Consider the following 72089-nt stretch of genomic DNA (forward strand, 5'->3'; position numbering starts at 1 on the left):
CGCATAACTGATATCCGCGCGCGCGTAAAATTGTTATTGCAAGAGAATAACAGATTCGCATGGGTGTGTCTCACAGCGCGCGCAAAAGCACCCCCACCCTCTCGTGCTGCATCCTCTGTCACCTGCTACTTTTGCTCGAGTGAATACATTTCTTTTTGGCAGTTGTGGGGCGGGACTTATTTTTTTTTACATGTAATCTCAAATTTCATTGGTTACTACCCAACAGAATATAGCTTTACTTCCGTATCAGCGCTTCACACTCCTGTCCAATAGGTGGCGATGTACATTTTGGCAATTATCTATAAAGCTTGTAAAGAAGAAGAATTTGAAGTCAGTCACTTCACTTGACCGTTACCTGAGACATGGCATCAGCAGATCAAATTCACGTGAGTAATTTTTTATATCATGGCTGTTGCATTGTAAATAAAAACAGATGATTTATAGGAAGTTTTATATTTGTTGTTATGTTACGGAAGTAAACCTGATATATATACTAATTTTGTCACGCCGGGAAACAGGAATCAGGACACATATGCAGGGTTCACATAAAAGGATAACATTTAATATAAATAACATAGAAAACAAACTCTGGAACCAAACAACGGGCATAATAAATAAACAGGAACAGACAGGATGGAAACAAATGGCGACAATGATCCGGCAAGTGAGTATAGCACAAACAGGGGTATAAATACAGACAGACTAACAATGCACAGGTGTGATGAGGCAGGTAATTAATCAATGAGTAGTCCAGGTGATGGTAATCGGGACGGACACAAAACATGACACGGATTTAACCGTGACATTACCCCCCCCTCAAAGAGTGGCTACCAGACACTCAAGACAAAGCACAAACAAAAAGTCTGGTAGGGTGGATCCAGGGGAGGGACGGAGGGCTCGGAGACCACAGCAGAGCCGGCGGAAGCCGGGGCGAAGCCGGCAGTGTAAAAAGCCGGGGTGAAACCGGCAGGGGCAGGAAGCCGGGGCAAAGCCAGGAGAACTGGAGTGGCCATCTCAGGGACCGGCTCTGAAGATTCGATCCTCCTGGGAACCGACGGGGATCCGTTAGTCCTGGGAGTCAACTCCCTCCATATCGGGAAAGCGGGCTCCTCCGCGGTAGCGACCATCCCGGGGAAAAATCGAGCATGGCGTCCGTACTGAGCCCCAAATCGATCATGGCGGTGGACCTCCCAGGAACCGACCCAGACGACTCGACCAACAGGAGAATCACAAGAACCGATTGGACCCTCACATAACACGGCTCGAGTGTCGCAGCCACCACCCCGGGGAATGAATCGGGCGTGGCGACGGCTAACTCGAGCCCGGCCTGGAGTTCTGAGCGTTCCCTCACAGTAAGCTCCAAGAGACCTCCTCTTTGAACCCGCTGCGTCCTTGAAAGGCCGGATCATTCTGTCACGCCGGGAAACAGGAATCAGGACACATATGCAGGGTTCACATAAAAGGATAACATTTAATATAAATAACATAGAAAACAAACTCTGGAACCAAACAACGGGCATAATAAATAAACAGGAACAGACAGGATGGAAACAAATGGCGACAATGATCCGGCAAGTGAGTATAGCACAAACAGGGGTATAAATACAGACAGACTAACAATGCACAGGTGTGATGAGGCAGGTAATTAATCAATGAGTAGTCCAGGTGATGGTAATCGGGACGGACACAAAACATGACACGGATTTAACCGTGACAAATTTTTAGCACACCCGACGCTATGGGCGGGCCATAGGGGGCCGGGCCCGCCCTCAAAGACGCTTGTGCCCCCCAGTATTTAAAAAAATACAGTAATTTTAAATGATCATAGTTGCTAATTTTGTGTTGCATTAATGTTGTATTCTTTATGATTAAAACATTAAAAATATAAAAAACAATGGTGTGATTTTGTTTGATTGATGGGAATCTAGCTACACTGCAACAGCCTATCACGAGGCTACGTACGACACGTACGTGACGTAGCATACGTCAGTGTAGCCGCTCGACAGTTAGCGCACTTTTTTCAAACTAGATGAGTTTTCGCTTAGCTATACTGCTTTAAGATGGATACTATCCGCAAATGGTTAAAAAGCCCACCAACAGTCTCTAAAATTGAAACGACATTGACGCCTGATGTTGGAGAAGGAGACCCTGGACGACAGCCTGAGCCTGATGCCAGTTCCGTGGAGCCTGACCCCGGGACTAAAAGACTACTACATTCAGAAGATATGGACTTGTTCACTGCGGTGATTCAGCTTGCTTTTGAAAAGGACCTCACTCACAAGTTTAATTCCGAGTGGACACTTTATTAATGAGGAGGTTCTGCTCGGAGAAACGCCGCCTGCCGCTGTACTGACAGGAGGGAAGGGAGAGACGACAGCGCTGCCTCCACTCAATTACCGTAGGTTCAAAGTCTGTGTGCGTGCGTGCGTGTGTGTGTGTGTGCGCGCGCACGTGTCTCATGGCAATGCATATCCCTCTGTTGACTGCTTTAAAATGCAATGTTTGAGAGATGCCTCTAGATTTATGGATATTCATAAAATTGCTTCTATATGTACTGTGGTGTAGGCTATAGGCTATCTGGTCATATTGCTGATGGTTATGTTTAACGTGATGATTACGTGCTGCGCGAATAGAGTATATATTATTATAAGTATACGTACTGTAGGCTAATAATAAGTGTGCCCTCCCATGCATTTCATATGCCCCCCTTAAGACTGAGGTCTGGCGACGGGTCTGATTTTTAGACTGCAATGATCAGTTATTAGCATTTTAAGTGTGCCAATTTAAATGCATTTTATGTTTTGTTTTGTTATATTGTCTTGACATTAAAGTTAAAAATAGTTGTTAGTATTGTACACCCATTCACCAGCATATACAATTGCTTAAAGAGGATTTGAGTATAAATTAGTTGTTCATATCAAGTGATGTAGAGTTTTACTGTACTGTAAGTTATGAGTGGTTGTATTTTTCATTTAATGCAACAAGAAGTTCGCTTCTGACTACACTTTTAGGGTATTGTGCAACGTCATTCACGAAGTATATTAATTTCTTTACTGTAGTATATACTGCACAAGAAGCAGACTTGCCTTCAGAAATCCAATTAGAGTACATAACATATTTGATTACATCCTCTCTGAAACCCAACAAATTCAGAAATGTCTTTTATATCTAAGACACACTGTTTTTTTAAAGATGTATCTTATGTTCGCATAGAGTTATGGTTTTGATGTTTTTTTATTTTTGTTCTAATTGGGTTATTGGTGCCATAAAATGTTTTTGCGATATAAAGTTACATTTAATAAGCTCAACATATTAATTGATCCTCATGAGTTTAAACACATTTTATTCCTCTGTATTCTGCAGCAAATACTGAGAAGGCATCTTTTGGAAGAGCTTCTTTCAAAATTTGAGAGGGCACTCTTGAGATCTCCACTTGACTGGGATTACATGGAGTTTTTGTCGCGCCACCAGCTGTACCTTCTTCACGCTCTCTCAAGACATGTGGAAATACCAAAAGAAATCATCCAGGCTCTGCAGGCACTGTTTGAACTAGTCAAACAACCACCATATTCCACAGCTCCACATGTAATGGTGGATGTAACAGTTGGTCTGAGAGGACGTCCAAGGTTTGCAATTGAAAGAGAAGAGTTAGCGGAGATGTTGCAGACAAACCTTCCTGTGCATTACATTGCAAAAATGATGGGTGTTTCCACCAGAACCATTTTTAGAAGGATGAATGATTTTGGCCTTTCCATCTCAGGATTGTATAGCTGCATTAGTGATGAGGAATTGGATAACCCTGTGAGAACTATTAAAGAAGATATGCCTGCTGCTGGTTACAGAATGGTCAGAGGCCGGTTGATGCCTTTAGGTATGCATGTACAATGGCAGAGAATAGCAGCTTCTATGCACAGAGTTGATTCAGTGGGAATTCTTTCAAGACTGGCCAGATTGGGATGTGTGGTGCGAAGAAAGTACTCAGTTCGAGGGCCCCTGTCTCTTATGCATATAGACACGAATCACAAATTGATACGGTAAGTTCTTCAGTATTTTTAAGTACATATACAATACACCACAGCATGCTATTAGTGCACATGCAATTGCATTTGGTGATTGTACATTGCAAGTATAAAATATTATGTCCTTTCCAATAAAGATTTGTAAGCTTATTGTTTTTTACTAGATTATCTTAATGCAGTACCCTGGAAGAGATACATCTCTTTAGTTTATACAAACATTTTAAAAACAAAAATTTACAAAGTTATTTTAAATCAAATGGAAAGAAACATAAAGGAACAAAAATGACTAAAAAATTAACACCTTTTTTGTAGGTACAACATTATAATATTTGGTTGTGTGGATGGTTATTCCAGGAAGGTATGCTATTCAGTTTCCTGAAAAGTAGCATGCAATACAATCATCTCCAATGTGTTTTTTTCCTTCTAGTTATATTTACACTTACTGTTCTTTTACTTTCTTTGTGCAGGTAATGTACTTGAATGCAGCAAACAACAACCAGGCATCAACAGCATACCAGTTCTTCTCAGAAGCAATCCAAAAATTTGGTCTACCATCTAGGTAAGTATAGTAAAACACATCTGAGTTATATACCTTTAATGTATTTTATAAATCTTTTTTATTTTTTTTAAATTAGGGTCAGGGGAGACCAAGGAGTAGAGAATATTAAAATTGTCAGGTTCATGTTTTCTTCAAGAGGCACTGACCGTGGTAGTTTCATATCTGGTAAAAGTGTCCATAATCAGAGGTAAAGTGCAACTATCTGAAGTTACTATAATTAAACTCATTTTAATAATCAGACATACCTGTAGGTAGCTTTTAAGTCACAAAATTTCATGCTTAATAATTTATCTTAAATGTCTCATTCATAGCATTACTTTTAAGACAAATTTGTTTTACTCCATATCTAACAGGATTGAGCGCCTTTGGTGTGACGTCAGAGTCATGGTTACCAACAAGTACTCCGAAATGCTGCACTCCCTTGAGGCAGAAGGATTGCTGGACTTATCTGTGGTTGAGGACCTTTTCAGTGTGCACTACAGTTTTCTTCCAAGACTTCAGGCAGACTTGGACACATTTGCAGAAGCTTGGAATTACCATCCACTCTCCTCAGAAGGGAATTGAAGTCCAGAGCAGCTGTGGCAGATTGGGTTGATGCACAAAACCATTGACCAACCAGAGAGTTACGAGGTATTGTGGCCCTGTGTTTGTTTGTCAGCCAACTGCTTTTAATGCATGTATGAAGTAGATTTTTAACCATGTACTTAAATTCTAAACCATCAGGACATTGAAGAGCCAGATCTAGACTGGGACACAGCAGCTTCATACGATGCCTGTGAAGATTTGGGAGTTGTTGTTCCAGAATTTCAATGCCCTTTGAGTCAAGATGGGTTAAGGGCTCTTGAAGACCTGGTGGATTCAACTGGTTCTAACATCCCGGTTAAAGAACTGTATTTACTTTGCCGGGAGTTTGTTTTAACAAATACAGTGTAAATAAAAAAAGACCAAAATGCTAAACGAGCATAAAACTTTGGATTTATTTTGCATTAAAGCTTACTGCATATCAGTAACAATTATCAATTCTGAATAAAGCTTTCAGAACAACGACAGCAATCTTGGCTGCTTCTGTGGATGTCAACATGTCAATAACAAACAAAAAAAAACTACATTAAAATATCCAAAGGGTATTACTTATTTAAAACGCAGCAACAGAGCATACCCAGTACAATGAATAACCGTTACAAAAAATCCGTCTCACGAACGACTAAATTCTCTGCTATTACTCACAGCCTGTCTCATAATGTCAACGAACTCTGTGTAAGTCCCTAGGTGCTGTGTAGGCAGTGTCACGCTACATGAACATGCATTTACAATAGGGTAGCATACACTATGTTGGCCATATCGCAGTTGACAGTCATGATCAAACTCTAAATGTATTTTGAATTTTTCTCTGTGTGGAAGTAATGGGAACATGTCCCTGACCAGTAAGCCACTGCATGAAGCAACTGACAGTGATCTTCTCTTGTTCTTTGTCTTCTTTACCGCAGTCCTTCTTTTCCCCTTGTTCATTGTCATCCTCACCCTCACCTCTGCTCTCCTGACAACTGCTCCTTTCCTCTGCAAAAAAAAACAAGATCAAAAGCATGTGATGTGTGTTTCTGTACATATAAGCTTTTTACAGTTTTTCTCAATCGCTTTGGTACATTTCTCGAATCATACTCACAATTTGCAAAACAGTAAGTCCAGTTCTCAAAACAATTCGTACAAATACCAAAACACAATGGATAACCTGCAAAAGCCACTCTTTTACTCAAAATACTTAGTTCATCTCTCAAAAGTAAATATCTGTGTCAATGAACATGTCAGTGCCATCAGAATGACAAGTCCATGTGCCATTGTGTACAGATAAGACAGTCAAATTGTTTAGTCATGTTGTCAATATAACAGTTTACTCTGAAGTGATGTTCTGATGTAAACTATGGCTAAAGTTTTGACGACAAGTGTTGTAAATTGTAATTTACACCTTAGTATAAGTTATGTGGGAGTTTGATTGCAAGAGACTGGACAAAATTTACATTTACACTTTTACTGTTTGTACTATAGTTTGTTGACAAACCTTGTCATTGTGATTACATAAAGGAAAAGAAAAAACTACACAGCACAAGTAGAAATGTGAACATAGAACAATATCTTTAGGGAAAACTGTACATGCAGTGCTTTGGGCTTGCCAGAGAAAGTCTAATAGATGTCTAACCATAGCCCAAGAATAGACAATGCGTACTTTTAGAACATGTTAAAGAAATGAAGGCTAATACCTTGAACACCTGTTGACTTTGCTATACATGTTGGAATATCATACATCTTCAAGTTATTTTGGCAAGAATGGCATGTAACCAAATTCAGGGTTATTTAGGGTAGAAGTGGGTTACTATTGGGTCTATAGTTAGCCATCATTTCAACATCAACAGTTTTTGCTTGCTGGGGACGTTTCTGTCTCTTATAGATAAAGTCAAGATTCACCTGGGAGCAATTTACCAATTCAGGACAGATTTAGAAAAAAACGTCTATAGAAATATGTTTGACCAAATTATTATGTCATTATTTTGAATTATGTCATTACCTTCATCTTCAAGGCTTTGAATGAAGTCCTGCAGATAGTTATCATGATCCTTTCTTCAGGTCACAGTTTTTTAGTCATAGTGACAGGATCATGGCAGCCCAATGTTTTGTGTGAGAGCACTGGCTTTGTTTTTCATAGCCATGTGCTTTCTGTCTCGTCTTCTGACCCCGCCCCTTGTTTCCTCTTTAATTATCCCATCATTGTTTGATTCATGTCACCTGTTCCCTTCTTGATTTGCTCCCCTATTTAATGCCCTTGTGTTTGCTGTCCTGTGCTCAATCGTCTGTTTATGTGGAGGTTGTGTTTGCCTGTCACATAGTCTAGTCAAGTGCTAAGTCAAGTCTTGTTCATTGTAAAGATTATTTTATGTTTATTGTCTTGTTCACTGTTTCTTTTCAGTCTAGTCCAGTCAAGTTTATTATCTAGTTTAGTGTTTAGTCTGTCATTTGTCTTATCTTGTTTTTGCCCCCTCGTGGGTTTTGTTTTCCAGTTTTATTTAATAAAGTTACCCTTGTTCCCTTAGTCTGTCTGCGCTTGGGTTCTGTCTCCTGGCAATTCCTGACAGAACGATTGAGCCATTTAGAACCCAGCAGACAGTCCCATAATGTGGCGTGCCCAGGACCCTGAATGGTGGGATTCCATTACCTCCCAGACCCTCGCAGGCAGCAGCCCGTTTCCACCGCAGGGGAGGCTGTCCCCCACGACTACGCCTTGGCTGTTGAGAGGAGCAAGGGGAATTATCCGGACCCCCTGGCTAGCGAATATCTAGTGGCCGGCCTCAACAATCCTCCACCGATTCCGGAGCGGGGAGATCTGGTTTCCCTGCCCTTTTGGGAGATGGTGGACCGCCTCGCGCAACGGTCCCGGGATGAGAAGGCGTCCCCCGAGTCCAAGTCCAGTCCTCTGCCTTGTATTCCTGAGGGAGTCGTTGTGGGGGTTATGACACAGGAGAGCCCGGCGCTCTCAGTCTCAGCCCACGAGGACTCTGCTCAACTCGTAAGCCTGCGGGGGAAGCGTGAGCGCAGGATATCATGGGAGTCTGTATCCGAGGGGTCCTCCTCGGAGCCTGCCACGCCCGTCACAGCGCCTCTCTGTTCTCCTCCACTCTCAGCTCCCCGGCCGAAGAAGAAGAAGAGGAGGAGGGGGATTTCCAGCCCTCAACCTCAGTCTCTGCCGGGTCTCATGGCACACCCCCAGCTTGCCACTGTCTTTGCGTCCCAGTCAGAGTGTGTGCAGCCGGAGCCAGCGCAGCCACAGCCGCCTGCACAGTCATTACAGCTGCCGCTGCCCTCAGCGCAGCCTTTGCAACAGCCGCCGCTGCCCTCAGCGAAGCGTTTGCCACAGCCACCTGCGCAACCAGCGCAGCGTTTGCCACAGCCAGCTGCAATGCCCCCTACCCCACCTCTGTCTGACCCGCCTGGAACTATCCCTCCTTGCCCTGTCCCCACCAAGCCTGTCCATTTTAAACCCCCTATCAAGCCTGCCCAGACCCCCCGCTCTAGACCAAGTCCCTCCTAGTCTGGACCACCCCCAATGAACTTTCTTGTTCCCCCACCCCCCTCCCTTTAATTATGTTTTTGTTAGTCCATCCAAACCCTGTCATTGTAAGTTGTTGTTTGCCGTTGTGTTTGTACATTATGTTTTATTGGTTTTTCTCTGTTTCTCAGTATGTCCTGTTTCGTGTCTAGTGTGTTCCCTTGTGGGACGCCAGGTGGCGTCCCTTAAGGGGAGGGTCCTGTCATGATCCTGTCTTCAGGTCACAGTTCGATCCGTGTCATGTTTTGTGTTTGTCTCTGATCCTTGTCACCTGGACTTTCATTGACTGATTACATTAACTCATTGCACCTGTTCCTTGTTTGATTGTCTGTGTATTTATACCCCTGTTTTCTGTCATTCACTCACCGGTTCATCGTCGCCTGTTACGTGTTGTGCTCTGTTTTGTTCCAGTTTTACCTGCCTGTTGGTTTGCTCGTGTTTTGTTTGATGTTATTTATTTGAATAAATGTAATTTTGTCCGTAACCTGCATCTGCATCCTTCTTCGTGTTCCTTGCCTTTCGTCCCGAATCCTGACAATAGTTCACAATCTTTGATTCCTTCTGCTGCCTAACTGAACCCACTTCACTTAAAATAGGTGACAGGGTCATTGTAAGAAAATCTGCATCTGGCTGCAAATCAGAAAAAGAGCCTTTTATTTTGTTGTACCTTTTCTAAAGCAAAAATTTAAAAGTATTATACTTTTTGAAAATGGCCAGGAACAAATACATGCTGAAATAGCTGGTGATTTTGTTTCAACATTTCATGGAGGCCATAGAGTTCCAATCCTTTGCACATCTGCTGGAGCATTGGAAGTATTCGGACAGAGGAATGTAGGACAACAGCACTGCACGTAAGGGTAAAGCCAGAAAAAGAGTGTAGAAAAGATAGACACCTCATGTTAATAACATAAGATGAATTGATGTGTTTGCTGAAACAAAAGAGGCTGATTGTAGGGGCAGTAGCCCAGACAGGGTTTAGATTAAGCCAGGATTAGGACTAGGCAATTTAATTAGTTTTTACAAATGTGTGTTAAAGACATGGTACGTCATCTCAAATTTTGACCAGATTCGAAAAGCATTAACTTATTTCATTGACTTGGTTTTAACTTATTTGACATGTATTTCTAGTTGAATAAATACTAATAAAGCACATGAAAAAAATACATTCACAACAGAATTTTTTTTTTTTACTTTTCAAGTTTAGAAATCACACTTAAAATTCACAGATTTTCCAGACTTTCTAGGACCATGGAAACTGTAAAAAGCAGTTGAAGTAGGTATATGCTAGTTATACAATTACAAAAACCTAACCCTAATCGGTAGATTGGAGAGAAAAGGCAAGCAGCTTGAAAGAACTACAAAACATCACGGAAATACATACTATACCTCACAATGTCAGTCTTTCTATCACATGCTAGAGGTCCAGTGTACCCGCATGCTGCAATCCTTTCAGAAAGCTTGATCAATGCTGAACTGTCTGCTGTCTCAATCTAAAGAATAATAACAAATATGTTAATGTGCGCACACACAGAAGCCCTTTTCACATAGAAATTCCGTAAAATACACGTAAAATGCATCCTGGATTTTTCCGGAATGGTTAGAGTTTTTGTTTGTTCACACTGCCAAGATTACACGGTATCTGATGGTCCCGGAAAGAAACGTGACCTGTTGAAAGTGACCCTCTCTTCTACGCAGCGTCTGAAGTTTGCATATTATATATTATTTCTCTCTCCAGAAACAACTCGCGTGCATTTTTGTTTATAATAACACTACAAAGAAGCGCGTGAATGCACAGTTCTATGCTGGTGAATGATCTCAGCTTCAGAGTGGATATTTGACATGCGGGTATTTTCGTTTATTTTAGCTCAAATGAGCACGTGACGCGATATTCTTTTATGCTGCTGAATGATCTCCGTTTCAACGCAGTAAGTGACGAGCTAACTTACCTAATATCTGCTTCAGTCCATTTTGCTGACATTTATCGTAGTGAATGTTGTAAATCCCTCATTTTAAAGAGTTGAACCAACATCATGTTGCCATGACACGCGCGTCCTCACTACGCCACGTGCGTCATTGTTTATGCGTCTCATATATCATTTCCTGATAACTCCTCCAATCTAGTTTGCAACATTTCTCGTGGTGAATGTTTAAATGCATGTTATCTCTCGTTGTAAGGAGCTGAACCATAACTTGTGTTGTGACTTCGACACGCCCTTTAGGGCATTCTTGCGGCTTCTTGTTCACACAGAGGGTTCCCGCGTATCTTACTAGGTCCTCTTTCTGGCAACGATCCCGGAAGATTAACGGAACGAGTTTTTGTTCACACAGACGCTTGTCTGGCAATTTTACGGGTATTTTCTGGGACCAGAGGTCTGTATGAATGGGGTTATACATACACACATTTTGATGGTAGGGCTAAATATGAAAACCTTATTAATAAGATCTAGCAGGTCTGCATCTGTTACATTGGCTTTTGACAACTGATCTTTGTTAATCTCCCCAGAAGTGATGTAACTGTATATCCACTCCATGAAAAAGTTAGGTAGAGGGCCATCCTGAGTAATGCTCACAGCCATTATTTCGCCAACTGTCCTAAAGTACAACAGGCAGTTCATAGATTTGAAAATGCATTTGATGGAAAAGCTCCAGTATACGACACTAATAAGAAACATACCTGAAATTGTCATTCTGAAAATCTGTGATGAAATACTTAAGATTTTTTCCAGAATCCCCTCCCTCAAAGAATTTTGCCTCAATCCCCACCATCATTTCTGTGGAAAATGTCAACTTACTACTAATAAACAAAGGTACTGAAATAAGTTAAGAAATTACATACATTGACTGCATTTCATAAAACTGCATATACTATCCAATGGTAGTACTGCATACGAGGGAAACAAAATACCTGTCAGAAATTCCTTCATTAGAGCACCACTGTCTATCCCAAGCTCTCCGATGAAAGTGACTCTGAGGGGATTCCATGGAGAGGACTTCTTTTGTCGTTTCCATTGTGTCAAGCCTCGGTTGAACATGTCTTCCCTTGTGACACAGACACTGAATATAGTTCTAGCGTTGATTGCCTCTTTAAGTTTGTTTACTGCTTCTGTAAGGCTTGATAAACAAAACACACAGATGCATCTAGTTTTTTTCCAGACCCCCCAAAAAAACAATGTAACTTTCATGCACCTGTTTTGCTTGTCTGGCTTTTTTGGTTCTGTCAAAGCAAAGTCCGAATCAATACTTGGTCTATTTTCACACCTGAAAAAAAGTACAAATTAGCAAAATAAAAATCACTACCACACATACCAACACCTGATGGTAAAGACTGTAGGTTGAAGCAATAATTTCAGGAACACACAATGAAGAATAAACAAATTGAAAACAATAACCTTTCCCCACAGGTACTTGCATGTATTTCAATCAAGTCTTCCGAATACATGGCAGCACACACAGGACAAGACACCTTACAAACAGAGAAATATCTTAAATGCAGAAACCCTATGTATGTCTATCAAGTAAATTCATTATCATTAATATCATTATCAAGTAAATTAATTATCATTAATAACCAATTCATATAAACATTTAATTTTTTACATTTTATTTCCTTTTATAAAAATAGAAAACATACTCATGCATTGGTCTTACCTTGACATCCATTGTGAGGGGATGAGTTGGATCCATTGACTTCATCTTTAGGAAAATATATAATTAAATGTGAGAACAATTACTTTAATGAGTTCCAATAATATGTAATGATGATATTTAGGTCACTACTTACATTGCCATTAACATGGTCCATCTTTGTGGCAGTAGATGGCACTTCAATAATTGCAGGGCTCCTAGAGTCCTTTAATGAAAATCACAGTTGTCAGTTTGGGTTTATTAAAAATGGCAACAGAAACTACTTGTCTACATCAATTTTAAAAAGCAGTAGTTACATTACAGTAGACAACAGAAACATGCGTCTAAGGTGTTATTTATATATTAAAATCATAACAAGTGGAACTATACATTATTCCTACACTCTAAAAAAAAAAGGTTCCTTGAGGTTCTATATAAAAGCATGGGGTTCTATACTTGGCCAATAGAACCTTTTACCAAAAAAAGGGTTCCATTTAGAGCCCTTGGAGGGCAAAGAACCATTTTTATTAAAATGGTTCTATAATTCACGTTTGTGACTGAAGTGTAAACTAAAGATTACACAATAATTACAGACCTACACAACTCATTCACAAACCTTTTTGTTTCAATAGGCTGTGGTCAAATAAAGAGAGAGTCAACAAATAGGCTATTCATATTTATTGTATGATTTATTTCCTGTGAGCTTTTTTATGCAAGTTTGTACATTAGCATAAAACTTACAGTGCAATTGGCGTTTTTGGTGAATAACCAGGTGTTTTCTTTATATTTGTACATTCTATATTGTCAATGTTTAATTTAACCTGAAGGGGCATTTAAAACAAATAATGGCAAAAGTGCCCTCTGGTGGCGTATATATGCGTTGCACCATAAGCGAAGATGAGCCTCCAGACGTGACAGTTTTTTTTTCTTTTCAAACTGAGGAGTTCGGACTCCGGACCGGCATTTCTGCTTGTTGGTACCCTGAGGTAAGTAAACTTTCTACATTTTTGAAACGATATTACTGAAATATTAAGTATAATTAGTTAATATTTATTTTGTAAGAGGTCTTGTGCTAAATAGTGATAGAAGCTACATTTATAATATTTACCTCAGTTAAAAAATACTGTTGGTAGCGTTAAAGCACTGACGGCCTTCGTCAACCGTCAGTTATAAAAGCTCTGTTAAATACATTTTGTTCCGGGTTTTAATGAATTACGTTACAGTCCTGCTTTATTTCTTTGTCATTTTAGATTAAATTGCCAATCACAATAAGACAGCTGTGTGTTGTAAGGAGACGAATGAAGCGCGTGGTCAAGGGAACCGGGTGGAAGGGAAATGATATGTAAATGTTTGTCGCAGTTTTACACATATTCCGTGAGTATTTTTCGTTTGTTCACGAGTGTTTTATCAGGGTTGGAGCTAAACTCTGAAGAAAAAAGTAAACTGGTGGCCACAGTTGGGAAATTTCCGCCGGTCTTTATTATAAATGCACGATTACAGTGCAGCGTTCGTATCCGCAACAAGTCTAGATACTGTATGTATGTTTTCTGTGATGCACACAATGAATTAAAGTGATGGTAGCTGTTAAGACACTTACATTTAACATTCAAATGTTTTAAAAACCAAACGTGTTCAGGTTTTTATGCGTATTTGGTTTGTGAAGTGTAATTTATGCTTTTTTCCTTCCCCTCACAGATAACCATGGTTAATAAATGGTCCGTTATGACACGTCACTGGCTTTAAAATATAAACCCCATTGATGCAAAAAGGTAAGGTGCTTAAAGGGACCTCGTAAACCTGACTTCTGTCACTAATGTTCATCAAAGAGCAAAATAAAAGAAATCTGTGTTTTGTAGCTTTAATGATAATTCTTATGTATTTCATTTAGAATTTAGCATTAAAGACTGTAAAGTGTTTGAGGACTTAATTTAAATTCTGTATATTTCACACTATATTTTATTGAACATTGTGTTTTGAAAAATACATCACTAGTCAATTGCAACCTCAAGTTAATGTAGACTTTAAGGAACTTGTTTGTCTGAAAGTATATATGAATATGAATATATAAAGATTTTGTATTTTAAGATGCTGCATGGAATGACAATGAGGTTTGGAACAGACTTGGTGAAGAACATGGAAACATCTCTAAATAACATGGCCCCAACCATCATCAGGAGTGCAAAAGAATGAAGTAAAAAACATCTCTACGCCAATCTCATTGGAACAGCAGAGGAAACCACAGAAGGTAACTACATCATATGCTTGTTCTTTGCCCAGTGTAAAGTAGCCTTATTTGCATTGTCAATGTAAAGGTTCTAGCACCTATAAATTGTGAAAATATGAAAATAATGTTAGTATAAACTTTTTCCTTGCCATTGAAGAGTTAACTTGTTAATAAAGAGACGCTGGCTGAGAAAGCTTTAAAGTTTACCCACAAATAACAATTGTCGTCACTTTCTTCAGCAGAACACAACAGAAAATATTTAAAAAAAGTATGGTAATCGAACAACAATGGTGCCCATTGACCTGCATTGGTTTTGTGTCCATTAAATTGCTACCAGCGTTGTTCGGTTACAGACATTCTTCAAAATCTTTTTGTGTTCTGCTGAAGAAAGAAAGCCGTGAACGTTTGAAATAACGAGTGAGTGAATGAGTTTTCTTTTTTGAGTAAAATGTCCCTGTAATTGATTTCTGTACCTAATGTACAATAATTTTTATCTTTGTAGGTCTGGTGAGGAATGCTGCACTTATGTTATTGCAAGCATTATTTTAAGAAAATCCCAGCTTGCTTTGCTGTGTAAATAGTGTAAGTATAGTCTTCTGTAGCATTTGAGGCACTTCATTTAAAGTAACATTCAATACAAATATAAAAATATTACTCTGTTTACCCTTAAATAGCATACAGCTCCACATCAATTATTATGAGTCTTGTTGGTTCTTGAGTGTCGCTTGCCTAGTTGTCATACTTTATTTGTGTTATTATGGGGTAATTTTAAGTCTATTTGATGGCTTCTGTTAATTGGTAAAAAGCACTTAAAAGGTGAAATGTTTGTTTTACAGGAACCCAAAGGTCCCACACCAACCATAGTGTTCAACGGCTCTCCTGATCCTCTCAAATCTCAAAGTATCAACTTTATAATGGACAATGTGAACATAATATGTGGAAGACCTTGACATCACAGGCTGTGGAATGACTGTTTGCGGGGTTTTTTCTCTTCAATGTTCAATACCCTTTTGCCATTAAGCACACAGTGACTTTAATTTATAAAATATATGCATAAATTTAAATACCTGTACAAAACAAATGTACAATCAACTTGTGTAAATTGTCATTCTATTTAATAGATTGTTCATGAATTGTCTTTAAATGCATTGTGATTTCTTTTCATCATTTCAGACACATGTAAAAGTTACTAAAAATTAGTACTGCATATACTGTACAGTATCTTTGTTTATAAAAACAGAAAATGCGTAAGGGAAATAACTTGAACAAAATTTTTGAATGTATAGTGTAATTAAGAGTTTAGCTGTTTAATACAGAGATGCAATTTTTTTATATATATATATATATATATATATATATATATATATATATATATATAAACGCATGTATGTTTATAAAAAAGTGAAAATGCTTAGTGGAAATAATTAAATAACTAAATGGTTGAATGAAATGAGACATTTTAAATGTAAACTAAATGTTTTGCTGTCTAATACATAATAAAGAGATGTGATTTTAAGTAATTTTTATAGATTTATATTTCTGTATAATACAATTAATAAATGGTAAACTTTTATAATTTTCTGGATCGGTTATAATTTCTTATCAATAATAAATTCCTCATAATTATAAAGAACCATTAATGGTTCTAAATAGAACCATCTAACTTTGTTTCAAAGAACCATTTGGGGTTCTTTTTAATGAACCCATTAAAGTGGTTCTATATTGAACCATTTGGGGGTTCCATATATGAAGCGGGTGATAGAACCATTTCTGGTTTGATATAGAACCATTTTTTTTAAGAGTGTAAGTTACACTGGAATACACAAGACACAGAACAACCTACATTGCCATTAAAATCATCCACTTTTGTGGTATCAGATGGCACCTCAGTATCCGACGGCAGCAAGTAATCTCCATGGTCCTGTAACAAATTAAATTCGGATTTTGTACATTAGACATTGACCAATTTGACCAAAGTAACAATTGTAAATTTTACTTTATAGTTTATTTGCTAAATGAGACCTTACATATTCAAAATCACTGCTGTTGATCAATATGTCTGTCTCGCACTTCTTGATGTGTGCAGCGAGTAGTTGAACAGGCATGTCTGTGTGACACGTGACACATCTGGCTTTTGGCATTTTTTCAAATTCTTTTGATGTTTAAGGTAAAGGGGAAATGTCCAGACTGTTTTGTATTGGCATGATGTAAAGACAGCTCTTTCCTCCTACAGTTTTAATGAGATAGGACCCCGTGCATCCTTCAGCTTCTGGTGCAACAACATTCAACTTTTGTTGACCTGATCCACCTGAGTGAAAAAGATCAGAAGCCACTATAACATATTTAATGTATGACGAAGAAATTATGTTTCAGCAATGAATGAATCCTCCATCACCATAAAATTGAATAGAAAAGTTAACTCATTTCCTGCCAATGAGAAGTTGTTACAGTAATCCATATTTCTGCTATTATTCACCAGGTGGGACTCTAACCCAACATATAAAACACGGAAGCATCCACTAAGGCAGTTAAACAGTTAAAACTCAGTGTACGTTTAATTATCATTCTGAATCTGATCTTTATCAAAAGTTCTTTACAAAAAATGCAATTTTTTTTTTTCTTTTAAGCTGAGGGGTCTGTCCTTTCATTTGATATATTGTATGTTTATATATTAAAAAAAAAGACAATTTTCTGGAAGGCATTAAACTTTTGTGAAAATCATAAAAATAATGGCGCTGGCTGGCAACTTAAAAAAATAACACACTTGCAGGGAAAGAGTTAAACACACTAGCAAATGTTTAAAAAAATAAGTCTAGTGATGTGTTAAACACACAATTATGGCCTTTAATGGTAAATTATTGGTAAATTGCTGTTAAGAGCTTGTGTGAACAGGACCATTGTTAAAAAAACACGTAAGATTATCAGTAATTTACTGGTGCAATGCTATGTGTGAACAGATAGGAATACTGGATGTGCATCTACAACGTCAGAACACACAGAGTTTTGGGCCAATCTTAACATAGTAACAGATGATGCTTTAAACTCCCAATCTGTTAACAGAAGTTTTTCTCCAGGCTTCTTGAAGTCATTAACATCTAAACATCTTCAGAGTTGTTTACAATATTTTACTATCCATTTACCAAATTGCCCACATCCTTCGCAAATTCCCTGTGAACCCTTATCTGATACATTACAATACGGTCTAATGTTTTAGGTTGGAACTTTCCCCCATACAGTGAAGCCATCTAATACAATGTTTTTTGGTAAAGAGCAACTGTGTACAATTGTCACTGTGTGCCACAAAAGTAAAAATAACAAAAATACGGACCGCGGATATGAAGCCATAACCCACCATTGTTTACAACATAACACCAACCTCTCAGAGGTTTAAAGGATTCTTCCGCTCTCTGACAGTGTTTACGGGTATTTTGGTTCTGATGTGTGAGTAATAAAGATGTGACGTTGATGTGTGTGTGAACTGTACAACACTTTTGAATTTAATAGTAAAGTTATTCTGGTAAATGTATGGTTATTTAATTAAATGATTGTGTGAAAGAGGCTTATGAAAGCTATCTTACCAACAGCTTTATAGAGCATCCAGGCCCCCTCCAATGATTCCATTTTTGAATATGCCTCCAACAACAGTTTGGATATCTGGAAGTATTAAACACACATCAAGCTTTATTAAGACAAATACTGGACAGATACTGGCTACACGAAAATAAATGTATATAGTAAGACTAATTAATATATACATTATCTAAATCAGTGTTTCCCAACATTTTTGTTTTAAAAACCGATTTAATAAGTATAAAAATCATACAGCACACCACTATCACAGTAAGCATTAAAGGAACACACCCACATTTTGGGAATTTAGCTTATTCACCGTATCCCCCAGAGTTAGATAAGTACATACATACCTTTCTCATCTCCGTGCGTGCTGTAACTCTGTCTGACGCAGACCCCGCTAGCTTAGCTTAGCACAAATACTGGAAGTGAATGGCTTCAGCTAGCATACTACTCCCAATAAGTGACAAAATAACGCGAACATTTTCCTATTTATATGCTGTGATTTGTATAATCACACCGTGTACAAATAACAAGGTGATATGAGACACAGCCACCTTTTAACAGTATACATACTGGGAACTATATTCTATATTCTCAGAAGGCAAAGTACGGCTACTTGGGTGGAGTGATTTGCTCACAGCACCCGAGAAACCCCCTGGTGAGGAGCAGAGAGTTCGGTCAGAGGTGTTCCCAGTATATGTATACAGTTAAAAGATGACTGTGTCTCATATGACCTTTTTATTTGTACACAGTGTGACTATACAAATCACAACACATAAATAGGAAAATGTTTGCGTTATTTTGTCACTTATTTTGGAGCAGTATGCTAGCTGGAGCCACTCAATTCCAGTCTTTGTGCTAATCTAAGCTAGCGGGGGCTGCGCCAGAGAGTGTTTACAGCACGCATGGAGATGAGAAAGGTATGTATGGACTTATCTAACTCTGGAGGAAACGGTGAATAAGCTAAATTCCCAAAATCTGGGCGTGTTCCTTTAACAGAACTGCACAAACCCCTATTGCAATTCTTAAATGACTTGTTAAACTAGAATAATTTACTATATTAACTGTATTTAGCACATTCAATGCAATTACACTTGTTTTGATGAACACAGAGATGATATCCTGGCTGAAATTGATGACAGTGACACGTGCAGTTGTGATTTTTCCACGGCACACCAAACAAGCCGTCACAGTGGTTGGGAAAGACTGATCTAAATGTCTTAACCATGCAAGCTTTTAGGTAAATGAGCAGTATTTTTAAAAGGTCCCTTTATATGTAGAACTTTAAATTGTCAGACCTCAGAGTGGGCAGCATCCTCTGGGATGGCAATAGTCCTCCTTCCTAATCCAGCCTGTAGTAGTATCAACTCATCAGAAGCTTTTGGGGTCCTTTCAACAGCTTTATTTAACAGGAAAAACTGGATTGGGGTAGACCTGGTGGCCCTCTTTTTGGGATTTGGGATAAAGCCTTTTCGTGCTTTGAACATACCAGGGAATGCTCTTAGAGGAAAAACAATTTATATCAATAAATATATCTCTCACACATACATACAGTCTTGTTCAAAATAATAGCAGTACAATGTGACTAACCAGAATAATCAAGGTTTTTAGTATATTTTTTATTGCTACGTGGCAAACAAGTTACCAGTAGGTTCAGTAGATTCTCAGAAAACAAACAAGACCCAGCATTCATGATATGCACGCTCTTAAGGCTGTGCAATTGGGGTATTAGTTGAAAGGGGTGTGTTCAAAAAAATAGCAGTGTCTACCTTTGACTGTACAAACTCAAAACTATTTTGTACAAACATTTTTTTTCTGGGATTTAGCAATCCTGTGAATCACTAAACTAATATTTAGTTGTATGACCACAGTTTTTTAAAACTGCTTGACATCTGTGTGGCATGGAGTCAACCAACTTGTGGCACCTCTCAGCTGTTATTCCACTCCATGATTCTTTAACAACATTCCACAATTCATTATCATTTCTTGGTTTTGCTTCAGAAACAGCATTTTTGATATCACCCCACAAGTTCTCAATTGGATTAAGGTCTGGAGATTGGGCTGGCCACTCCATAACATTAATTTTGTTGGTTTGGAACCAAGACTTTGCCCGTTTACTAGTGTGTTTTGGGTCATTGTCTTGTTGAAACAACCATTTCAAGGGCATGTCCTCTTCAGCATAGGGCAACATGACCTCTTCAAGTATTTTAACATATGCAAACTGATCCATGATCCCTGGTATGTGATAAATAGGCCCAACACCATAGTAGGAGAAACATGCCCATATCATGATGCTTGCACCTCCATGCTTCAATGTGTACTGTGGCTTGAATTCAGAGTTTGGGGGTCGTCTCACAAACTGCCTGTGGCCCTTGGACCCAAAAAGAACAATTTTACTCTCATCAGTCCACAAAATGTTCCTCCATTTCTCTTTAGGCCAGTTGATGTGTTCTTTGGCAAATTGTAACCTCTTCTGCACATGCCTTTTTTTAACAGAGGGACTTTGCAGGGGATTCTTGAAAATAGATTAGCTTCACACAGACGTCTTCTAACTGTCACAGTACTTACAGGTAACTCCAGACTGTCTTTGATCATCCTGGAGGTGATCATTGGCTGAGCCTTTGCCATTCTGGTTATTCTTCTATCCATTTTGATGGTTGTCTTCCGTTTTCTTCCACGTCTCTCTGGTTTTGCTCTCCATTTTAAGGCATTAGAGATCATTTTAGCTGAACAGCCTATCATTTTTTGCACCTCTTTATAGGTTTTCCCCTCTCCAATCAACTTTTTAATCAAAGTACGCTGTTCTTCTGAACAATGTCTTGAACGAACCATTTTCCTCAGCTTTCAAATGCATGTTCAACAAGTGTTGGCTTCATCCTTAAATAGGGGCCACCTGATTCACACCTGTTTCTTCACAAAATTGATGACCTCAGTGATTGAATGCCACACTGCTATTTTTTTGAACACACCCCTTTCAACTAATTCAACTAATTGCCCAATTGCACAGCCTTAAGAGCGTGCATATCATGAATGCTGGGTCTCATTTGTTTTCTGAGAATCTACTGAACCTACTGGTAACTTGTTTGCCACGTAGCAATAAAAAATATACTAAAAACCTTGATTATTCTGGTTAGTCACATTGTACTGCTATTATTTTGAACAAGACTGTATATATATATACATACATACATACAAATATATCATATATCATATCTTATCTATCTATCCATCCATTCACACACGCACACGCACGCGCACGCGCACGCACACACACACACACACACACACACACACACACACACACACACACACACACACACACACACACACACACACACACACACACACACACAAGTCTTAATATTGATTGAATACATAAGCAAAATCCTAATGGACTCAAACTACTAAAACCTCACCTAAGGCTCATCTAAAATGGCAAGAAAGTTATGCTTAAAAAGGGTTGTTATTGCTTAATATCCTAAAACTTAAAACTATACATTTGGCTTTTTTGAGATTTCCAAACCTGGCCATACTCTGGTCCACTGAATTGCTTGATCCAGCAACATCAAGGGCACGTTGAGGTCTCAGTGCAGACTGCACCCTGTTGCCAGAGGTTGCCTGACCCGTGTAGCGGTGTTGTATGCTGTCTGCTGTGACCTGCTCTTTCTGACCCTGCCCTTCTGAATCTGTTGAAATTACTAAAACTGTACACAAACTGAATACTTTGAGGCTAAAGAGTACTCATAATTATTATTATGGCCAGTAGCAATAATAACAAAAATTCCAAATTTAATAAGGTGTATTAAACATTTCTCAAAATATATTTTGTGTTCAACAGTAGAAAGTCATTTAGGTTTGGAAAAACCACCACTGTCAACAAAATGTCACTCAACACAATTAACTTACGTGATGGTGAACATAATTCATTAGACAGAGCACTGCGTAAAAGGGACACCACATGCCTGGCAGCGTTCTGCAACTCAACCTATTGTGTATGAATGGAGAAACCATTATTAGGCCCAATGTTAAAAACAAAGTAGAACGTTAACAGCATGTAACTTAGTCAAATAGATAATTGCAATTGTAAATCCAATTATAAATTATATAATATTAACTGAACATTTTAAACGCAAAGCTTGGGAAGTGCTAGCACGATTTCTTGTTAATTAGCTTTTAATCAGACTCTTATGGATTCTGCCTAAAAATGGCGGATTTGACGCTAAAGTATTTGATAAACATACATAACTTAGGCCTAACGTTAACGTTACATGTTGAAAGCATTTGTTAACGTTATACTCCTTATCGCTGTTTAGCAGGCTTTTGTATCAGAACATTTAACTTTATTAACTTTAAATTAACTTTATAACTATAAAATAAAGTAAAAGTCTAATAAAGATCCTGGCAACAAGTTGCTTTATCATTCTGTTTATTAGCTTTAGATAAAGCCTATGCACTAATTGGCATGATCTTAGCTGCAAAGTCGTTAATTAACTAGTTTCATAGAACGCTAAACAGAAATATAACTATGGCCAGTTAATTTGAATCTTTATACGTTTTTAAAAGTAAGCCGATAAAACATAATGTGCCAAAATTAAATTAATTAGTGGCAATCTTTACCTACCTCTTTTTGATCATCCATCTTGTTGTCCATCTTGATTACGTGATACGTCAAACCTTTCCCGCTTCACGTCTTGACTGACAACCAAGGTTGTCCAATTACAACTGGCTTCCGGAAATGGGTAGTAACCAATGACATTTGAGATTACATGTAAATAAATAAGTCCCGCCCCTCGACTGCCAAAAAGAATTGTATTCGCTCAAGCAAAAAGTAGCAGGTAAGAGAGGATGCAGCGCGAGAGTGTGGGGTTGATTTTGTGCGTGCTGTTAGACACATATCCGCGCGCGAGGGCTTAAATTACGAGCATATGAGATTTCATGCGCGCGACGATGTTAAAGGAGCTCGCAATCTTTTGTTTCCTCGCGTGCAGATCTGTTATGCTCTCACAATAATACTTTTGCGCGCGTGCGGGTATCAGTGATGCGCTCGATTCTTTTTGGCACAGAAATGCCGTCATAAAAAACACCTCCAAAAGAAGTAATTATAATGTCTTTGTCTAACGTTTAAAAGACGTTCCATGATGTTCCAAGGGGAGCTGGGAGGCAAAATTTGGACTTGACTTTAATAAGAGTGTAAGGGATCTCAGGTTTCAGAAGGAGAATAAAACTGCAATCGTTCCCGGGTTTCTGACACAATATGTCTGAGAGCGTTGCTAGAGTACGAATATATTGTATTGCAATATGGAGCGTTTAAGTGTTAACACTAAATCAAAATTAAACAACAGATTTGTAAATGAAAAGGTTTAATTACAGTACTGACTTAAAATTACAGTTGAAATGGTTACACTATAAATGCATGAAATGGTAAATAATACAAACAATTGACTGTTTCCAATGTATGTGAGATATTACCTGATAAGATAGAGAACAGAGAAAGAAAGAAAGTTTAGAAGAAAGAGAACTGGAACCAAGGCCTAATGGCCTGAACCCCAGTGAAGAAGAAAGGAAAGGGAAAAGGCCAATGCAAAAGCCAAAAAGCCAAAGCAAAAAGCCCAGAGCTCATAAAAACATTGACCTTTATCCTCTATCTCTTGACCATGTGACTAAACCTAACTTGATACATTCAAATTGACCAATCAGAAGATCCCTTTAACCCCCAATGTACTTGACCAAACCCAACATAATACATTCAAACTGACCAATCAGAAAACCACCTAAAACTTTGATCACTATCAGCATAGGGGGCTGTGACAAGTTGTGACCAAGTAATAAATTCCTATATTTATTTTTAATCTTACAATCCGCCCTTTGGCAACATGGGCCATTCGTAGAAAGATCCATGATGACACAGTTCATAAGATTATGCTTTCAGTTGTGTGCAGTGGTCATCTTCAGACTTATTGTCCAAACTGGTTGCTGGTTGATGAGACTTGAAGACGTTCTTCTCTTTTCAGCCCTGCATGAAAGGCTTCATCGAATGGAATTGCACCTTTCATAGTTATGCAGATTTCCATCGATACTTCACACCTTCACAAGAACAGGCCCTGAAGGGGGACTTCACTTTTGTCCTTCTCTTTGAGGCAACACCCAAAATGTGAAACAGCAGGAATCCTGTGATTTAAGCAAATGGCACAACATACAGCAAAACATATGGCATTTGTTACTCAACTTTTAAATGGTCAGATTGGTCTTCAGCCTTAAATCCCTGTCAAATACATAAAAACATGGTCAAGGTGAAAATAAAAGAAAAACTAATAAAAGCTCTTACATTGGTTTTAGAAACATGTGAATGAAATGCTTCTTTTAAACTTAGCAAATGTTAGTTTTAACAAACCACTTTGTCATAAGAAGCAATAACAACAATATATTCAGTGTAACCACATGATATTTAAAGATCTTAATTTTTCAGTATAACCAATATAAATAAATTGAACAAAATGAGAACAAAGAACATGACAGTTTTAAATGTCTTGGATAAAGAGCAAATTAAATGTAAAACATAATAGCAAAATTAATGAAATTATTACACATAGAAAATAACTCTTTATCAAGATTTCAGTATTTGAGACATAAAACTAATCAAACTTTTTGAAAAGAAACCAAAACAGATGCTTGACATCAGACATTTTAACATAATGACTGATGTGAGGCGAATTGTGTTTGCTATGTGTGAATTTAACTAAGGCTATGTGTGAATACCATGCTGCAACAAAGGTGAGGAAGATAAAATTGTGATGCAAATTTAGTCCTGTTGTTGAAAACAGGGAGCCATTTTGATATAAGTATGAGATTGTAATCTGGCTCTGTAAATCTTCTTACACCCATGTTTTTAGTTAAGCATGGTAAAAGTGCTACTGGATCCTGTTGTGAGGTAAAACATTTTCATTAATGTAATTATATAACACAATGTAGCCACATGGCATTTTTGTGCTCCTCTTTAGGGTCTGACTGCAGCTATACAGGGAATAGCAGAGTTTACCACTTAGGAGACAAATCTTTCAACATAGAAACACATACAACTTGAAACTAATAGACAATTTCAAGAGCAAAAGTTATTCCATTAACACAAGACGACTGGTCTAGAATACATGTAGCTTCAACAACCTCTCACTTAAATGTTTTGTCTAACACTTACAATGGAAACAGTCAAGTGTTATAAGAAATTAACTTCATTAGCCTATGTGTACATATAGTACAACAAACAACTAGAATTTGTGTTCTATAGAAACAACAATGCATTACGAACAATTACAAATCAGGAAATGCAAACAGGATCGTTGTAATGAGAATGTTAAACACATGCTAACTGGCTGCTAAGCCACTAGCAAGTGAGGTTAGCAGCTGGAGTCCTTGCATGAACAATGCAGTTAACTCAGTAATGGTTTTACCTGCAAAACCAGATTGTTTACATCTGTCCTTAGAAAGTGATTTTCTACATTTTAAATAATAAGGTGGAGGTCTGCCCCTGCCCAGTGACCAGCATTTCTCCTCTGTATGGCCTATTTTATGACAGGAACTACAAAGCCTGTTCATTTTGCCACCGGGTCTGTAGCTTGGTTCTACTGGAGTTTCAGGAGGTCTGTGACTCTCTAATGCTTCTTTCACATCATGCGGTTCTGTTCCAGCATGTTGATGCATCACCCCAATTGCTGAAATAGGAACACTTTTCTGGGTTCTGGAAAATACATTCTCTTTAGTACAAGTAGCATCTTTTGTAGTCCCATTGCTGTTAAGCGTTTGGGGAGACCTAGTGTCTCGCACAATTAGTTTAGCCCTTACATCTGCAATAATGTCTTTATACTTCTCACACTGTTTAGCCAGGGCTAACTGCTCAGATGATAGTTGATCTATCTGAGTTTGAAGATTTTGGATCTTTGCCTCTGACTTTTGTAATTCAGCATTTTTGGTTCCCAATTCATCACTTTTAGCATTCAGGATTGACTTAATAATTCCAGTATTTTTACGTAGCTGCTTGCACGTCATGAAATTCAAAGCCTCAATGGTGTCAGCATGTTTGGATTTTCTTTGTTCAACACCAACCATGCGCCACCATGTGAGAATATCATCAGTGGTAGCGTAGTAATCCAGACCCTTTCTATATAATTTATAAAGTGTAGATTCAACTTTCTCGCTCCATAAATCAAACAATATATCATTACTGGAGTTACTCCCTTCCATCCCCGAGGAGATAATCTGAAATAATCTCTAACTGTACAACAATGTTAGGATATTTAAGGTCCTTCTTCTGTTTCATACAATTCATGCAAATGGAGATTTCACTAACCATGCCATGAAACAATTAAACAGACTTACCCACTGTGTGGTCAGAAGGCCTTCAAAACATTCACAGGATTAACCGTGATAAAGTCCTCATTCAGTTGATCAATCAGAGTAAAACTCAGAAAACTCACCGCAAGGGATCCCCGTACGGGCCACCAAACTGTAAGGGATCTCAGGTTTCGGAAGGGGAACAAAACTGCAATCGTTCCCGGGTTTCTGACACAATATGTCTGAGAGCGTTGCTAGAGTACGAATATATTGTATTGCAATATGGAGCGTTTAAGTGTTAACACTAAATCAAAATTAAACAACAGATTTGTAAATGAAAAGGTTTAATTACAGTACTGACTTAAAATTACAGTTGAAATGGTTACACTATAAATGCATGAAATGGTAAATAATACAAACAATTGACTGTTTCCAATGTATGTGAGATATTACCTGATAAGATAGAGAACAGAGAAAGAAAGAAAGTTTAGAAGAAAGAGAACTGGAACCTAGGCCTAATGGCCTGAACCCCAGTGAAGAAGAAAGGAAAGGGAAAAGGCCAATGCAAAAGCCAAAAAGCCAAAGCAAAAAGCCCAGAGCTCATAAAAACATTGACCTTTATCCTCTATCTCTTGACCATGTGACTAAACCTAACTTGATACATTCAAATTGACCAATCAGAAGATCCCTTTAACCCCCAATGTACTTGACCAAACCCAACATAATACATTCAAACTGACCAATCAGAAAACCACCTAAAACTTTGATCACTATCAGCATAGGGGGCTGTGACAAGTTGTGACCAAGTAATAAATTCCTATATTTATTTTTAATCTTACAAGAGCCACACCTACAACAACAGGTAGTGGGAAGTATAACTAGTTCCAAACTCAATTCCACAAGTAACTCTTTTTAAGGGAAAGGGGGAAAGGATATGAATCTAAAGATGTAGGCTAAAGCATGTAGAAAAAATACAGTGGATTACACAAAAAACCCTTGGTGTTTGGTGTCATATTCATTTATAAACAACATAATGTTTTACATGTATTTTAGGAACAATTGTACTTGATGGAATAACCTTATTTTATCACATGTTTCATGTGTCATGCTCTCATACTTACATTGATGTTAGAGTTTATGTCAGTCCTGAGGTTGGCTTTTCTTGCAACAGACAATGAACTGAAATGGACACAAATGTAGAAATGATGATTAAATGCAAAAAATACCTTTTTCAGCAGCTGTATATTACATAAATGGTAGAGTATTGCATATATCCATGTGCCAATTTCATGTGATTTCTTGTTTTTATAGCAGGTACTCTCCAGACTTTTTGACAAGAAATTCTTGATTTACAAAACTTTTCCATATGAGTTCATCAGTCTCTGGTCAGGTGTTTAGATATTTAATGTTTTTGGCACAGCCATAGACATCTACTATCATCATACAAGAAAGATTTGCCTTGTAAATGTTTCAGGTAAACGTGTAGACATCATAGCTTTTCATCTTCTCTAATTGCCATAGTTAAATTCCATAACATGCCAATTATGTGATACCAATTTCACATGTTCGCTCAGACATAAGTTCTTACATATTTTTTTGTAAGTTCTTAGTTATTGCCTTGATAATATAAAATATGAGCTAGGCATCATGTATGACAGATGCCAAAGTGAGGTATGAGGTACAAAATGACCAGATCCTGCCATGTATGTATAGGGCTTATATTTGGATATATATAAGCAATACATGAGATCTATATGGCCTGTATATGTACATATATGCACCTCAATTTTGCCTATATGCAGCATATACTGTATGTGCATATAAGCTGCATATAGGTTTCATATGTGCATATATCCTCATATAGGTTCTTTCCATGTGGGTTTGCACGTCCACAGACATCAATAAGGTGTACCAAACAGACGTTCATACACTGAACCTTTTTGGCACATCCACAGACATCCAAGAGGGGTGCAAGAGTGACGTCCAGACACTGACCCTGTTTTGCACGTCCACAGACATCCATAAGGGGTCATAGTCTGACGTTCATACAATGAACCTTTTTGGTACGTTGGTGCTGGTGGTGACGTGGACTGGTTCTTTGTGTTGGAGGGAGGAGTTGTTGCAATAGGTGTTCAATGACGTTAAAGTACCACAGGAGCGATTCGATAGTAGACCTCTACGTGTGATTTCTCAACTCGCTCTCACAGTACGTTGACATCATCCGTCTGTCGGTTCTTGCAGCGCCGCATGAAGTCAAACACGTGTAAAATGGCTGACCTCGTCTCTGCTCATAATGGAGCAGCTGTATTTGCCAATTCAAACACACAAAACAAGTTTGCACAAACATAAATGTCATAATGGAAGCGTTCAGAGCACTTTTGACGTTGATGCGAGCTCTGGCAAAAACTGTGATGTTGGCCACCGAAACATCCGTTTGGCTCTGTTTAAATGCAAGCGTGCAAGGAAGGTTTTTAAAATATCCACTTTGGCCAGTTTTTACAAAGAATCGGTTTCGAAGGGCGCAAAGGTAAATGTCTCCATTTTTCTAAATAACTATGTTTGTGTAAACGTAGCCTTAAACATAACTAATATCATATATAATATCAAAGAATATTATTTTATATATATATATATATATATATATATATATATATATATATATATATATATATATATAAAATTTATTATGTTGGCTTGAGAAAGCCAACATACTGTTGTTGCACTTAAACTTATTATTATTATTAGTGGTGCTTGCATTTATGCAAGGCATCACTATTACTATTGCTCAGGGATATTATTATTATGTTGGCTTGAGAAAGCCAACATACTGTTGTTGCACTTAAACTTATTATTATTATTATTATTATTATTATTATTATTATTATTCTTTTTCTTCTGAGACTAAAATTTCTAACTCTAACTCGTCCTAGAGCTTTCAAGCTACAGCCATCAAACTTTGGACAGACTTTCGGTCTGATCTGACGAGGTGTGCTATATCTTTTCTAACTGATGGGACCTTCCGAATTCCTAAACGGGGCGCTGAAACACCCCAAAATTTCCATTGACTTAACATTGAGACAAACTTTGACGGGTCAAAGCTGCGAGTGAGAAACTTGTAGAAACTTGTGGCTTACCACATTTAAGGAGGCTGACAGGCTGTGTAAGAACATACCTCACAATGGGGTGTAAGCTGTACCCCTGGGGTGTAAGAGGCCCCCAAATTTTCCCATTGACTTATAATGGGGCAGGAAATATGCCCATAAAAGGGAAAAAAAGCGTCCCAGATGGAATATCTTCACTTTAGAGTGTCTTAGAGACATGGGGGTGGGCTCATTTTACTCAAGCATCCAATCAGTCTCTTAGGATCACCCCAGAGATATTAAGCCACGCCCCTAGCAACAATTTTGGGTACCCTAGCAACATCTCCCATAGACTACCATTATAAAAAGCCCAGATGGATATCTTTGCACCAGAGTGTCATAGAGACATAGGGGTGGGCTCATTTTACTCAGGCATCCAATCAGTCTCTTAGGATTCTTATTGATGTATTAAGCCACGCCCCTAGCAACAAAATATGAAGACCCTAGCAACATAATAAACAAAGCCTTATATCTCTGGATCTGAACATCGTAGAGACACAGGGGTTGGACCGTTTTTCTTGTGGCTTGAAGTGTAATCATTATGGGATGCCAATTTTTTCCCTAGCAACCAAACTTAGTACCCTAGCAACGGAATAAACAAAGCCTTATATCTCCGCTTCAGAACATCATAGAGACACGGGGGTTGGACCGTTTTACTTGTGGCTTGAAGGGTGATCATTATGGGATGCCAATTTTCTCCCTAGCAACCAAACTTAGTACCCTAGCAACGGAATAAACAAAGCCTTATATCTCCGCATCAGAACATTGTAGAGACACGGGGGTTGGACCGTTTAACTTGTGGCTTGAAGGGTGATCATTATGGGATGCCAATTTTCTCCCTAGCAACCAAACTTAGTACCCTAGCAACGCAATAAATGTTAGCTTCATGCTAGCTTCTTGCTAATCATGCTAGCTTCATGCTAATCATGCTAACATCATGCTAGCTTCATGCTAATCATGCTAACTTCATGCTAGCTTCATGCTAATCATGCTAACTTCATGCTAGCTTCATGCTAATCATGCTAACATCATGCTAGCTTCATGCTATTCATGCTAGCTTCATGCTAATCATACTAGCATCATGCTAGCTTCATGCTAACTTCATGATAATCATGCTAGCTTCATGCTAGCTTCATGCTAATCATGCTAGCATCATGCTAGCTTCATGCTAATCATGCTAGCATCATGCTAGCTTCATGCTAATCATGCTAGCATCATGCTAGCTTCATGCTAATCATGCTAGCATCATGCTAACTTCATGCTAATCATGCTAGCATCAAGCTAGCTTCATGCTAATCATGCTAACATCATGCTAGCTTCATGCTAATCATGCTAGCATCATGCTAGCTTCATGCAAATCATGCTAGCATCATGCTAGCTTCATGCTAATCATGCTAGCATCATGCTAGCTTCATGCTAATCATACTAGCATCATGCTAGCTTCATGCTAACTTCATGCTAATCATGCTAGCTTCATGCTAACTTCATGCTAATCATGCTAGCATCATGCTAGCTTCATGCTAATCATGCTAGCATCATGCTAGCTTCATGCTAATCATGCTAGCATCATGCTAGCTTAATGCTAATCATGCTAGCATCATGCTAGCTTCATGCTAATCATGCTACCATCATGCTAGCTTCATGCAAATCATGCTAGCATCATGCTAGCTTCATGCTAATCATGCTAACATCATGCTAGCTTCATGCTAATCATGCTAGCATCATGCTAGCTTCATGCTAATCATGCTAGCATCATGCTAGCTTCATGCTAATCATGCTAGCATCATGCTAGCTTCATGCTAATCATGCTAACATCATGCTAGCATCATACTAGCTTCATGCTAATCATGCTAGCTTCATGCTAATCATGCTAGCATCATGCTAGCTTCATGCTAATCATGCTAGCATCATGCTAGCTTCATGCTTATCATGCTAGCTTCATGCTAATCATGCTAGCATCATGCTAGCTTCATGCTAATCATGCTAACATCATGCTAGCTTCATGGTAAATCATGCTACCTTCATACTTAAACATACTAACAGCCAGATAGCCTACTAAACTAAACATATGTCAAACCGTTTTAAACGTTCAGGCTACGCTTTCTCAAGCCAACATAAAGTTTGTCTTCAAACTTTACTATCTAGTTATTTTTATTCTTATTTCTGGACAAAATTTCGGCGCGTAACTCGTCCCGCACGGTTTGTCGCAGACCCATGAAAGAGGGCTCAAATCAACCGGCTTGTTGAGGAGATGGTGGCTATATCTTTTATAAGTGATCGGGTGCAGGGTTTCCGAAAGGGGGGCAAAAAATCACCCGAAAAATCCCATTGACTTAACATTGGGCCGAACTTTGACGAGTCATAGCTCCGCTCAAGGATTTTGTAGAAACATGTGGGTTACAACATTTGAAGAGGGTGGTAGACTCTGTAACAACATACATAACATTGGGGTGTAAGTTGTCCCCCTGGGGTGTAGGAGGCACCCAAAATTTCCCATTGACTTTTAATGGGGCAGGGAACACGCCCATATAAGGGAATAAAATTGTTCCAGATGGGATATCTTTGCTTTACAGTGTTGTAGAGATAAGTGGGTGGGCTCATTTTACTCGGGCATCCAATCAGTCTCTCAGGATCATCTCAGATCTATTAAGCCACGCCCCTAGCAACAATTTTGGGCACCCTAGCAACATCTCCCATAGACTGCCATTATAAAATGCCCAGATGGATATCTTTGCACCACAGTGTCATAGAGACATGGGGGTGGGCTCATTTTACTCAGACATCCAATCAGTCTCTCAGGATTCTTACATAGGTATTAAGCCACGCCCCTAGCAACCACTTTTGAGCACCCTAGCAACATAAAATTCAAACAGTTATATCTCCGCATCAGAACATCATAGAGACACGGGGGTTGGACCGTTTGACTCGTGACTCGGAGTGTAATCATTATGGGATGCCAATTTTTTCCCTAGCAACCAAATACAGTACCCTAGCAACAGAGTAAACAAAGCCTTATATCTCAGCATCAGAACATCGTAGAGACACGGGGGTTGGACCGTTTGACTCGTGACTCAGAGTGTAATCATTATGGGATGCCAATTTTTTCCCTAGCAACCAAATACAGTACCCTAGCAACAGAGTAAACAAAGCCTTATATCTCCGCATCAGAACATCGTAGAGACACGGGGGTTGGACCGTTTGACTCGTGACTCGGAGTGTAATCATTATGGGATGCCAATTTTTTCCCTAGCAACCAAATACTGTACCCTAGCAACAGAGTAAACAAAGCCTTATATCTCCGCATCAGAACATCGTAGAGACACGGGGGTTGGACCATTTGACTCGTGACTCGAAGTGTAATCATTATGGGATGCCAATTTTTTCCCTAGCAACCAAATACAGTACCCTAGCAACAGAGTAAACAAAGCCTTATATCTCTGCATCAGAACATCGTAGAGACAGGGGGTTGGACCGTTTGACTCGTGACTCGGAGTGTAATCATTATGGGATGTCAATTTTTTCCCTAGCAACCAAATACAGTACCCTAGCAACAGAGTAAACAAAGCCTTATATCTCTGCATCAGAACATCGTAGAGACACGGGGGTTGGACCGTTTGACTCGTGACTCGGAGTGTAATCATTATGGGATGCCAATTTTTTCCCTAGCAACCAAATACAGTACCCTAGCAACAGAGTAAACAAAGCCTTATATCTCCGCATCAGAACATCGTAGAGACACGGGGGTTGGACCGTTTGACTCGTGACTCAGAGTGTAATCATTATGGGATGCCAATTTTTTCCCTAGCAACCAAATACAGTACCCTAGCAACAGAGTAAACAAAGCCTTATATCTCCGCATCAGAACATCGTAGAGACACGGGGGTTGGACCGTTTGACTCGTGACTCGGAGTGTAATCACTAGTGGATGCCAATTTTTTTCCTAGCAACCAAATACAGTACCCTAGCAACCGAATAAACAAAGCCTTTTATCTCTGCATCAAAACATCGTAGAGACACAGGGGTTGGACCGTTTTACTTTTGGGTTGGAGAATATCATATATTGTCCCGAGAATTTTGCCACGGCAAGCACCACTTCACATTTTCTTCAGGAAATGTACCTATCTAGTTATTATTATTATTCTTTTTCTTCTGAGACTAAAATTTCTAACTCTAACTCGTCCTAGAGCTTTCAAGCTACAGCCATCAAACTTTGGACATAACTTCGGTCTGATCTGACTCGAGTTGCTATATCTTTTCTAACTGATGGGACCTTCCGAATTCCTAAACGGGGCGCTGAAACACCCCAAAATTTCCATTGACTTAACATTGAGACAAACTTTGACGGGTCAAAGCTGCGAGTGAGAAACTTGTAGAAACTTGTGGCTTACCACATTTAAGGAGGCTGACAGGCTGTGTAAGAACATACCTCACAATGGGGTGTAAGCTGTACCCCTGGGGTGTAAGAGGCCCCCAAATTTTCCCATTGACTTATAATGGGGCAGGAAACATGCCCATAAAAGGGAAAAAAGCGTCCCAGATGGAATATCTTCACTTTAGAGTGTCTTAGAGACATGGGGGTGGGCTCATTTTACTCAAGCATCCAATCAGTCTCTTAGGATCACCCCAGAGATATTAAGCCACGCCCCTAGCAACAATTTTGGGTACCCTAGCAACATCTCCCATAGACTACCATTATAAAAAGCCCAGATGGATATCTTTGCACCAGAGTGTCATAGAGACATAGGGGTGGGCTCATTTTACTCAGGCATCCAATCAGTCTCTTAGGATTCTTATTGAGGTATTAAGCCACGCCCCTAGCAACAAAATATGAAGACCCTAGCAACATAATAAACAAAGCCTTATATCTCTGGATCTGAACATCGTAGAGACACAGGGGTTGGACCGTTTTTCTTGTGGCTTGAAGTGTAATCATTATGGGATGCCAATTTTTTCCCTAGCAACCAAACTTAGTACCCTAGCAACGGAATAAACAAGCCTTATATCTCCGCTTCAGAACATCATAGAGACACGGGGGTTGGACCGTTTTACTTGTGGCTTGAAGTGTGATCATTATGGGATGCCAATTTTCTCCCTAGCAACCAAACTTAGTACCCTAGCAACGGAATAAACAAAGCCTTATATCTCCGCATCAGAACATTGTAGAGACACGGGGGTTGGACCGTTTAACTTGTGGCTTGAAGGGTGATCATTATGGGATGCCAATTTTCTCCCTAGCAACCAAACTTAGTACCCTAGCAACGCAATAAATGTTAGCTTCATGCTAGCTTCTTGCTAATCATGCTAGCTTCATGCTAGCTTCATGCTAATCATGCTAACTTCATGCTAGCTTCATGCTAATCATGCTAACTTCATGCTAGCTTCATGCTAATCATGCTAACATCATGCTAGCTTCATGCTAATCATGCTAGCATCATGCTAGCTTCATGCTTACTTCATGCTAATCATGCTAGCTTCATGCTAGCTTCATGCTAATCATGCTAGCATCATGCTAGCTTCATGCTAATCATGCTAGCATCATGCTAGCTTCATGCTAATCATGCTAGCATCATGCTAGCTTCATGCTAATCATGCTAGCATCATGCTAGCTTCATGCAAATCATGCTAGCATCATGCTAGCTTCATGCTAATCATGCTAGCATCATGCTAGCTTCATGCTAATCATGCTAGCATCATGCTAGCTTCATGCTAATCATGCTAGCATCATGCTAGCTTCATGCTAATCATGCTAACATCATGTTAGCATCATACTAGCTTCATGCTAATCATGCTAGCTTCATGCTAATCATGCTAGCATCATGCTAGCTTCATGCTAATCATGCTAGCATCATGCTAGCTTCATGCTTATCATGCTAGCTTCATGCTAATCATGCTAGCATCAAGCTAGCTTCATTCTAATCATGCTAGCATCATGCTAGCTTCATGCTAATCATGCTAACATCATGCTAGCTTCATGGTAAATCATGCTACCTTCATACTTAAACATACTAACAGCCAGATAGCCTACTAAACTAAACTTATGTCAAACCGTTTTAAACGTTCAGGCTACGCTTTCTCAAGCCAACATAAAGTTTGTCTTCAAACTTTACTATCTAGTTTATATATTTTATGTGTCTTCGCCAGGCCCGGGGTGGGTAATCGGGAGAACCGGGAGAATTCCCGGTGGGCCGCTTCACTTTTGGGCCGGTCAAGTTTTTTTTTTTTACATTTGTCACGTTAGTGAGTCTATCTTCTCTTAAATGACGCATTGACACTGCAGCACGCAGCCTCTGCATGGGTTGTACCATGTGAGGGAGTTTTCCTCTCCCCTCCCATAGAGTTGGTTCGGTCCATAGCACGTCCAAGAAAACTTTTCTCCGGTAGGCTGGGCCGGCCCTACCGTAACAATAAGCGTCTGAGAGGAGGAGGGCGTAAAAAACAGGTTGAAGAAAAAAATCCATTGGAGGAGGATGCTGCCAAATGTGCCAAACCTACAGATTTATTTTCACGAGGACAAACAAAAGTGGCAACAGGTAACTTAAAGAGAAATAAGCCTATAGTAATGATTAGCATTAGCAACGTAATTATTCGGCTAATACCGTTGTCAAACTATTTACAAGCCAAACATTTTTTTGTTAAAATATTACCCTTTTGTGTATACATGGCGATTCATAGACTTTGCAAATATTATGCAAGCAGCTTTTGAGCAGTCCCCCGCTGAAAATGAGGAGGCCATGAATAAACAATATGAATTAAAGTTATTTAACCCTCAGGTTGTGTTCAGAACCCTATAACACCTTTTGTTTTCCCAGTCAAAAATGACCAGCCTAAAAAAGCTTATAAATCACTTGTTATGCCATTTACCCAATATTGTATTCAATATTGTATTCAAAATTTTTTCAAATTGTTTTCTTTTTTAATTAGGACTTTTATATTTCTATTTGTATTAATCATCGGCCTCATAGCATTAGCAATGCTAATCATTTACCAACCTTTCCTTATGGAATACACTCTAAAAAGGGCTAGGTTATTTATATATTTTATATATTGGACAGAACACGCTGCTGGGTTCAAATTGACCCAGTGCTGGGTTGTTTTAACCCAACTGTTGGGTTATTATAATCCATGGTTGCATAACAACAACCAACATTGGGTTATTTTTAACCCAGCATGGGGTAATTTTTAACCCAGCATGTGTTCTGTCCAATATTTACCCATCATGTGTAAAAAGTAACCCAGCCTTTTTTAAAGTGTAGAGGAATATTTTTGTTAACTTCTTATCTTAAGTGAAATATTATTTAACTTTTACCTTATTTGTTGAACCATGATATTAATAAAAACTATAGTAAGAGCTGAACTGTTGCTTTATTTATCCAATTTGAAAAAAGTGCTAATTTGGAATAACACTATGGAAAATTGGGCCGGTCTTGGGCCTGAAACTCCAGGGCTGAAAAGTGGCCCCACTCCGCCCCTGGTCTTCGCTCAGCACATTTTACTCCTTTCATCATTGATGACACTTGGTTTGTAACTATCTGCACTGTCTGTAAGGACTCCATTCACCCCAGTAACCATCTTTTCACTTTGCTGCCATCTGGTAAGCGCTTCCGTAGCCTGATGGCTAAAACTGAGAGACTTAGGAGGAGTTTCTTCCCCCAGGCCATCCGGCTACTTAACTCAAAACCAGACTCTTATCGTCATCATGTTCACACTTAATACTCACTTTATCAGTAAGCCATTCGCTACCTCACTTTGACATACTGAAAGTGTCAACCTGTTTGCACATTTGCCTCTTGTACATTCCTGTGTATCTTAATATTTAAGACTACAGTATAATACACACATTCACATTGCCTTTTGTACACACCTGTGTATCTTAATATTTAAGATTACTGTGTACCTTCATGCACATTATTTTCCATTCATTATTTAATTATTTTCCATTCATTATTTAATTCTACAGTATACATCCTTATATCTCTTTACTTTATTGAATGAATCAAGAAGTTGTACACTTTATTAACTAAAACGTTATTTTAAAGTATATGACTGAATTAAGTTCTTCAATTTAATTTATGTCTGATAAGAAACCGACACAGACCCAACTGCCCCTTTAAAATATAGACACAGAACCTTACGGGTCCTCTGTGAAGACCTCTAATGCATACAAATCTGCTCAAGTTCAGAAACATGGACCCAATGTGACACTGAGCTTGCCTCGGCTTGCACCCAATTCATCGAGAAAGAGAGAGCATGCGAACACATACCGAACTCCTTGGAAGAGACACGTGCTCGCACGCAAATGTCATTATCAAATAGTGTAATTATCAAGGAAGAACAAAAAAATGTTATGCCAGATATACTTGGGCGGTTGTTAATATACCTGGCCGACTTTTTCTCACGGATCTTCTCCACTCCCCCTTTTTTCTTTTTGCTGTTGTCCATAATGATTATTCTTCAGTGCAAGGCTAAATGGTGCATTACTGTATTTTTCCCCATAAAACTAGCGGCTGCTTGGACAAATCCATTTGAGGGGTGGGGCAGGGGGGCATGATTGTAACACACACTGAACCTGTCATGAAGAGGCCGAAAATATTTAACTGTCACCCGCCACCCCAAGCCAAATGCAACTGCATTTATACACGATGGGCCGAAAATAAATAACTTAAACATTTTGGCATAAAAAAAAATCTCGGAGGCCACTGGCCCACGTCGACCGGCGCACCAGGCATTTGCCCGGTTGTACAGATTACCAGTCCGAGCCTGTTATGTTCACTTCAAAATAACAAATTAAACCCTATGTCACAGGTCGGGGAGGACCACAGATGTAACAAGCCGCACCCCTTCCTAGTTTCCACTTCGAGGAGGTCCCAAAGCCACCCCAATTACCAGACAGACAGAGTATAAGAGTAGAATTAAAAGTATCTTTATTTAAATTATTTAAAACACTATGGGGAAGGGGGAAAGGGAAGTTAAAAAATGGCTTTCTGCTTCTAGCCTCCAGGAATGGATTCCGTGTGGGGCGAGGGGACGGGGCTCCTTCACTGTGATTTCTTGAACCCGTGGCGCCCTCTGCTTCTCCTGGAGGCAGAGTACAAGAGAGACACAATCAATAGTTTGGTCCAGTAAGTAGTGCTACATGACACTGAATACTGCAGGGGTCGACAGGGGTGCACCCAACCCTCTGGTGTCCTCTACGTGTCGGATGCTCTTCTCTCTCTCGCCCCTTTAGGGTCTCTGTGGTGGATTTGGATGGACACTTCCTGACCAACGAGGACAATTCAACGTTGTGGGTTCCTTGCTATATACTGAGGTAAGTATTACACAGATACCGGGTCGTTTCCTTCTCCTCCTCAGGTTCGTAGCTGTAAGCAGAGGTAAGAATTTCACAGGTTACTGGGACTTTAACTTTTTCTCCTCAGGTTTGTGGCTGTAAGCAGAGGTAAGAATTTCACAGGTTACTTGGACTTTAACTTTTTCCTCCTCGGGTCCGTGGCTATAAGCAGAGGTAAGAATTTCAGAGGTTACTGGGACTTCAACTTTTCTTCCTCAGGTTTGTGGCTGTACGCAGAGGTAAGAATTTCACAGGTTACTGGGACTTCAACTTTTCTCCCTCAGGTTCGTGGCTGTAAGCAGAGGTAAGAATTTCACAGGTTACTGGGACTTCAACTTTTCTTCCTCAGGTTCGTGGCTGTAGAAGAGGTAAGAATTTCACAGGTTACTGGGTCTTTAACTTTTTCTCCTCAGGTTCGTGGCTGTAAGCAGAGGTAAGAATTCCACAGATTACTTGGACTTTAACTTTTTCTCCTCAAAACACAATGGTTATTCCACACAGCGTTTACTCTGGGGGCAGTGGCGATACTCATACACAGTGTACCTCCGATTTACAGGCCTCCAGAAGGGCAGAGGTAGCACGCAGCCCACCTGAGGCTCCTTGGGTATCGAGAGGACGTCGGGTATAGCCATGCAGAGCCGTGCAGAGCCGAATGCTTCCCTAGCTCCCCTCCTTTACGGTTCCAGGGTACTGAACAGGGGCGAACTCTTGAAGAGGCTCCACACCAAAGATGGTTATTTCATGCAGACGTTTATAGCAATGTCCCTCAGTCCAGAACAATAATTACAAATGGTTTACTCACACTGATTTGCAGGTATGTTTCACCACTGCCCTCTTTCAGAGTCAGAAAGGGTTTGTCGCTCGTATACAGGAGCGACTGTATATTTGCGACTGCCTTTACCTCATGTTTCGCTAGCCTCAACGTGCTGTAATCTCCTCACGATTCCTCTGGACTAATCCTCAATGTTACTGGTCCAAGGACACCCGCACAGGAAAACACATCCGTATTTCAACACAATAGTAACGACTTCATGAACTTCTTTTCTAACAAAATTTCAGCCATTAGGGAAAACATCGTAGCTACCCAGGCAGCCACCACTCTACCCATTAGTTCACTTAACACTAGACTACCATACGAACATCTTGATTCATTTAAACCTACTACAATAGATGAGCTCTCTAAACTAGTCACATCATCCAAATCATCGTCCTGTATATTAGACCCCGTTCCCACAAAACTACTTAAAGAGGTATTCCCTGTAGTGTCAACCCAGGTTCTAAATATCTTTAACTCATCGCTAGAAATAGGATACGTTCCAACAGCTTTCAAACTAGCAGTTATTAAACCGCTGATTAAAAAACCACAGCTTGATCAAGGAGAGCTTAATAACTTTAGACCAATCTCAAATCTCCCTTTTCTTTCGAAAATATTAGAAAAGGTAGTGGCAAGCCAGTTACGCACATTCTTGACAAATAATAGTACATATGAAAAGTTCCAATCAGGATTCAGGCCCCACCATAGCACAGAGACAGCGTTGCTTAGAGTTACAAATGACCTCCTATTAACATCCGATCGTGGTGAAATCTCAATTCTTATATTACTAGACCTTAGTGCAGCCTTTGACACAATAGATCACACAATCTTACTCAATAGACTAGAAAACTATGTTGGTATCAGTGGTCAGGCGCTAGCCTGGTTTAGGTCATATCTAACCAATCGCTATCACTTTGTTTATGTAAATGAGGAAGAGTCATATCACTCCCTGGTTAAATACGGTGTACCGCAGGGATCAGTTTTAGGTCCTATCCTGTTCTTGTTATACATGTTACCCCTAGGAGACATTATCAGGAAACATAACATAAGTTTTCTCTGCTATGCGGATGATACCCAGCTTTACATCTCCTCGCATCCCAGCGAAACACACACGTTTTCTAAGCTTAAAGACTGCATTAGCGATGTTAGTGACTGGATGGCACATAACTTTCTTAAGCTCAACTCCAATAAGACAGAGATACTTATTATTGAACCAAATCGCTACAAACATAATATGTCAGATTACAAATTGCACATAGATGGCTTTACTGTGGTGCCATCTTCCACGGTAAGGAACTTAGGTGTGATGTTCGACAGGAACTTATCCTTTGATAGTCATATCGCCAAAGTCTGCCGCACAGCATTCTTCCATCTTAGAAATATCTCAAAAATACGCCATATACTGTCTACATCTGACGCAGAGAAGCTTATTCATGCTTTTATGACCTCTAGAATAGACTATTGTAACTCGCTACTCGGGGGATGCCATTCAAATCAGGTCAACAAGCTTCAGCTAGTTCAAAACGCTTCTGCAAGGGTACTTACTCGATCTAAGAAGTATGACCACATAAGCCCAATTCTGGCATCTTTACACTGGCTACCAGTTAAATATCGCATACAATTTAAAATATCACTAATCACCTACAAAGCTTTATGGCTTAGCACCCTCATATCTTAAAAAATTACTATCTGAATACAATCCATCACGCACACTACGGTCGCAAAATTCTGGCCTATTGATTATCCCTAGACTATCAAAAGTGTCTAAAAGTGGAAGATCCTTTTCCTACTTAGCCCCTAAGCTCTGGAATGATTTACCAACCAATGTCCCAGAATCAGACACAGTCGATCATTTTAAATCTAGACTTAAAACTTTTCTCTTCAACCAAGCATTCGCATAATTTGTCTAGTAAATTGGGGCTTCCGGCCTTAGTCAAACGGGTTAGCACGTATGGTCGGGTTGCGATGTTTGCCGTTTTCTCGTGGTCTTGTAAATGGTATACAATATAGACCCGTTTGCCACTGAACCTGCATTAACGACGACAGTGGGGTTTTAGGCCTTAGTCAAACGGGTCGTCAGGTTTCATTTTCTCTTAAAGATCGGAAGGTGACCCTTATTTACCATATACCTTCGCATTGGGCCCCCAATTTGCTAAATCCTCAACTGTGGATAATATAATTATGCCGCAATAGTAAGTCTGTCTGGAACTAAGCTGAGTTAAACCACATCACTGTGTGACACTTCAATACATATGAACGGCCGCTACGCTAATACGATTTTGTTTTTCTCTCCCTGTCTCGTCCTCGACCCCGAGGACAACGAGACAAACAGACCCAGTCCCGGTAGATGTGAAAGTCGGCACACCTCTGATCTACTGGCCGTCCTTCAACGTGATGCCCAGCTGATGCCTGACCAACGATCACCGGCAGAACCCGCTTAATCTCCGCTAAATCTCCTTATCCGTTCTCCCAAGGGTTTTTCCCTCCTAGGACTTATTTTTCCTCGGATAAAAGCCCCGGGGTTTTTTTTCTCCTGGGGGGTTTTTCACCCCGGGGAGGCAGCCTTTTTGGGCTTTACTTAGCTTCCTCTTCTAGACGTTACTCTAGTAATACGTTCACTTATAATATTGAGTCATAGCCGCAGCAAATTTAACTGCTTATGCTATCATGTATTTTGTTGTGCTATCTGTCGTTTTAACTGCTTCTATTTATGTAAAGCTGCTTTGAAACAATTTACTTTTGTGAAAAGCGCTATATAAATAAAATTGAATTGAATTGAATTGAATTCACCCAGTCGATTACAACCTCTGTTTCTTCCTATTAAGACTGCAGCCAGCCTTCCGCTTATTCCACACCGGATCGGTTCTCAGGCAGAGAAAAGCACCTTTTTCATGGTGCTCCTTTAACAACAGCCACCGCTCCTTCCTTTCGCCTCCTTCGGCCCCGCACTCTTTCCGCTTGCTCCAAAGTGATCCCCGGATCAACGGAGCCAGACTCTTCAGAAGGAGCGTGTGGTTTGGTCCGCCCTAGGCGTAAAGGAGCTCACCCCGAAATCAACTCTCCTCTCTGGTTTCTACAGATCTATTTGTAGGTCTCATCTTCAACAAATCCTCCAATCACACGGTGTATATATATAAAGAGAGAGAGAGAGAGAGAGAGAGAGAGAGAGAGAGAGTGAGAGAGTATTATTTGATACTAAATCCGATGGAATATCAATATTTCTCATACACGTTTAGGCACAAAACTGCAAATGGATGTTATATTCTGAACGCTTGGAGCAACGCGAGCTCGTCCGGAGAACGCTAAGTTTTACAATACAGGTAGGAATGATTCAGACATCTAATGTTAAACCCTTTCACCCTTTCTTTTTTTAAGATGTATGGCATGACAAGTTTAATTCCCCTTTTCATCAATGTAATACATTGTAAACGTATCAATTTGTAAAGACGGGTCCACACGCGTGAGTAGTGCGTCCTCACGTAGCAGGGGCAGTGTTGAATTAGTGCCATGATCGTTTGGCGTCGACTCTATGACAGCTGCATTGTTTATGTTTTAAATGATTGTGGATTGATGCGAAAAAGTGTCACTTTACCATAAAATCATGCATTTGATGCTAAGTGTATTTAAACAGTCATATGACTTTGAGAAATTTTAAAGAAAGCATTACATATTACATTTAAAAACACAGTTTGCCAGAAGACTGGCTGTCATTTACTCACTGCCCAGCACTAAATTAATCCTCATCTATCTAAATAATCTTCAGAGAAGAAGATAAATCTATCAATCTAAATCGTATGCTTACTGTTGAATGGGAACACGTTCGATTGAATTTTGCTGTCAATCACTGAGTGAGATCTTTCTTTTATTGTAAACTTCAGAGAAACAGTTGTAACAAACCTGCATAAAGTTCTTTGTTCTGAAGAACACGAAGGAAGATCTTTTGAAGAATGTTTGTAACCAAACCGATCATGAGCCCCATTCACTTCCATAGTAGTAAAAATAATACTTTACAAGTGAATGTGGCTCATTTACGGTTTGTTTACAAAACAATAGGTAAAACTAGATAGTAAAGTTTGAAGACAAACTTTATGTTGGCTTGAGAAAGCGTAGCCTGAACGTTTAAAACGGTTTGACATAAGTTTAGTTTAGTAGGCTATCTGGCTGTTAGTATGTTTAAGTATGAAGGTAGCATGATTTACCATGAAGCTAGCATGATGTTAGCATGATTAGCATGAAGCTAGCATGATGCTAGCATGATTAGCATGAAGCTAGTATGATGCTAACATGATGTTAGCATGATTAGCATGAAGCTAGCATGATGCTAGCATGATTAGCATGAAGCTAGCATGATGCTAGCATGATTAGCATGAAGCTAGCATGATGCTAGCATGATTAGCATGAAGCTAGCATAATGCTAGCATGATTAGCATGAAGCTAGCATGATGCTAGCATGATTTGCATGAAGCTAGCATGATGCTAGCATGATTAGCATGAAGCTAGCATGATGCTAGCATGATTAGCATGAAGCTAGCATGATGCTAGCATGATTAGCATGAAGCTAGCATGATGCTAGCATGATTAGCATGAAGCTAGCATGAAGCTAGCATGATTAGCATGAAGTTAGCATGAAGCTAGCATGATGCTAGTATGATTAGCATGAAGCTAGCATGATGCTAGCATGATTAGCATGAAGCTAGCATGATGTTAGCATGATTAGCATGAAGCTAGCATGAAGTTAGCATGATTAGCATGAAGCTAGCATGAAGTTAGCATGATTAGCATGAAGCTAGCATGATGTTAGCATGATTAGCATGAAGCTAGCATGAAGCTAGCATGATTAGCAAGAAGCTAGCATGAAGCTAACATTTATTGCGTTGCTAGGGTACTAAGTTTGGTTGCTAGGGAGAAAATTGGCATCCCATAATGATCACCCTTCAAGCCACAAGTTAAACGGTCCAACCCCCGTGTCTCTACAATGTTCTGATGCGGAGATATAAGGCTTTGTTTATTCCGTTGCTAGGGTACTAAGTTTGGTTGCTAGGGAGAAAATTGGCATCCCATAATGATCACACTTCAAGCCACAAGTAAAACGGTCCAACCCCCGTGTCTCTATGATGTTCTGAAGCGGAGATATAAGGCTTGTTTATTCCGTTGCTAGGGTACTAAGTTTGGTTGCTAGGGAAAAAATTGGCATCCCATAATGATTACACTTCAAGCCACAAGAAAAACGGTCCAACCCCTGTGTCTCTACGATGTTCAGATCCAGAGATATAAGGCTTTGTTTATTATGTTGCTAGGGTCTTCATATTTTGTTGCTAGGGGCGTGGCTTAATACCTCAATAAGAATCCTAAGAGACTGATTGGATGCCTGAGTAAAATGAGCCCACCCCTATGTCTCTATGACACTCTGGTGCAAAGATATCCATCTGGGCTTTTTATAATGGTAGTCTATGGGAGATGTTGCTAGGGTACCCAAAATTGTTGCTAGGGGCGTGGCTTAATATCTCTGGGGTGATCCTAAGAGACTGATTGGATGCTTGAGTAAAATGAGCCCACCCCCATGTCTCTAAGACACTCTAAAGTGAAGATATTCCATCTGGGACGCTTTTTTCCCTTTTATGGGCATGTTTCCTGCCCCATTATAAGTCAATGGGAAAATTTGGGGGCCTCTTACACCCCAGGGGTACAGCTTACACCCCATTGTGAGGTATGTTCTTACACAGCCTGTCAGCCTCCTTAAATGTGGTAAGCCACAAGTTTCTACAAGTTTCTCACTCGCAGCTTTGACCCGTCAAAGTTTGTCTCAATGTTAAGTCAATGGAAATTTTGGGGTGTTTCAGCGCCCCGTTTAGGAATTCGGAAGGTCCCATCAGTTAGAAAAGATATAGCAACTCGAGTCAGATCAGACCGAAGGTATGTCCAAAGTTTGATGGCTGTAGCTTGAAAGCTCTAGGACGAGTTAGAGTTAGAAATTTTAGTCTCAGAAGAAAAAGAATAATAATAATAACTAGATAGGTACATTTCCTGAAGAAAATGTGAGTGGTGCTTGCCGTGGCAAAATTCTGGGGACCATACATGATTATACTCCAAGCCAAAAGTAAAACGATCCAACTCCCGTGTCTCTACGATGTTCTGATGCGGAGATATAAGCCTTTGTTTACGCTGTTGCTAGGGTACTGTATTTGGTTGCTAGGGAAAAAATTGGCATCCACTGGTGATTACACTCCAAGTCACAAGTCAAACGGTCCAACCCCCGTGTCTCTACGATATTCTTATGCGGAGATATAAGGCTTTGTTTACTCTGTTGCTAGGGTACTGTATTTGGTTGCTAGGGGAAAAAGTGGCATCCACTAGTGATTACCCCCCGAGTCACGAGTCAAACGGTCCAACCCCCATGCCTCTACGATGTTCTGATGCGGAGATATAAGGCTTTGTTTACTCTGTTGCTAGGGTACTGTATTTGGTTGCTAGGGAAAAAATTGGCATCCACTAGTGATTACCCTCCGAGTCACGAGTCAAACGGTCCAACCCCCGTGTCTCTACGATGTTCTGATGCGGAGATATAAGGCTTTGTTTACTCTGTTGCTAGGGTACTGTATTTGGTTGCTAGGGAAAAAAATGGCATCCCATAATGATTACACTCTGAGTCACGAGTCAAACGGTCCAACTCCCGTGTCTGTACGATGTTCTGATGTGGAGATATAAGGATTTGTTTACTCTGTTGCTAGGGTACTGTATTTGGTTGCTAGGGAAAAAATTGGCATCCACTAGTGATTACCCTCCGAGTCACGAGTCAAACGGTCCAACCCCCGTGTCTCTACGATGTTCTGATGCGGAGATATAAGGCTTTGTTTACTCTGTTGCTAGGGTACTGTATTTGGTTGCTAGGGAAAAAAATGGCATCCCATAATGATTACACTCTGAGTCACGAGTCAAACGGTCCAACTCCCGTGTCTGTACGATGTTCTGATGTGGAGATATAAGGATTTGTTTACTCTGTTGCTAGGGTACTGTATTTGGTTGCTAGGGAAAAAATTGGCATCCACTAGTGATTACCCTCCGAGTCACGAGTCAAACGGTCCAACCCCCGTGTCTCTACGATGTTCTGATGCGGAGATATAAGGCTTTGTTTACTCTGTTGCTAGGGTACTGTATTTGGTTGCTAGGGAAAAAATTGGCATCCACTAGTGATTACCCTCCGAGTCACGAGTCAAACGGTCCAACCCCCGTGTCTCTACGATGTTCTGATGCGGAGATATAAGGCTTTGTTTACTCTGTTGCTAGGGTACTGTATTTGGTTGCTAGGGAAAAAAATGGCATCCCATAATGATTACACTCTGAGTCACGAGTCAAACGGTCCAACTCCCGTGTCTGTACGATGTTCTGATGTGGAGATATAAGGATTTGTTTACTCTGTTGCTAGGGTACTGTATTTGGTTGCTAGGGAAAAAATTGGCATCCACTAGTGATTACCCTCCGAGTCACGAGTCAAACGGTCCAACCCCCGTGTCTCTACGATGTTCTGATGCGGAGATATAAGGCTTTGTTTACTCTGTTGCTAGGGTACTGTATTTGGTTGCTAGGGAAAAAAATGGCATCCCATAATGATTACACTCTGAGTCACGAGTCAAACGGTCCAACTCCCGTGTCTGTACGATGTTCTGATGTGGAGATATAAGGCTTTGTTTACTCTGTTGCTAGGGTACTGTATTTGGTTGCTAGGGAAAAAAATGGCACCCACTAGTGATTACCCTCCGAGTCACGAGTCAAACGGTCCAAACCCCGTGTCTCTACGATGTTCTGATGTGGAGATATAAGGCTTTGTTTACTCTGTTGCTAGGGTACTGTATTTGGTTGCTAAGGAAAAAAATGGCATCCACTAGTGATTACCCTCCGAGTCACGAGTCAAACGATCCAACCCCCGTGTCTCTACGATGTTCTGATGCGGAGATATAAGGCTTTGTTTACTCTGTTGCTAGGGTACTGTATTTGGTTGCTAGGAAAAAAAATGGCATCCACTAGTGATTACCCTCCGAGTCATGAGTCAAACGGTCCAACCCCCATGTCTCTACGATGTTCTGATGCGGAGATATAAGGCTTTGTTTATTCGGTTGCTAGGGTACTGTATTTGGTTGCTAGGGAAAATTTTGGCAACCCATAATGATTACACTCTGAGTCACGAGTCAAACGGTCCAACTCCCGTGTCTGTACGATGTTCTGATGTGGAGATATAAGGCTGTGTTTATCCGGTTGCTAGGGTACTGTATTTGGTTGCTAGGGGAAAATTTGGCAACCCATAATGATTACACTCTGAGTCACGAGTCATACGGTCCAACCCCCGTGTCTCTACGATGTTCTGATGCGGAGATATAAGGCTTTGTTTATTCGGTTGCTAGGGTACTGTATTTGGTTGCTAGGGAAAATTTTGACATCCCATAGTGATTACCCTCCGAGTCACGAGTCAAACGGTGCAACCCCCGTGTCACTACGATGTTCTGATGTGGAGATATAAGGCTTTGTTTACTCTGTTGCTAGGGTACTGTATTTGGTTGCTAGGGAAAAATTTTACATCCCATAGTGATTACCCGCCGAGTCACGAGTCAAACGGTCCAACCCCCGTGTCTCTATGATGTTCTGATGCGGAGATATAAGGCTTTGTTTACTCTGTTGCTAGGGTACTGTATTTGGTTGCTAGGGAAAAAATTGGCATCCCATAATGATTACACGCCGAGTCACGAGTCAAACGGTCCAACCCCCGTGTCTCTACGATGTTCTGATGCGGAGATATAAGGCTTTGTTTACTCTGTTGCTAGGGTACTGTATTTGGTTGCTAGGGAAAAAATTGGCATCCCATAATGATTACACGCCGAGTCACTAGTCAAACGGTCCAACCCCCGTGTCTCTATGATGTTCTGATGCAGAGATATAACTGTTTGAATTTTATGTTGCTAGGGTGCTCAAAAGTGGTTGCTAGGGGCGTGGCTTAAAACTTTGGGATGATCCTGATAGACTGATTGGATGTCTGAGTAAAATGAGCCCACCCCCTTGTCTTTATGACATTGTAAAGCAAAGATATCCCATCTGGAACTTTTTTATTCCCTTATATGGGCATGTTTCCTGCCCCATTATAAGTCAATGGGAAAATTCGGGTGCCTCTTACACCCCAGGGGTACAACTTACACCCCATTGTGATCCATGTTCTTACAGAGTCTACCACCCTCTTCAAATAATGTAACCCACATATTTTTACAAAATCCTCACTCGTACCTATGACCAGTCAAAGTTTTTGCAATGTTAAGTCTATGGGATTTTCCCCCATTGACTTTTCATTGGGGCACTTTTGGGCGCCTCTTACACCCCAGGGGTACAACTTACACCCCATTGTGATCCATGTTCTTACAGAGTCTACCACCCTCTTCAAATGTTGTAACCCACATGTTTCTACAAAATCCTCGAGCGGAGCTATGACTCGTCAAAGTTGGGCGCAATGTTAAGTCAATGGGATTTTTCGGGTGGTTTTTCGCCCCCCTTTCGGAAATCCTGCACCCGATCGCTTATAAAAGTCATAGCACACCTCTCCTCAATAAGCCGGTCGATTTGAGCCCTCTTTCATGGGTCTACGACAAACCGTGCGGGACGAGTTAGGTGCCGAAAAAACGTGCAGATGTAAGAATAAAATATAATAATATCCCTGAGGAATAGTAATAGTGATGCTTTGCATAAATGCAAGCACCACTAATAATATCCCTGAGGAATAGTAATAGTGATGCTTTGCATAAATGCAAGCACCACTAATAATAATAATAAGTTTAAGTGCAACAACAGTATGTTGGCTTTCTCAAGCCAACATAATTAAACTGTTAGCAAAAACTTTCTGAAGTATTCTTTAATCTGTACTGTTTGTGTTAGGATGGCACTGTATATACTGTGTGTGTGTGTGTGTGTGTGTGTGTGTGTGTGTGTGTGTGTGTGTGTGTGTGTGTGTGTGTGTGTGTGTGTGTGTGTGTACCTGGTAATTATCACGTTGTGGGGACCAATTGTCCACACAAAGATAGGAATACCAGTATTTTTGTGACCTTGTGGGGACATTTTGACGTCCCCATGAGGAAACAAGCTTATAAATCAAATGGTTTCTGTGATGGTTGGGGTTAGGGAATGGGGTAAGTTAGGGGAATTTAATATACCGTTTTTACAGTATAAAATGCATTATGTCTATGGAATGTCCCCACAAAACATGGAAACCAGAATGTGTGTGTATGTGTGTGTGGGTCTCAGGAATGCTTTCACATATTAAAAACCAAACTTTACTTTACTAATTACTTTTCAAAAACATGATGCACGACCTGAATATGCTACAATACAAAGCAACAGGGCTTGCTTGCGTAAAGCACCTTAAGTGTAATTTTCCCTTAAGTTCACCCTTATGTTTATTTAAACTTAAGGGTGTTGCAAAAAAACCTTACATTTTTTCTGTTGCATCTCCATGGCAACAATAGTATTTTATAACAACAAACCTTTGTTAAAAACAAAATATTTTTAAATAAAAAATATTTAACGATTACCCTTACCTAAGAGAACCATTATGGTTTTAATAAAGTATTATAAATATTATGTGTTATATTACTAGCATCAACTTAGACAAGTGATTATAATGGGAAATATAATAAGAATTAAAGTGTGACAATCTGCTAAATATTCAATATGATTTACCTGCTGGCTTGATGGAGCTTTGAATCCATGTTTGCAATGTTGAACTGCTGCTAAAAGCCTCTCTTTCCGTTCTCTGTCGTTATTTTGTGAAGGCATTTGTGTTTTTTCTATTTTTTGTCTACAAAGTGTGCCAACAACAGCAAATTTAGTGTTTATATTAACTTAGATCTGATCGGGAACATTAAATCGATTAGACAAGCATTGTAACGTTAATAAGAATGTGGATATTTTGTTGTTTGCTTGTTAAGTAATGAAAAATCGCCCAGCATGAAAACGGTAAGACTCCGCTTGTCATTGTAACCTGCACTACCTGCCACATGTACAGTTTAGCTTCTTCCGTCAGCATAGAGGGGTTTTCATGTGCTAAGTGTATTGAAGTAGTAAGGCTGACGGAGAAGGTTGCTGAACTTGAAGCGCGCATCCGAACGTTAGTTGAGGACAGTAAGACCGCTAATGTTAATGTTACAAACACTGTTTCGGGTGCGCCTAGTGTTAAGCGTAATACACATGGCTCGGTTCCGACTTCAGAGTCAAGGCGGCTGACTAACTGGGTGACTGTAAGGCGGCATAGTCACATTCGGCACCCAAATCACGCTCCTGTTTTAATATCAAACAGATTTTCTCCACTCAGCAATACACCGGCTGAGACGTCTGTTAAAAGTGCCCTGGTTATTGGAGATTCTATACTCAGGAACGTTGACATTGAGGCACCAGCCACCATAGTCGATTGTATACCGGGAGCCAGAGCGTCTGACATTAGATCCAAATTAAAAGTGCTGGCTAATGCTAAACGTAAGTTTTCTAAGATTGTTATTCACGCCGGCACGAATGACACCAGACTCCGCCAGTCGGAGATCACCAAAGATACTATTAAAGAGGTGTGTGAAATTGCAAAAACAATGTCAGACAATGTAATTTGCTCTGGTCCCCTCCCCGCCTACCGGGGGGATGAAACTTACAGTAGATTAGTGTCTCTTCATGGCTGGATGTCAAAGTGGTGCCCTCAGCATAACGTAGGGTTTATAGACAATTGGAAGCATTTCCGGGGAAGACCTGACCTGCTAAAGAGAGATGGCCTCCATCCGTCTCCGGAAGGTAGTGCTATACTCTCTAGAAATCTGACCAATAGTCTTACTTTTGATATAGTCTGACTATCCAGGGCCCAGGTCAGGAAACAGACAGATAGGCTTACCCATCAGTCTGTTAGCTGCCTTGACATGTCAAGATCACATATATCCCAGCACATAGAGCCTTTTTTACCAGAGTACCAACACATCTCGACTGTGTCTGTTCCTCGAACAAATAAATACAGAGCACCGTCTACCTCGTCTCGTACAAATCTTATTAACATAAAATTAGAACACAATACATTAAAAGATGAAACTCAGATGTTAAAATTCGGCCTTCTTAACATTAGATCGCTTACCAATAAAGAACCTATTATCAATGAAATAATTACTGACCAAAACTTAGATGCACTCTGTTTAACAGAGACCTGGCTTAAAGCAGACGATTACATCAGTTTAAACGAATCCACCCCACAAGACTATTATTATAAACACGTTCCTCGTCTAAAAGGGAGAGGGGGTGGTGTAGCTACAATATACAACAAAATGTTCAAAGTAAACCATAAATCAGAACTAAAATTTAATTCGTTTGAAATAATACTGTTAAACATGGAAATAACTGATCGTAACAACAAACAGCTTTCGTTCATTTTAGCTACCATATATAGGCCTCCGGGCCACCACACAGATTTTCTTAAAGAAATAGCAGACTTCCTATCTGAGCTTACAGTCACTGTAGACAAAGCTCTTATCGTTGGTGATTTTAACATCCATGTGGATAACTCAAAAGATGCATTAGGACGTGCGTTTATGGATGTTCTAAATTCTCTCGGTATTAAACAAAACGTGTCTGGACCCACGCATACTCATAAGCACACATTAGACTTAATTCTGTCACTCGGACTCAATATTAATGACATCGAAATATCACCCCAGAGCGATGCCGTTTCAGACCATTGCCTTGTGTCATACACAATACTTCTAGATAGGACCGTTTAGTCTACAACATGCTACAGATTAGCCAGAACAATAATTTCCACCACTAAAGATAGCTTTATTAGCACTCTTCCAGACCTGTCTCAAATGAAACATGTAGCAGATAACCGTGAAGATCTGGATATTATAATAGAAAACCTGAACAACGTTTGCTCTAGCACGATGGATGCCGTTGCTCCCATACGAAAAAAGAGAATCAAAGAAAAAACGCCAGCTCCATGGTATGACCATCATACTGCAGCCCTTAAAAAAGTAGCTAGAAAAATGGAAAGAAACTACCGAAACACAAAGTTAGAGGTATGGCGTTCAGCATGGAAAGAGAGTGTTCAACACTACAGACAGGCTATTAAAACCGCCAGATCTACCTATCTCAGTACGCTTATTAAAGAAAATCATAACAACCCTCGTTTCCTCTTTAGCACAGTTGCGAAACTGACTAGAAACAAAGAACAAACAGAAACCAATAGTAAATTCCAACACAATAGTAACGACTTCATGAACTTCTTTACTAACAAAATTATTTCTATTAGGGAAAACATAGAAACTACGCAAGCAGCCACCACTCTACCCAATAGTACATTGACCACTAGATTATCATACGAACATCTTGAGACATTTAAACCTACTACAATAGAAGAGCTCTCTAAATTAGTAACGTCATCTAAATCATCGTCCTGTATATTAGACCCTATTCCCACAAAATTACTAAAAGAAGTATTTCATTTAGTGTCCGACACGGTACTAAATATCTTTAACTCATCGCTAGAATTAGGATACGTTCCAACAGCTTTCAAACTAGCAGTTATTAGACCGCTCATTAAAAAACCAAACCTTGACCAGGGAGATCTTAATAACTTTAGACCAATCTCAAATCTACCTTTTCTTTCTAAAATATTAGAAAAAGTAGTGGCAAGCCAGCTACGCACATTCATAGCGAATAATAATACATATGAAAAGTTCCAATCAGGATTCAGGCCCCACCATAGCACAGAGACAGGGCTGCTTAGAGTTACAAATGACCTCCTATTAACATCCGATCGTGGTGAAATCTCAATCCTTATATTACTAGACCTTAGTGCAGCCTTTGACACAATAGATCACAGAATCCTACTCAATAGACTAGAAAACTATGTTGGCATCAGTGGTCAGGCGTTAGCCTGGTTTAGATCGTATCTAACCAATCGATATCACTTTGTTTATGTAAATGAGGAAGAGTCACATCACTCTCCCGTTAAATACGGCGTACCTCAGGGATCAGTTCTAGGCCCTATCCTATTCTCGTTATATATGTTACCTCTAGGAGACATTATCAGGAAACATAACATAAGTTTTCACTGCTATGCGGATGATACCCAGCTTTACATCTCGTCACATCCTAGCGAAACCCACCAGTTTGCTAAGCTAACAGACTGCATTAGTGATATTAGGGACTGGATGGCACATAACTTTCTTATGCTAAACTCCAATAAGACAGAGATACTTATTATTGAACCAAATCGCTCCAAACATAATATGTCAGATTACAAGTTGCCCATAGATGGCTGCACGGTGGTGCCATCTTCCACGGTTAAGAATTTAGGCGTAATGTTTGACAGCAATCTATCTTTCGATAGTCATATCTCCAACGTCTGCCGCACAGCATTTTTCCATCTTAGAAATATCTCAAAAATACGCCATATGCTGTCTGCATCAGATGCAGAAAAGCTTATCCATGCTTTTATGACCTCTAGAATAGACTATTGTAACTCGTTACTCGGGGGATGCCATGCAAATCAGGTAAACAAGCTACAGCTGGTTCAAAACGCCGCCGCAAGAGTGCTTACTCGATCTAAAAAGTATGACCACATTAGTCCAATTCTGGCATCTTTACACTGGCTACCAGTTAAATATCGCATACAATTTAAAATATTACTAATCACCTACAAAGCCTTAAATGGCCTAGCGCCCTCGTATATAAAAGAACTACTATCAGAATACAATCCACCACGTAAACTGCGATCACAAAATTCGGGTTACTTAATTATCCCTAGAATATCAAAAGTGTCTAAAGGTGGTAGATCCTTTTCCTACTTAGCCCCTAAGCTCTGGAATGATTTACCAAATAATGTTCGAGTATCAGACACAGTCGAACAATTTAAATCTAAACTTAAGGCATTCTTCTTTAACAAAGCATTCACATCAGTGTTGTTTTTGGCAGCCCTTTTAGTTTTCGTTTTAGTCTTAGTCTTTTGGACGAAAATGCTTTTAGTTTTAGTCACATTTTAGTCACTTATGAAATTGTTAGTTTTAGTCACGTTTTAGTCGACGAAAACACAAAAAGGTTTTAGTCAAGTTTAAGTCAATTTTAGTAAAAAAAGTATTTTTTAACAAATTAATTTAGGTTAAAAAGTGTGGTGTATTTAATACTATTAAAATGTGCATTAAGGTTCTCCCTGAGGTCTTGCCATTGTTTTAGTTGATGTGCCTTCTGCGCATGTCATAACAAAAAAGTTGAGCCTGATATACCCTCATGTTGAGTTTGTGTGTTACGCTGAGACCTCACTTATAAATTTGAGAAACGCGTGCCTTGCCTTATTTAAATACACCACAAAAAGTATAGGAAATGGGCTTAGGTTTGACAAGTAGATACATGTAAAACCTTAAGCTTACCATGAAATGTGTCACAAGCCGAATGTCGAGTAAAATGTATATGATTGTTAACAGCGTGACTGGTTAGTTACCTTTACAAAAAAATATTAGCGTGATGAGCCTTCAGGTGCCGCTTGAGGTTGGTGGTATTCTTCCCATTCTTGCCCTATTTGTGGCCACATTTACCGTCGTCTCCCAATATGCATTCCGTTTTTCTGTCTGATGGATTATACTGAAAGTATGTCCATTAATCATCTCATCGTTTCCGTTTATTGGCGCCTCCGCAACGTCCTTCGAACTCGCCACAGCCGCAGGTGTGGTGTTGTTGTTTGAAATCTGGTGCGCGTGCGCGGCATGGCGGCAGCCGGGTGGTGGGCGTGACTGTGTTGACCCAAAACAAGGAGAGGAAACGGCAGCATTGCGGATACTTTTTAGCTAAAAACAGACAGATTTCACGCAAAATATGCAGAAATGACATGCATTGTAAACGTCAGACTTACATTCATTTTCGTTCCGTCTCGTCTCGTCAACGAAAACTCGAAAGCGTCTCGTCATGTTTTCGTCACCTTAGAGACATTTTTAGCTAGTCATCGTCGCGTTAGCGTCATAACAAATAGGTGCGTCAACGAAATCATTTCGTTATCGTCATCGTTGACGAAAACAACACTGATTCACATAGAATGTCCAGTAAATGTACTTTTCCCGCAGTAGTTATTTTGTCTAGAACAAAGCACTCACATACCTCATACGGGTAATTTACTCTTGCCGCAATAGTTAGCCTGTCTGGAACCGAGCTGAATTAAACCACTATAATGTATGACACTTGCATTACATGCGAACGGCCCCTACGCTAATAGAATTCTGTTTTTGTCTCCCTGTCTCGTTCTCGACTCTGAGGACAATGAGACAAACAGATCCAGTTCCTGTTGCTGTGAAGGTCATCGCACCACTAATCAACTGGCTGTCCTTCAACGTGACGCCCAACCGATGCGCGACCAACGGCCACCGGCTGAACCAGTTTAATCCGCTTACACGCTTCCTATCCCTACCGTGTCTATATATTATAAATATAAATATTAATCTCTCCCTAGGGTTTTTTGTCCTTCTAGGATTTTTTCCCATTGGGTTTTCTCCTAGGGGGTTTTTTAGTCCCAGGGAGAGTCAGCCAACTTTGGCTTAACTTAGCACTTTACTGTATACGTTACATTATTAATATGCTCGCTTACACGGTTTTTTATCCTTAGCCGCTATATTCTACTTCTTATACTATGTATTGATTTTCAATGTTCTCCTTTACATCTACTCATGTAAAGCTGCTTTGCAACAATTAACAATTGTGAAAAGCGCTATATAAATAAAATTGAATTGAATTGAATTGAATTAAGTTGTTAGCACTTTTAGAACACTGACAGCAAATCATTAGCGGAAGAAATACATAAACATACTTACAAATTACTAATTCTGTGGTTTAACAACTGATATAATGTAATGAATCTACCTGTTAATGCAACGAACTTCGGAAACTGTCGTCTTCGCTCTCCAGGCAGAGAGTGGACACAGAGATGCTGCGGAGCGGGCGGGAAAACACGAAGTGGATTACCAGAATCGGTGGATCTTTAGCGGAGCGGTAACAATAAAACGGCAAGATTTTTGGGCACCGTGTTTACTCTATGTTCCGCGTTTTGCTGCTTTCCGTAAGTCTCTCATATTAAAAACGAACTAGACACCCGCCTAAAAGGGTTTTTAAAATATTATTGAATATTTAATAAAACTGTATAAATCATCATGCGGGCCGGATTGGACACCTTTGCAGGCCGGATTGGACACCTTTGCGGGCCGTATCTGGCCCGCGGGCCGCATGTTTGACACCCCTGCTTTAAATTATATTATATATTATATTTTCAAAATGTATATTACATGTAAACATCAAATCAATCACATGACTTAATGATTTAATGAATTTTGTATAAATACAGTTCATACCTTGGAGACGGTTTCACAGACCATTTTAGTGGTTTTGTAACCTTGACTGTTTAAAACCTTGGTATACCTTAAAACTGGTAACCAGCCCATGCCTACCGCGTAGTATCTATTATTAAGGTGGTTTACAGGTCTGTTTGCATGTTATTGCATTGGTAATAATTTATTGTTTATAGTCCAATATTGATTGTGAGAATTATTTAAAATTCCTTAAAAATGTTCTAACATCTTTTTCCTTTCTTTTCTTAATGCAGCACTTCAGGAGAAACCTGCCTGTGATCTGCTAAGATGCACAGATTCAACTCTGGCCCATTGTCATCCCAACACCTCATCTGCCATCAGTTTCGTTTCGTGTCGGTCTATTGCAAAAGTTCTTATAAACTTTAAATGAGACTTTGTGTTAAGCAGGGGTTTCCAAACTTTTCATTCCACAACATATTAAGCCCAGGATTCACAGCAGGATTTTTGCAATCCAATAAGACCTAATCACACTGTGTGACAAGGATTGTTTAAACTTCAGCAGTAGACTGTCGATGAAGACACCTATTGCATCTGAGGCTGCGACATCCGTCATCAGCATGCGCTAGTGGTAAACAAATACAGGTATGCAGGTCGTAGAAGCAAACACGTTGTTGATGTGCGTTGATCATGCTGAACTTCTTACACTGTCATAAAACTATCGTAGGTGTCTTTGGTCCCAGGACTGGGAAAACAGACGTCTTTAAACCTCTCACACTGTATGAGATAGGACCACCAATTAAGAGCCACGATCACAGAAATCTCCACAATTGTTTCACGATCGGTAAACTTTCATCTGGGAAAGCCAAAAATCGTGCCGTGTATTATGGGCTTTAGACAGGTGTAATCTTATAGTATATTAAAACCATTGCTAATAATTAATTGGACAAACCATCACTACAATGCAACACTCACTATCTTACGGTGCGATCCACAAGTGGGTCTTCACCCACAGTTTAAAAACCCGGAGTATGAGAAAGAGTATGTTGTATTGTAATTAAAGTCACATCTAAGTGTTATGGAGCAGTTTGTCATTTTATTCACAGTATTACATGGTTATTTCAGCAGTTACTACGTTACAGTGCTCTTAAAGTGTCCTGATCAGCTTTGGGTCTTGTGAAGTAATCAGGGCATGAAATTAACACCCGACCACGCGCCAAATGCGGGTGGATTTTGCAATTGGCGGGTAACACTGTCAATCTACCAGCCACATTGGCGGGTAGCCAATGCGAATCAGAGATGCGCGGGTCATTGTATAAACAACCCACTCCAGACCGACATTTTCAACTAACCCGCCCCGCCCGCAATTGTTCAAAATAGTTTTTAAACTTGACCGCGGCCTGAATATCAGTAAAATATTTTTGGATGACTCGGAACCGGCACCCGCTCATTTCTTATCAACCTGCGCATATCACCGATGCAAATTGAGTGATTCATTGAGAGGATGCGGCTGCTGTTTCGCAACGTTCATGCGATTGGAAAGAAGATGAGGCACTTCTCTGACTACGTTTGGATGTGCGAGTAAGTATTAAACTGGTGGTGAGATGGGAAGAGAATGCAATGCTGACATAGGCTACTGTACAATCGCAGTTGCACAGATGTATAGTGCTGCTGTGACGGATCAGAACTCTTGATGTGTAAACTTTAGAGAGAGTTGCGCTACTATGCCTTATACTGTAGTACATTAACATACATTTTGCGAATATAGTAATGAAAAACAACGTATGTGCGGCGTTTATGTGCGCAGTTTGTGCCCCCTCTGTCTCTGTGTGCGTGCCAGGTTTAAGGGGACTCAATAGGGCACATCGGAGAGACGCGTTCCTAAAAGCATGCGAACATAAAATCTTTCTGCTCTTGACAGGGCACATAAACAAAATGATCTCAACAGTATTCATTTTCTAATAAAACATTTCTTTATGTCTTAAGTGTATGTATAGAGAGTCAAAAACCAGTCTGTGCTGGTCTTAAAGAGACAGTAACCTCAATTAACCTACTTAAGTCTGTGTCATTAATGTTAATCAAACAACCTAAGACAAAGAGAAATTCACTTTTGTAGCTCTGAATTTTTTTTATATTTAATTCATACAATAAAGACAGTGTTATAATTCACTATTCGGGAAAAAAAAAAAACTGGCTGGTAAAAAGTCTCTGTGGCAGGTGGATTTCTAAATCCACCTGCCACAGTGGCTGGTGGTCAAAAAAGTTAATTTCAGGCCCTGGAAGTAATGTAATGAGAATGTGATCAATAGCTTTGCAGTATTTTTGTTACACTGTGGCTGTAATCATATTAACACATAGGTTAAACATTTTATTCAAATTTGATAAACAAACTAGTCAATATAATTCATGCTGTGATGCTGGATTAAACCTGGTCAAATGATTGTGTATTGTGTTTTCACTTTTTTATGAGGTTTCTTCATCTATATAAACATTCTCAATATCACCTTTGGTTTGCTCAGAGTTTGTTCAGATGATTTTTAAAACTAAATGTTGTGAAAATGCAAGGTGTGTTACACAATTTCAATGGATGGCGTGGGGTCAAAAACTACCAAAAGTTTCAACCTTAGATATATAACTGTTGACAAACACACTTAATGTGAGTCACACCCAGTAATTATAATAAGCAGGAATTGCAGTAAGCAGGGTCACCTTAAGATAATCAGCTTGTTGGCAATTGTTTTATTTAATTAAATGTATAACTTTTTTCATTTCAGACTGATAAAACAGTCAGAGGGGCAGTGGCTGTTGGCAGTGATGTTCCTGTGTGTTTTGTATTTGTTAATATTTTGTAGTCAGAAAGAGTATGAGATCACCTTTTCTTGTGCATTGTGCTTTATCTACGGTAAGTGCCTTTTTAACGTTTTGGACTAAATGCAAAATGTCTATATTGTTTTTTTATTATACGTGATATGGGCTTTTATTAATTATATTTAATTATATTTTTGCTTCAAAATTAATGCCAACCCTTAAAAACCTGTTGACTATATTTTTAAAACAATTAAACTAGACATTTATTTAAAAAATGAAATGAGTTGGAGGTCTTTGCTGATTCGTCTGCGTTTGATCGGATTCAAGACCAAACGGAGATTGCAGGCAGGTAGGATTTAGAATTTTTTAAAATCTTAAATACGTCTTGTAGAGATATGGAAGACGTATTATTCAAAGACGATCGTCAGCAGATGTAAAGATCTTTACAAGACGTATCTGAGACGTACGTGTGCTATCTGGGTACATGTTGCACTGTTGTTGGTCTGTGCCACCGATCTGTGGTCTGTGAGACTGATCTGTGATCTGTGCAAAGACACTGTGTCAGTTGACCAATCAGAGCAGAGTAGGCTACTGAAAGGTGGGGTTTAGGCAGACTGAGTCGTTGAACGGCTTCACATGAATCGTTTGGGGATCTCTGAGAAATGGGGTAATTTTAAATTTATATTTTGAGAAAATTACAGTGTTTTTTGACCTTGCATGCATTTAATCCTGTTGTCCGGGACTTATAAATAGTGATAGGATGCTTAAAATTGTCATCTTACTGGCTCTTTAAAACCTTTATAAATGTATACAGCTTGAATATTGAAATAATCCACACATTAAACTTGTATATTAAAATGTTTTAAAGAAAACTGGAAGATATGTGCAATTGAGTTCATCTGAGTTTGTGGCTTATTAGGTGTGTTTGAAATGTGCAGTAATATCGAAAACTGATAATAAATTCTCATTGGAATTACAAATAATATCAAAACAGTTTGAAAAGATATATAATCTATATTTATAATTAGGGCAAATCTTTTCCCTACATTTTTTTCTGACACACGATAGGATACAGTCACATATTTATTTGTTAACCAAGTTACTCACATGTGTATATATACACACATACACAATATAAAATGTACACTATATTTATTTAATTCTATTCCTCACCTTTTGTTGTGAATAAAGTTCTCCCTCAGCAATGTTTCATGTTGCCTGCAGGTAACGTTACAGGCCTTCATGAACACACAATTTAGATAATAGGTCGCAAAATTAATAATAATAATAATAAATGTTCAATTTACATTATGTAGAAAGCGTAAACATTTTAAAAAGACAACTTATACATTTACGTTAATATCTTACTCACCTTTTGTGGAATTAAATGAATTATGTTATATTTCCCCTCAGTAATGATACTGTACTCCAGTAAGAGGCCTTTGTCAAACAATTCAGTCAGCAATGGTTCATGTTTTCCGCGGGAAAATTCAGCACAGGGCGTCGCAATTGAGCACACAATTAATTTACAGCGGAGATAGTTTTACATTACCAATTTATTCGAATACTTTGTGGATATAATTAACACAAAACTAAATAAACCGAAAAAGACCGCATTAAAGTCACATTTATCTTTAAAACTAAGCGAGCGAGCGAGCAGAATTTGTCATAATAAATACATACATATTACATATGAGAGTTAGTGATAAGAGAACCCACCCATTCAGAGGAACAGTATGATTGGTCAGTTTTTCTGTCACTCAAAATGAGTTGCATCTGGACCACCAATCGCAGCATGCGAATCGACGAATGCATCCTAGAAATGCGACCTCCTAGGTCCTAAAGCTGAAGTTACGTCCACACCCAGTTTATATTAATCCTCATTGCAATTAATATTTACAAATTACAAACAAATTATACAAAGAAACACTGCTTATAGACTTATAAGACCAAAGATTACCCGTTAAATTTACCCGAAATTAATTTTATCCACAGTTTAAACACTACATTGACATCACAGCCAGCGGTGATTTTCAGTGAGACTGGCCGAGATGAGGCGCCGTTGTCCGGTATATATGAGCCCTAAGCACCGGCTGATTATCTGGAGCTCCCATCGCCAAAAACTTGAAGGAAATGTTTAAATAGGCGATATCTTTATGAACCTACTGTATGGAATAATTTTTGTGCATAGCTACTGCAGATTCTTGTTTAAAAAACATACATTCTCGACTGAAATGCTTTCAAAACTTTGAATTTTGGCACAATAACAGAAATATTTCCTAAATCCGTCTGCTCAGCGCTCAAGACCTGAATATCAACCCGGAATGGTTTTTAATTTAAAACAGCTGATTCGTATTACGTTGGATTTATTCAGTATTTGCTACATGTGCAGATACACAATAAGAATAGCTAAATCCTTCACAAAAACAATAAGTTGTTTTTATTCCAGTCATTTTTAAAGAATTTTAACACAAAAAATACCAAACTACATGAAATTAATTTTATTAAATAAAGTTTACATATTCAATTTCATCAAATCTACAAGCCTGCAGAATGACTTTTTACAGTGTAGACATTTTGGGAGGCGGAGACAGGAACTAAATCCGAGCGTTTTCCCAGACAGGGAAAAAATCTGTGAGGTATGTAAGCAATTTATAAGACTCATACTGCATTAGTTCAACTTTTAACAACATGAATGTACTATGGGATATTACAATAACGTGCTAACGTGCTAATTATTAGCATAATAGGTGCTCTTTAAGCCTTTGATTTGGAAATTGAATGTGTATTTTTTTCAATACACGTAAAAATAAGGAAATAAACTCATTTAAAACATTTTTCCCTTTATTAACTTTTTTAGTACTTTGCTATTTTTTTTAAACATTACTGGTGTGCATCTTGAGACAAAGCAATGGCATTTATATATTTTTAGATACAGTATGTGTCAGTCCAAGCTGTTTTCAGTAACAATATATCAAATATGCATTTTAGTCTTTTTGGACTAGACTTGCATATCTGGGAAACCAGCCTGTGAAAATCTAAGGTTATATAGGGCTATATAGGAGTCATGAGTAGAAACCCAAATGCCACCATGACTGCAGCGACCAAAAACACATTCTGGTTGAATAAATTTGTATAAAAATGTCATTTAATAATTTTAAACAAACAACCTATTAAGAACAAGCATTATAAATGACATTCACCTAAAGTATAGCAAATTAGGTTGGACAAACAAAATTGATTAATGATGAAAGAGAGCCATTGATTTTGTTTGTTTGTTTATTTATTCTTAAAAAAACTCTTTTTGTATTACTAAATATCCTATAGTAAGATTCTGCTAGCAAAAGTGAGGTTATTTCTTGATGTCTCACTGGGGCTTGGCGCCAGTGAACCGTCACATGGTGCTCTGTGGGTTACTTACTGAATAGTAGGAGATGACAGACACAGTCTACTGTGGTAGACAGCTGACTTTAAATATAAACCCTTCACAAACAGGCAGTTCCTCTCAAAAGAAAATGCAAAGCATAAACTTTTTAAATGGTTTTCTTGCCACAGTGCAATCAACTCTAGCATAACAGCAAAAACAAAAGATGAATAGTTAGCTTCTACAAAGACACACTACCTAATAATGAGGCAAGAATATGATTTAAGAATATGTTTTATTTAAGCAGCAGCTGTGTTCAGCTGTTTCCTGCTTCTGACTTCTCTTTGAGCTTTACTGAAGGCTACCTGGAGACCTTAGTCTTTATCGCAGAATCCTTTTCTTTTGGTGCCTCCTTGTCATATTGCGTGCTCCTTTTCCATTGTAGAGTCTTTCTTGTAACCTTTTGACTCTTTTAATGACTCTTTTTTAACCTCTCTTGCAGCCTCTTTTCCTTTGGATGACACCTTTGACTCCTCTTTGTCCCTCTCTTTTGTGGAGTCTCTTCCTGATTCCTTTATCTCCTCTTTGAAAGTTTCTTTAGCCGAATCTGTTTTGGAATAAAATACATTTTGGCATTAATATTCACATGTATTTTTATGCGCATTGCTCTGTTAATGACACTCCTGATACGCAGTTTCTTCTAAAAGGAATACCATGTTGCAAACCCTTTTTCATAACCCAGAACTTGGCAACAATTGAGGGGAAACCACGCTTTTGAAGTAGCTGGTCCCACATTATGGAACAAGTTCCCATTTAGCATTAGATCGGCTTCTTCTCTGTTCAAGTCCTGTCTTAAAACCTATCTATTCTCTTTTGCTTTTAGTTTATAATGCCAGCAGTTGGGTTAAAACAACACATTATTTGGGTCATTTTAACCCAGAAATGTGTTCTGTCCTATTAAATATTTTTAGAGTATTTGATAAAAGTAGAATCACATGAATACATAAATGCACACAATCAAATTGTCATGTCTCCAAGACAGAGTGGGTTGTACAGTCGTTTGAAGTCATGTCAGTCTCATTAAGTCTACCGTTGCTGCACAGCTCCTCAGAGAAAAAAGCTGCTCCCTGTGGATACAAACTCTTAAGATCCGTCTGACTACCCAACAGCTCTGACATAACTGTCGCTCACAGGCGCCTAGGACACAGGTGGAGGATTGAGACCAGGCCCTAGAGGTTACAACTGCTAAGACTGTTCAGAGAAACTGGGCTTTAGCAAGCATGATATCTCTGCATGTGTGTGTTGAGCTCACCCCCTGCCATGACTGACATTGAGTGAAAATAGCACCTGGCATTCAACAACAAAAGCTGCCCCTAGATTACCTCATACAAATACATACACGAGGGGCCTCCTTTATAAAATGTGGCATATAGAAACACTACTAAATTTGTTTCATTTCTGAAATTTGTGTAGAAAATAACAGACAAAACAACAAACATACACCTCTGTATTAATCGCAAATTAATTTGCAGCAGCACACAAACATGTTAAGTATTAAAAATGAAAGGATTATAAATGTAAAAGTTTATCATGTGTACATAAAGATAAAAATGCCTACATGTCATAATGGATAATCAGCTAAATGTTAAATGGCCAAATCTAGGCATAGACAGCAGACCCCAATAATCAATTACGAACACACATTTGGTGTTGACTTGTCTTTGACTTCTATTGCTTTTATACTGAGCTAATATAGAATTGGGCAGGGATGACACAATTTTTTATGCCAACTCGGAAGTTAGGGAGATACCAATAACTTCTGGGTAATTGTTTCTTTCGACAAAAGCACATACATTTTTCCCATAGACTTTTGGATTATCGCAAAAAAGTTTGACACTTACACGTTTTTCTAGAAATGAAAAACGAACCTACAAGTGTACTACACTATGTTCTATCAACATCATCACAACCAAGCTTCCGACAGCTCTTTCAAACTTTATTAAACACATTTATACCACGGGTCTGTTGAATGCTGTATTCTGATTGGCTGAGAAATGTTCTGTGGGTATGCATTAATTTCTGATAACCGCACACATAACTTGTCAAATGTCTTAAAAATAGGCACCAGAGCAATGTTTGTGGTAACCGTGGTATAAGAGGAATAATTGACTCCGGTCCTGACGCATTGCACCTTGGGTGTGCATTATTTTCTTATAATTCAATGGCCCGTCGTCAATTATTCCTTACTTAAAAACATGTTCCCTGCTAAGGAAATACTCTGAGGATGACTGTTTGTTGTGCCCATGTTGCAGCTTTGTTTCGCTTTGCATTGTTTTTGAGATCTTCACGTGTGATTACGTTTAAAGTCCCCAACAAATCTGTAATCCCATGTAGCAACTTGTTAGCAACTACCCTTCCAAAAACATGTTAAAGCTTTTAAAAATAACGTGTGAGGGTATTACTGCCCCCACTTACTGTGTTTTATGTCTTAAAATAAAACATGGAAAAATTAGGCTAGTGTAAAAGACCCTGCAGCAAAGCCATGTGGTATGCGGCCAGGTTTAGGCCTGCCTCAGGGAAGAGGACGCCCCTGCCATGCATAGTCCTCCAGGCACCGTAGGAGGTGCGACAGGCCTAAGGCCCAGCAGAAAGACCATCTCGCTGTAATGAATAATGCATTATTTTTCAGACAATCACATTTTCAGTTATGTCCTAGCTCTTCCAAGCTTTATAACACTTAGAAATGGGGTGCACTTTCTTAAAGCACAAAGAATGTGTACTTATCCCTTACAAAACAGATCTAAATGGCTCAAGGGTGATAAATACAGGCCTTCTGGGGGTAATCTATGTGATTTTGTTAGAGAAATATCTATATTTTAAACTTTACAAAGAAAATAACTAGGGATGCACCGATAGGATTTTTTTGGGCCGATACCGATACCAATTTTAACAGACAACTTCTGTCCGATACCGATGCCGATATTAAACATTTGTATACAATACTATACAGTTGGTCTATTAGCTAGTTTATTTCTGCATCAAATTATTTTTATTGAACATGGATTTGATCTAATTAACATTCAACTGACCAACATAATAAGAGAGGCACAAATTAAGCTAAAACAAATATAATAAGACAGCATGACAACCTTCAAAGGTGGTTTTTGCTATTCAGCATTTATTTTATTAACAACATTAACTCATTTTTTTTTTTACATATAATGGATTTCTTTATGCAGTTAATTAATAAACAATCGGTATCGGCCTTTCTCGTGCTATTGCCGATATGCCGATGGTTTTAATTTCATCAAAAATCGGCCGATAAATATCGGTGGCCGATACATCGGTGCATCACTAAAAATAACTAGCTTCCGGTAACAACGCAATCTTGGACTCCTTTGCATTCACTAGAGAGTTTTAGCTTAGTAAGCGCACATTGCCATAGGTACGCTGCATGGTGATGTAGTCGCATAGTGATGAATGCATTTTTCTAAAATAACTGAAGACATATGTATCTTGGATAGCTTGAGGGTAAGATTAGCCCAGGGGTGCCCAACCCTGCTCCTGGTGGGCTACAGTCCCTCATTTCCAACCCAGCACCAACACACCTGTCTGTAATTATTAAGCAACCCTGAACACCTTGATTAGCTGCTTCAGCTGTGTTTGATTGGGGTTGGAGCTAAAATCTGCAGGGTGGTAGCCCTCCAGGAACAGGGTTGTGCACCCCTGCCCTAGCCAAAAATCTAACTCTAAGGTGTGGTTTTCCGGACAGGGCTTATCACAGACTAAAATGCATGTTTTAATTTAAAAACATCTTGCCCTGACGAATCTTAACATATATAAGTACCATTAGTTTTATCTCACAATGCACACCAGTAAAGTTTTGTGTAAAGTTTGTTTGTAAAAACTACTTAAATTTCTTAAATTAAAACATTATTAACTATCTTTTTAAGGTTTCCCTTTAGAGACAAATGGCTGGATTTCACAATGAAGCTAATATTGGGCTTTACTTGAGGGAGGTTGCAGGACATGTGGCGGGACCACACCCTACCACATAGTTGAAACCTTACCCACACACACACACATACACACACACACACACACACACACACACACACACACACACACACACACACACACACACACACACACACACACACACACACACACACACACACACACACATAAATGTTTAAACCCCATTAACAACTGTGACCCTGACTATGTAACTTACATGATCATCTGATGATGTAAAATTGTCCACTGTAGAGACAAACTTTAATCAAAGGAGAGAAAGAGGCAGTGAGTAAAGTAGAGAACAGCTTTTGGCCTTAGAGGGTGTGGTATGGGTGGGATTCCGGTGGTCAGAAGAAGTATTTTCTTCACTTGTCTACGCCCTAGTATAAAACATTCTTCTTACACAGACACACACACTGCTAGTATGTCTGTTGTCTGAAACTGCTGGAATTCTACCCACATACAGCTGAGCCACATCTAAGCGACCCAATTAGAGTGGTGGTCAGCCTCCGTCTCTCACAAACACACAAACCATACTCCAACAGCTGAGTACTTGCTCAGATAAATAGGATACAAAAAAAATGTGGAAACTATGTTTTCATAAAAATAATGCACACGTACAAAAGCAAGTGACACTAGTACAGACTGAGACTGGAGTTCAGTAGAGGTTGCACCATCCATTCATAAGTTCTTTTTTACATTTAAACAAAGTCCACAATAGAGCAGTAGTACCTACTAACACAAACCAATGCACACAGAGGTAATTTATTCACAGAATGTTTTCTCTCTTAAAATGTAAGCGAGTATAAATATCAGCATTAGTATATATGTATAAAGGACTGAAGTCTGTTGACTAAAACAAGATCTTAGAGATTTAGTTCAGTCAGTCTGCTATTCTATTTTAACCGTTACTTAGGAGGCTTACATAAATATTTAGTTTATGCTCAGAATTACGCTTCATCTAAGTTTAATGGTGCAACACAAAAAATATTTTAGATGTGTGCAAGTTGTGGATTAGTGCCTCCTTAGTGTCCAGGCTATGCTTAGTTGTAACTTACGCACAGTTGGTGTAACTGGTCCATGGTCACTATTTTTTGAACACCCACGTTGCTGAAGTTCTCTCCGTATCTGTCTGTGATACTTTAGAGTTATTTTAGTTTCTGCTCAGCACATTACATTTAAGTCTGCATGTATCTTCTCTCTCACAGATACCAGAGATACCTTAAAAATCACGTCATGTCATGTTCACGTCCATTGATTGGATGGTCAAAGAACGCACAAAGAACGAGTCCATTTAATTAACATTACGACATACACTACCAGCCGATAGTATCTAATATCGGAGCCGGCTCTCCCTATATGCGAATTAAGTGGCTGCTTAGGTCCCCGACGCCAATAGCGGGTCCTCAAATTATGACCTTGACCATGACCTGTAACATTACCTGATTCTGACTGACCTGGGCAACCCTACAAATGTTGATTATAGATTTTGTTGCTTATAGAGCAACAAGCAAGAGTCAAGCAAGAGTCCATCCAGGTCTGACTTGTGTGTAAAATGTCAATGAAATTGCTATGAAATTATGCAAATAGTATTTGCATACCAGTCTCTGGCCACGCTTAGGTGTATAAAAGAAGACGCAATGCAGCATTCATTCGCTTGTGTCTGAGGAGCTCAATGAAACTCAGCGGAATATGCAGTGTTGTGGCACGAAGGACACAACGTCTCTTTCCCTCCATCATGGAAATGTGTAACCGAGATGTTCCCTTTCTGTCGTTCACTCAATGTTGTATCGATGAGTGTAACATGTAACATGTAATGTTGCTTAACACTCTGGGGTCACCGTTTTGGTGTGTTTTCTCCTCATCAAAGCAGAATCAACTTAAAATTCTATTTCAACCGTTACTTAGGAGGCTTACATAAATATTTAGTTTGTACGTAGAATTATGCTTAATCTAAGTTTAATGGTGCAACCCAAAGATATATTTTAGATGTGTGTAAGTTGTGGATTGGTGCCTCCTTAGTGTCCAGGCTATGCTTACAGTAGTAGTAACTTAACGCACAGTTGGTGTAACTGGTCCTTGGTCACTATTTTTTTAACACCACCGTGGCTGCAGTTCTCTCCGTATGCATAATTTGAAACTGTGAAGGGTCTTCTTTAATGTATGTACATTCACAATAACAACAAAACTTTTTTTTTTCAAATAAAGAAAATAAACAGGGTATGCATTCAGACATTTCTGTCTTCGCCAGCTGTCTCTCAAAACAGGTTACAAAAATCAATTGAAACTCTGCGAATACTCATCACACAAACATGATACACATTTCTGAGACGTTAAACCGAGGTCCTGACTCTCTGTGGTTATTAAAAATCCCAGGATGTCCTTCGAAAAGAGTAGGGGTGTGCCCCAGCATCCTGGCTAAGTTGCCCATTGGCCTACTAATCATCCCAATATCTACTAATTGGCTATATCACTTTGTCTCCTCTCCACTAATAAACTAGTGTGTGGTGGGCGTTCTGGCGCAATATGGCTGCCGTCGCATCATCCAGGTGGATGCTGCACATTGGTGGTGGTTGAGGAGATTCCCCCGTTCATACGTAAAGCGTTTTTAGTACTGAGAAAAGCGCTATATAAATGTAAGGAATTATTCCAAAGAAAGCCTGAAATCTCTACTTTTAAACAAACTATTTAAAAAAATTATAATTGTAAACATATATTGCCTGTTTATATAATCTGTATTGAAGTAAAAGAGTACCGTTTTTTTCTGGCTGAGCTCATTATCTCTAATGCGGTCACGCCCACAGGCGGTATCCGCCGTTCACAGGGTAATGACTAGACGCTGAGTTCAAACATTTGACAAAGCATAAAGTTGATCAGATTTAAAGACTTTTTCTGGGTTTATACACACATTATAAACATTATACACACATGAAAGGAAGATCTTCAGTCATGTCTGGACATTGTGGAAGAGTAAAAAAGCGTTCATCGCTGAAGTCATGGGCGTCGGAACCATTATACGTGGGTGGGACAGGACCCACCCACTTTTTAAGACCAATGATAATGGACCCACCCACTTTTTCTCTAATTTAGCGCATTTGTCTGTTCACTTATCAAAGCGCTGTTAGTCCAAATCCACCCCAAACTTTCTTTGCCATTGACAAAGCTGACACTGTTTGTCAAAGCACCACGAAAACACTTACTGTTTTTGCACTGATATATGAAGCAATTAGACCCCTTTTATCAAACTCAATATAATACAATACTATGTATAGTATATTAATAGACAGTGCAGGTCTATAGATTATAAATGTGACTGATGTTATGATGGTTATAATTTCTATTAGATGGGCACTTTTACTGCTTATGTTATATCTTTCTATTTCTCTCTTGCCGACTAAAAAAGCTTAATCCACTCATTATTTCAGATTTAAAAGTCTACTTGCTGTCCCGATGACAGACTTTACATTGCTTTGCGTTTTTATATCCCGGGTCAGCTTAAGCTTTTAGAAAAGATATGGTTAATTAATAATAAGATTATTTAAAAAATGTGAGAAAGAAAATGCAGCGCGTGGTCGTAACAAGAACCATCGCCATAGAAACCGGAGGCACGCCGAAACTGCACTTGAGCTTTAGCGTGGTAGCGCTCATGGCCGTTTTCCGATCGACTCGGGTTATACACACAATATTAATCAGACTTGGGTCCCAAAGTAATTAAACTAGGTCCTAACCGGACCCGACTGACCATTTAAATATAAACCCGGAACCATACGGGTCCCGCGTACTCAGTGAAGAAAGACCTCTGCTCAAGTTCAGAAACATGAAAGACACTGCGCTTGCTTTGCGTCGCACCAAATTCATTGAGAAACAGAGAGCACGCGAACACACACTCATAGGGAGAGACACGACGTGCTTTCACGCAAAATGAAGCCAACGTGTTGAAGGCTCAGAGCACGTTATAAAACGCATTCTTAAAATCCACATTTCTGTTTTAATCAATACTCATAGTAAATCATAGCATATTGTCTAAAACATTAGGTAGCACATTTGCGACCCATTAAAAATTACGGTCGCAATGGCAGTTCAAAAGGTCGCATTTGCGACCATTTTGGTCGCAGTGTAGTTCCCTGTGAGGAGAGATGCCAGAAGAATGGCGTCTGTCGCGGAGGCACAGAGACTCCCGTTTTGCTTTTAATGATAATTAACACAGCACTAAATGTGGTTCCTTTCAAACGTTAAAAGTATAGGCTACTTGTTAAAATATGATTACTGCTGTAAAATAGTTTATTTTACAGAAGCCAATTACTTTTCATTTGCGATATGAACGTCTTCACATATTGTTATTATTTGCGAGGTACATTTGCAGATAATTCATAAAGTCATACCTCTGTTTAATCGATTGTGTTTTAGAAGTACACATGCTCAAACACTTATGACAGCATTGTTTCCCGACGGATACCATAAAATAAAGTGATCTCATTTCCAGAATCTCACATTTATATTTCTCTAAGAGAAAGAAAGAGAGATTGGGTATAACAAATAAAAAAGGTATACAAAAGTTGTATCAGTTTACCTTCATTCGTTTTTCTTACCTTTTAGTTCCTCAAAATAAAAAATAAACATTGTAGCCTACTGTCAGCAGAGTAGAGAAAAAAATGACACAGCGAAAGATAAATGAAACATGACATCTGTCATTATTTGCAAAATATTTAAAGGGCTATTACCAGAATTTCGAACATAATAGGCTACTGTCTTTAATTTAATAAACGCAAATGTTCAGGCTAATTAAAAGGAAACATGAAATCTATTGCAGTAAATGTATTTTTCGGGGGGGGGGGGGGGGGTTATATGTGGGGACCCAC

General features: G+C 39.2%; 3 protein-coding genes and 1 long non-coding RNA gene across 6 annotated transcripts in view; 2 read left to right on the plus strand and 2 right to left on the minus strand.

Moving 5' to 3' along the window:
- Positions 1 to 3382: 3382 nt before the first annotated feature.
- LOC135720959 (uncharacterized) lies at positions 3383 to 5410 on the plus strand. The gene is made up of 6 exons (XM_065243075.2): positions 3383 to 4034; positions 4332 to 4377; positions 4487 to 4578; positions 4655 to 4765; positions 4932 to 5208; positions 5302 to 5410. Exons 1-5 carry the CDS (start codon positions 3448 to 3450, stop codon positions 5140 to 5142), a joined length of 1047 nt encoding a protein of 348 aa, XP_065099147.2. The 5' UTR covers positions 3383 to 3447; the 3' UTR covers positions 5143 to 5208; positions 5302 to 5410.
- A 126-nt stretch (positions 5411 to 5536) lies between these two features.
- LOC135760341 (uncharacterized) lies at positions 5537 to 27709 on the minus strand. Its single transcript, XM_073811697.1, has 17 exons — positions 21619 to 27709; positions 19394 to 19595; positions 18101 to 18176; positions 16550 to 16830; positions 16366 to 16443; positions 12456 to 12524; positions 12323 to 12367; positions 12064 to 12137; positions 11861 to 11932; positions 11580 to 11785; positions 11349 to 11445; positions 11104 to 11266; positions 10061 to 10164; positions 9375 to 9519; positions 9212 to 9304; positions 7139 to 7172; positions 5537 to 6135 (listed from the first exon to the last, which is right to left on the minus strand). The coding sequence occupies exons 4-17, from the start codon at positions 16661 to 16663 to the stop codon at positions 5939 to 5941; spliced, it is 1491 nt and encodes a 496-aa protein (XP_073667798.1). The 5' UTR covers positions 16664 to 16830; positions 18101 to 18176; positions 19394 to 19595; positions 21619 to 27709; the 3' UTR covers positions 5537 to 5938.
- Positions 12797 to 15869, plus strand: LOC135720979 (uncharacterized). Of its 2 annotated transcripts, XR_012334760.1 has the most exons (6): positions 12797 to 13284; positions 13549 to 13672; positions 13994 to 14067; positions 14384 to 14543; positions 14910 to 14939; positions 15359 to 15869. It is a non-coding gene; the product is annotated as an uncharacterized lncRNA (long non-coding RNA). The 2 variants fall into 2 exon arrangements; XR_012334759.1 differs by lacking the exon at positions 14910 to 14939 and adding an exon at positions 15025 to 15104 and having other exon boundaries at positions 12798 to 13672.
- Positions 27710 to 62675: 34966 nt separating the features above from the next.
- bbs9 (Bardet-Biedl syndrome 9) overlaps positions 62676 to 72089 on the minus strand; it is a 430031-nt gene continuing 420617 nt past the window's right edge. For both annotated transcript variants that reach the window (XM_073811698.1, XM_065274291.2), the window contains one exon: positions 62676 to 63820. In XM_073811698.1, the coding sequence (XP_073667799.1) occupies positions 63630 to 63820 (191 nt within the window). In that variant the 3' untranslated portion in view covers positions 62676 to 63629. The remainder of the gene's footprint in view (positions 63821 to 72089) is intronic.

Source organism: Paramisgurnus dabryanus, chromosome 13 (genome assembly GCF_030506205.2).
Source record: "Paramisgurnus dabryanus chromosome 13, PD_genome_1.1, whole genome shotgun sequence".
In the NCBI taxonomy this organism is placed as follows: Eukaryota; Metazoa; Chordata; class Actinopteri; order Cypriniformes; family Cobitidae; genus Paramisgurnus; species Paramisgurnus dabryanus.

Coding starts and splice junctions, on each gene's coding strand:
- LOC135760341 (XM_073811697.1), bottom strand. CDS start 16,663: ATGCCAAAAGCCAGATGTGTCACGTGTCACACAGACATGCCTGTTCAA. Junction 11,786..11,860: donor AAGCCAGACAAGCAAAACAG/GTGCATGAAAGT, acceptor TTGTTTATCAAG/CCTTACAGAAGCAGTAAACA. Junction 11,267..11,348: donor TTTCAGAATGACAATTTCAG/GTATGTTTCTTA, acceptor GTTGTACTTTAG/GACAGTTGGCGAAATAATGG.
- LOC135720959 (XM_065243075.2), top strand. CDS start 3,448: ATGGAGTTTTTGTCGCGCCACCAGCTGTACCTTCTTCACGCTCTCTCA. Junction 4,579..4,654: donor AAATTTGGTCTACCATCTAG/GTAAGTATAGTA, acceptor TTTTTAAATTAG/GGTCAGGGGAGACCAAGGAG. Junction 4,766..4,931: donor AAAAGTGTCCATAATCAGAG/GTAAAGTGCAAC, acceptor CATATCTAACAG/GATTGAGCGCCTTTGGTGTG.